General features: G+C 36.1%; 1 protein-coding gene across 1 annotated transcript; it reads left to right on the forward strand.

Annotated features, from left to right (window-relative positions):
* The first annotated feature begins 12,879 nt into the window (after positions 1–12,879).
* Positions 12,880–42,819, forward strand: LOC142351426 (sodium/potassium-transporting ATPase subunit beta-2-like). The gene is made up of 7 exons (XM_075403432.1): positions 12,880–13,013; positions 25,317–25,457; positions 26,655–26,762; positions 30,394–30,506; positions 31,122–31,187; positions 40,007–40,203; positions 41,607–42,819. Exons 1-7 carry the CDS (start codon positions 12,908–12,910, stop codon positions 41,671–41,673), a joined length of 798 nt encoding a protein of 265 aa, XP_075259547.1. The 5' UTR covers positions 12,880–12,907; the 3' UTR covers positions 41,674–42,819.
* Positions 42,820–72,089: the final 29,270 nt, after the last annotated feature.

Genomic DNA, 72,089 nt, shown 5'->3' on the forward strand with positions numbered 1-72,089 from the left:
GAATGGAATTGAATGCTTGGCGTTCAAGATAATAGTTTTGATTCGACTGAGATGTTTTTGATTCTTCTTGAAGGAGTAGTTCGAGTACAGGTTTTCGATTGAATGTTTCCTCCTGTGAGAGGATCCCTGATGAGAGCTCTCCTGCTAAGCATTGAATTGGTTTTTTTTCTTGTTTCCATGAATTTGTTAAATTGTTTCAGGCAAGCCTGCTTTCCCGTTCAGCTCCTTTTACAAAGCTTGTTTTGGAAGGCTTTTCTGAAATTTTTGCCGCATTGACCTTTACACCACTGAAAAAATCACCTAGTTAGATTTTTGTTTACAGGCCCATCGTTTTCAATTTTCGCCTATGCGAGAACTAAAATTCATAAGGCTGTATACTTCGCCTTTTCCGCAAATGATTTCACAATTTTGTCAAGACAATCAAGAAACTCGTGAACCGCTTTGTATTTGTTGAGCGCAAGAAAGTTTGCTCTCCAGTGGCAAACTTTTTTATGGAATTGCTCAGTCTCTCTTTAGATGCTGGGTATCAAAGTGCCAATTATCTTGGGAAAGAGTTTCGTTGCTAGGAGAAGCGTTTTGCGGGACCGTGTTGGTTGCAGTGTCGGGTTCCTCAATTTAATCGGCAATCGGCAGAAAAACGTTCAAAAGCGGGTTCTGGTTAAGTGATGCGACAACATGCAGGTTGACAACATGAACAACGGAGCCCAGGATGGCAATCAAACGCTGCTACAACGCAGGTAAAGCCATCCGCAAGAGCTGCATCTTAAACCGCTGTTACGAAGCTGCTTCCAGAATGCTCTACATTCTGTCTTTTCTTCATTTTTTCTCACAGAATATAGTGTTTATTCTGAGGACATTGGTAGACGGAGGGCTGAAAGACTTAGAAAAAGGCCAAGGCGTGGATTTTAATTTTTGTGCATAAGACCGCTAAACCAATATATGAGACAAGAACACTATCTTCACAAAAAAAAGTGAGATGACACATATGATGAAAGGTAAACTATCAACAGAGGGAAAGAAATTAAACAGAATATATTTAAAATGGAGTTCAGAATGCTTAGCTTCCTCTTTTTGTGATTACAATACAAAAAAGTATTGGGAACAATAACATTCCATGGGTTTTAAATAAATCCAACAAACACTACCAGTCATTAACTTATTGGAGAAATCTCTATGATCATTAGGACCTCTGCAATAGCAACAACAGTTTTCAGCTTTAGAGACGGGTTCTGCGAGAAAACATTGAAGAGGTCTTTCAAGGTAGCTCTTCCGTATGAGTGAAAAAAAGACTCCACAGCTCTGGAATCCAAATAAATTGTTCATGAGATTCCCGTAACAAGTCACCTATGCCACCTTGTCATCTACCTTGTCTCGAAGCGGTTCATAGAGAGCAGAAATTTTAGAGAGCAGTAACAAAAAAGAAACATCAGGCTGATTTTAATTCTGGCTAATTATGCTTTAAAATAAAGAGAAACGTATTTTTAGTAGGGTACAAGCCGTTTTAAAGGTCATTGTCCTTGGTGTTTACAGTCATCGTCAGAAAAAGTTAGTAAACGTCAAGGAAAATGAGCAAACATCATTAAAGCTTTTATAAACAAGAAACTTTATGAAAAGCATCCCCAAATTTCGGGTAACTTCAAGGATACTACGTAAAAACAGGGGCACTAAACTTGCAATAAATAGTGTCGAACGATTAGCGGGATCTCAAATCTATTACAGCTTGCATCACTCGGGGGGTGAGGACAGTTGTGAAACTAAAATCATTGGAGGTGCTTCAAATGACGTCATTTGAGATTATTGTATACCACTATGACCAACAGAACGATTTCAAGTAAAAACTTTAACTGATTTTGGAGCACATTTCATCTTATTTTGAGTAGAGGACTTTAACCAATACCTACAAATACTTTTGACTGAGCAAAAACATTCAATCACGCAAAACTGAAAACCGTCAAGTTGGCAAAATTTGCACAAAAAAAAATCAAAACAGTCGGTTTTTGTGAGAAAACAATAGGTCAACTAAAAGGAAGATGACTCGCTGGAAAGAATATAAAGATTACAAAATATCACAAACCAAGCTAGGAATTACAATTGTTGCTAAATTGTTTGCAAATAATCTGTTCTAGCATCCCCATCCTAATAATCTCATATCTTTCAAAGTCCTCAGGCGCTGCTGCCTTTTTTCTTAAAAAATAAATGTGCTATATTACAACGTAACAGCGTAAAAACACCGTGGGGGCAGAAGAGAATACCCCAATCCTCTGCATCATTTTCGATTTAAATTCAGTTAAACACATCTATATACAGAACTATGTTCTCCGATAGTCAGCCAAAGTCAACAGTCTCGTTTGTGTCTTTTAATCACAAAAATGAGCATCGAACTGGCTGACAGCCTTGCTACTGAAACGATACGGTTGTACGTTGCCAAAATCTGAAACCCGCGTCGGTTTACGTATTCGATACAATCCTGAAGCAAAAAGACGCCAATCGACTGTCCTTGTGGAAAAAAAATCTCACTAACGCGTGCTCCCTAGTGTAAAAAAAAGTTTACACCCACATGCAGCAAAATGAATTTAGAGACCCGTTCTCAGTAATAAGGCACAACGTATGCTGTGACACTGAATTGAATCTATCATTTTGATTGCTAGAAGGCGACAGTTTTTATAATAAATCTACTAGCACTAACGACAACTATCAAATTGACATCAAAGCAAACCAATTGAAGAGGCTCAAAATCAACCAAATTTTTGTAGACGTAAATGTTTTCAATTCGTTAGACAAGTCATGCCCCAAAGAAGCCAAGGAAACCAACAAATTCAAAAGGCAATTCAATATAAAATATTAACAGAAGCTTTTAGAAACTGAATAACGAGTATTGTTCAAGCATTGGGGACGGAGGACCCTCCCTAACACGCCATATTTAGGTTTTTTGATCCTACGCAACGAAATTATGTCACAGAGGTTGCTGTGGTACTAAAAGTGTAATTGAGGTTTATAACACCTATAGTGTTGATGATCGGGATTAAAGGCTAGACTCCTAATTGGTTTATTGTTCTTCCATCTTTGAATGCGGATTCTAGAGACTATCAAATTGACGTCAGGTTTAAAAATAAATAATGTATTTTTGCGATAAATTTAAATACGGTGATTGAAATATTATAGTGTTGGCTCACTTAGGATTCCTTGGGCGGATCTTACTTCTTTTTCATTTTTTTTAAATTCCAGAAAAGCAATTAATTGCAGTTGATTCGAAAATCCTTAAGAATGATTGCTGGTTTGCGCAGTGCGAATTGCACTTTATTTAAAAGGCGAGAACTTCGTTAACTGTTCTTTTGAAGAATTATTACCTCAATCAGTCTTTGACCCAATATGCTCAGAATTCCAAAAGAATGTTCAGCTATAAAAACAACGAAATAATGGTTGTATCAAAAATAGATCAACAAATAATGGCTCATAAAGCACATTTTTGATCACAAAAGTCTTTTTTGTGCCATAGGTGAAGCTGGCCCATCAGTATCAACAGTGCTGAAACAACTAGTATCGAAGTTCTATTTTAGCAAAAAGAGGGGAAGCTACTTAATATCATGTGATATCAAAACACAGAAATCAATTTCACTCACCAGAGAAGATCCATCCACTGCATTAGAAGCCGTAGGACACTTAGGTGACGGAAAAGTTGTTGACCAATTGGAGAGTATTGTAGATAGAGAGCTGTTGATTTGACTAATCTAATTTTGCAAATTGTTGGTGGATTTTAAGACAACTGAAGTCTTTGTGTACAAATTTTTGTTGACTGAGATTATTTGTTAAAAAAGTAATTAATCTTAGTTTGAAATCCTTTAATTAGCAAAACTACTTTGCTGACTCCCAAGCATTCTATTCCTTTCCATTCCAACACTTTATAATTACAAAACTCAACGCAATGGCGATTGAAAAAACAACCCCAAAAATCTCTGGCAGCTGTAGTGGATCAAGTTCAGACAAAAACGGAGCAGCACCCTTAATAAACGGTAAAATTGAGTTCATTTAAATCAATCAACAATTAACTGCTAGTATATTGAAAAGAATTTTCCCTGGTAATGGCTTTTTAGCTCAAGGCACAAACAGGGCCCTATCCAAGCTGTTTGTAGCCGCTAGTATGTAAACCCCGACAGTGTGGTAGAAAGTTAGGGAAACCTACTAAAATACTTAATTGACTTTGGATAGGTAGTGAGTGCTCCAATTTGCAAAGTTAGAAAAAAGAACACGCGTGATCCGGAGCGCGTTAAATTTTCGGAGGAGCTGAAGTTGATATTTTACACGGCTCCGTTTCTGTATAGTTCTTTGGCAGTCACAAAACACAGGAATCCTTCCGTGCAAAACTTACATCGCAGATGTTTTCTAACTGACTTCTGAAATTTAATAAACTTTAAACGCCTGTTATATTTCAGGAGAGGCGTTCAACAACTCTGCTTTCCTTACTCGAGAAACTCCTAATATCTAGAAGGTTTTTCGGACTCTGAGAGGAGTACTATATTTTTTGATTTTAAGATTTTTGCTCATAGTATTTTCATCTTGCGTTGATTGTTGTCTATGCGTTTATGCGCAAGTGGTTCAGTACAATCCAAAATGGATGACAAAGCCGTCCAAAAAAATAAAGCAACCAAATTAGTAACTGGATCCCAGAAACGTGAAATCTTATGTTCAATCTGCGAAGAATCTATCCTGAAAGACATTTTCGACTTGCTATCGAAATACTCCTCTCAAAAACTTAAACCTGTTATTTTGAAAACTGTTTTCGCTGTTCATTTGTGACTAGTAGTGTTTAATGGATTTCGTATAGATCAATTCGGGACTCAACCTCAGGGAGTTAACAGAATACGAGAGTCTCTTGGAAATGGATATCTCACGAGTTTTCAACTCAAGCAGTATAAGATTACGCAAGGCCAAAGCAATGCTTGACGTAAAAAATGGAGTTTTGCAAAAACGATATTATCTGCTCATTAATTGAAAACAAACTTCAGGTTATTGGGTATTAGAAAGAGAGAGCCTTGGTTTGGCTGATAGTCTTGCCACTGAGATGCATGATTTTTACATTGACAAAATCGGTTTTCCTCGACGGTTTGCCTATTCCGTTCAATATTGAAGCAGAAAAAAACCAATTGACAGTCCTTGTGAAGAATTTTGCACATCGACGCATGCTGTCCACTTTGCAGCGTGGAGTTATACCCAAATGCGGTGCAGAAATTTTACCGACAAGTTGACGAGAATTCCGCTTGACGTATGCAATGGCGTTGCATTTTAGTTATTACTTCAGTTGCTAGAAAGGGAAAACGTTATCCACAAACCTAGTGCCACTGATGAGCACGCTCGAGATGACATCAAAAAATGGCTTGTATGGTCTGTGGTTACAGATTAAGCAACTTTTTCTGTGACAAAAACAATTTCAACCCACTGGCAAATTAATGACCACAGAAGACAAGCAAGACAAGTTGACGAAAATACCGCATGACGTATGCAATGATGTTGCATTTTAGCTATTACTTCAGTTGCTAGAAAGGGAAAACGTTTTCCGCAAACCTAGCGCCACTGATGAGCACGCTCGACGTTACATCAAAAAATGGCTTGTCTGGTCTGTGGTTACAGATTAAGCAACTTTTTCTTTGACGAAAAAATTTTCAGATTACTGCTGGCAAATTAACGACCACAGAAGCCCAGCAAGAACAAAAAAGATCACGAGGCAAAAATTAAAAATCAAATGTCATCAATTATTCTGGAAAATGAAACAAAATTCTGTTTCGCAATGTAAATTTGTATTTGAGAACCGCGGGGCCATCCACAACCTGCACAATAAAACAGTTGAAAACAATGACCTTCGGAATGAAAATCCCAAAAACAAGAAAAAATGACAAGGAATTGACGCAATAACATATTCAAACGAAAATAAGTTTTGCACTTCTACGCAGGGCAGTAATGTCTCCGAGGTTGCCCTGGTCTAATATGTGTAATTGAGATTGATAATAACTATAGTGTTGTTGAGCGGAAGGAAAGGTTAGATTCCTAAATACTTTATTATTTCAACATTTGAAACATTTAGACGCGGATACCAGAGCCTATCAATTTGACGTAAGTTTATGAAACGATTTTATTTTTGCGGTACACTCAATGAGCTGCTTGAAAAATTCATAGTAGTGACTCACTGTTTCGTCCATTATGTTGATCATAACCACTTTTTGCACAATTTTTGAAAAACTTGAACTTAAGATAGTACGAAAGTACTAATTTCAAATTAATGAACTACAGCCAAGTTTACCGCAAAAAAAGGCGACTAAAATTGTGACACTATAAAGTTAGACAATCTAGAAATAAATGCTGATTTTATGACAACTGACGTTTGGATGGAGTAATCCTTGTTCGCGTATTATCTCAAGTTAATAGGTAAGTGACAGCACTATTTTATATGATTAATTTTGTTCATATTAGCTTTTAAAAAGCTAAATCAATTAGAAAATTTAAGGTAAAATTATTCTATTTATGATACACAATTTTTCGCAGTATCTTGCATCATCAGCTAAATGTTAATCTAAAATTATTCTATTTACATTTAATTTGATTTGACTTCACATAATGAACAAAACAATAAAATCAGAGGTTATCGAATTATTGTTTATCGATAAAAACGAAAAGTTCTGAAAGTTCGTTTTTCAGTTCTTTGTTTTAAGAATTTTTGGTTCAAGATTGTTGAAATTAGAGTTTTTTGAAGTTCCTAGTGGCTATCTATCATTTCAGTTACCTTTTTTGAACATTTCATTGTTTTGATTTGCTAAAATTTAAATTTCGATTTGAGCAAAATGACTACTGTTGACTAGTATTAGAATGTCAACTCCCGGCTATGGTATTCATTGCGAGCCTTCAGCAATGGATTCCTTTGTGCTATATGTAACGCTTTGAGAGTCATGAGTTTTTGTTGCACATTGCACTGATCTATTAAATGTGAATCAATTGTGCCACAACATTCACTTAGATGCTGACCTACTGGTGAGTCCTTTTTTGATGCTCTGCCATCCGCGTGGTTATATGTCTGCAATTTTGCCCGACATAGCTGGAACTGTATACACTTCATATTTTGTTGTACAACACGTGCGATTTCAGATGCTGGTCAAAACTCGACTGTAATGATTGTAAACAGTTTCTTTGTTTCCGTGTTGTGTAGATCACTGTAAGTTGCGTTATTTTTTGCAGCTCTTCCTTGAGTCTTAATTAGCCTCTAAACTATATAAAAAAATGTTGGTATGTCAATCCGCTGAAGTTTATTCGTTGAACTGTATTTAGCTGCTGTTTTTGCAGTCTTTTTATAGTCACCTAAAATTTTTCCAAGTGTCTGATTACCAATGTTTGACAACCAATTTTCCGGATATTGATTTTTTTCGCCATATTTTTTCTGAATTTTTACAGAGGATTGCAGATACGAACCATTGTCTGTTAGCTTCTGGCAACGTTAAATATTTTTGTTCATCAAGAGAAATAATTTTGTTCATCAACGTAAACTGCCATATCCAGGAAGGCCAGATCGTGTTTGTCATAAATTTTTCTCAAATATGAATTTCGAATTTTCCATGCAAATTGTTTCCTATTTAAAACAATTTTTGGGGTTGTCTTTTACTGTGCAAATATTGTCATCTACATATCTTTGTTATAGATTTCGTTTTCTTGTTTGCTTATCAGTTGGTGAGTTTTCACATTCAAAGCATCTCCAAACATCATCTCCATTTATCCGTATAGCTCCTCCCTACTTATCTTTTGACATTTTATGTGATACCAGTTCTCCCATTTGCCGCACTTGACAGCATTGCTGTTCCAAAACACTTTTTTATGATCGATGGGACATTTTTGTTTAGAGTTTTTACTTCTTCCGAGCTATCTTATCCTCAGTACGTAGTTTCTCTTCAAATGTTTTGATCCAAACATTGGCCAAGATAACTGCCAGGGAAGCCCCCATTGCCAAACAGTTTTTTTGTCAGTACCAATTACCAATACTTCTAAAATAAACATATTTGACTGCTTATTTATAGTAGGAGCTTAAGTTTCGGTCTTTCAATATCGGGACGGGTGTCGCTGGAGTAAGGACATCTTAGAGCAATTTCGATGGCCTCCAAGACGGGGACTTTAGTGTTAAAAATTTTGACATTCAGTGATACAATTTGCTGTTTTGCCTCAAGCTCTGAGTTTCAAGCTTTTGTCTAGCTTTAAGGCTAGAAGTTTCGATGTTGGCTCCCAGCACTTTTTGAATGGTCAAAAGAGTGTTTAAATTGTAGTTAAAGCAACCACGAAAAGATTAAACAGGGCTCATTTGCGTGTGTTTTTGTGAATTTTTGCCAACTCATACAATCGCGCTAGTTGTACGCCAGTCGCTAGTAGTTTATGATATTTTTTTCCTTGGTGATTTCTTTTTTTTCTTTTCTAGTGAAATTCCGTTAATGTTTTCTTCTATTTTGAGGAATTTTTTGTCTTTTGTTGCTTCTTTCCTCAGAAAATGGGTGGTGGCAGTCGAGTATTCCGTTCATTTTAGATTAATATGCTTTTTTCGTGATACAAAATCCATTAGTTTATCAAATGGTATAGCTAAAAACCATTCTCTTTAAGATAATTTGTCACCCTTGAAAGCCTTCTATCGACTGGTGTGCCTCTTACAATTTTTGCGGATCATTCGGTTGATGCCTCTACCTGACGAATATTTTACTACAAACACCATTATCTCGCTTACTACTCATTACCTTGTTAAGTTCTGCCAAAAAATGTGTTTCAAAAAAGTTGTCCTTAATTGGGTGTTTTGACCCGTAAGAGAGAATATCTTTGACAATTACTGGTAGCTTTATTCCTTCTAGGATTTTGACTGCCTTGTCGTTTTCTCTTAACGGTCTATCTTGGCAATAGGACAGCCAAGATTCATTCTTTTTGATTTGTTTTCCATCAGTGGCCAAATAGTTATTCGTACAAGAAAAACTACTGAGGCTAAATTTTTTTTCTTCGTGGAGCTCCTTATTTCTGACCTATTAGTTTCAGCTCTCTCTCTGGCAGGTTAGTCAAGTTATTTTTAACTTTTCTTAGCTCTTCTTTTAGTAATCTACGTTAAAAGGTCTTAACTGCCTGCTCAGAAAAACACCCCTTTTCGAAACACGAAATTTCAGAAAACCAGGAATTAAACCATTATCTACATTATCTACTTGTAACGTAGCCAACGGGAGAGGGGGGTAAAACTATGCTGGACATCAGCGCTGTGATTGGGAATTTCACTCGAGCTACGGACAATTACGTCCGTAAGCAACAAGTTTCCGTCCTTCGCAGGACGTTTCGGTCTCGCTCTACGATGGTTTCTACCCAATTTTTTTTTGGTTTTCCTCTTCCCTTGTTGAGCAGGCTCCTCAAGGTGTTTTTTTGTCGCCACATGACTTCTAATATATGCAGTTCTCTATCCACGTCTTGGTGGATTTGACAGTACTACCTGAGGGCAAATGCAGACTGTCTTTTCCTGGAGATTATTTGCTTCGTTACCTGGAGGACAAATATACCAGTACTGAGCAGCTATTGAAAATTTTTGGCGTGTTCTCCCTCTGGCGGTATACAACCGCATGAAACCCGAAACTATTTGCTGTCAAATACTCGCACTTGTCGTTGGTAGTGAAGGTCTCGAGTTTGATCTGTTTTGTTAGGGTGTTGTTGATTGCATCATGCTCGAGTACCAGTGTTCTTCTGTTTAGTGATTTGCTTGATTCCGCCAAATTTCTGATGTTTTTAGCTGGATGTATGCGTATGGATTTAAATTTAATCCTTGTACCGTTATAATGTGGGGTATCAAATGCAGCTTATCTTATAAGTAAGATGGTTAATAGCATGAAAGAGTGAACTGGCTGCCAACATTTTCATTTTTTTCTAAAAGTGTTACATTTTCAAATAACATTGTTTTGTGCCTCTCTAGGGACTGAAATGTTAAATTTCTTGGCTAAAATATTATTTGTTAAAAAACTGAATTCAATTATAAAATTTAATATAAAGTTATTCTATTTACAATATTAACGTTTTCGCTATATCTAGCATCATCAGGTAAAATGCAACTAAAAGTTATTCTATTCACAATTGAAATGATGTAAATTCACATAATAAACAATACAGTCTTATGAGAGTTTTCCGGAACATTGTTTATCGTAAAAACAGGAATATCTGAAATTTCGTAGATCTCAAGTTGTAATTTTCTGTCAACTTTTGATTTTTACATCGTAAAATTAGGCAGCGTTAACTTACTTCTGACGTTCAGTATATTTTGACGAGGATTAGTTTGTACATCCCTGCTTGATATATTACCAAAAGAAGGTAAGTTTGAGACAGTTAGGAAACCATAAACAATTGCTTCCTAGTAATCTTGCTGCCTTTGTAGCCGAAGTGTTCCTAAAATTGCTGGACAGAATTTACAATAAAACTGAGTTCGTAAGCTGACCTGGGCTGCTGTCTGATCATGAAAGGCGTTTTTGAAGTTTGGGTTCTAATTATCGCTGCTTCCAATTCTTTGTGCCAATGTATTCTCGGTTTGATTTTTATTAAATGCTCTATGTAAGAAAAGCTAATCGAAGAAATCTAATCGATAAAAAGTTCTGCGAAGAAATGCTAGTCAACATGTCAATCAACAAATTTGAACCTGTTTGTCACACAAATATAAACAGCACTTGTCTTGAGCTTCATGACTATTTCGATAATTTTATACAAAAGCACATCCCGCAACGGACTAAACATCGACAACAACTACCTACTTGGATAATGCCATCCACGTCGAACTTGATGAAGAAGCTGAAAACTCAACGGGAACTTTGGAACAAGAAGCCTACCGATTACAGAAAACTGAAGGTCACGAAACTTGAAAACTTGGTCACTGAACTATGTGAAAACGATCGTGTCGCCTATCAAGAAGAAATTCTCGCCACACGTGATACAAACCTCCTCTTCAAACACGTTAATTTTTTTTCCAATCTGCAACCATTCCCAAAGTAATGAGTTACGCCGGAAGATGTAGCTCAAACGACATCGAAAAAGCAAACATGCTGAACCAACACTTCCACTCAGTCTTCTCACCTCTAATAGATTTCTGTTATAAAGATGTCAATCCACAACATTCCACCATCTCAAATTTTTCCATTTGTAAAACAAAGATTTTTGAAATTTTGGCAACGCTGGATGTGACTAAAACCAGAGGTCCCGATGGCTTACCGCCCCTCTTTTTTCGCAAAACCGCAACAGAAATGTGCAAAACACTGAGCACTATGTTCAAAGCAGTCAAGCGGAACAGGAAGCTACCCAAAGCCTGGAAAATAGCAGCTGTTTCGCCTATCCACAAGAAGGGTGAAAAGAAACTTGTCGAAAACTAGAGACCATTGAAATCAAGATATTCGAGAAATGCATTTACGAAGAACTGTCCGCGCACTTCACCAAGTTTCTTTCCTCGAAACAACACAGGTTTGTTCCACAGAGATCAGTGTGCACGAACATGCTGCTATTCCTGAAAAAAATACACGAAGCGCTGGACAAAACGTGCAGAGTGAAGTTGTTGTATTCTAGACTGATTTTGCGAAGGCATTCGATCGTGTACCCCACTACGAACTTCTACTAAAAGCAGGGCAAATTGGCATTGGAGGTTGTCTCCTTGAAGTCTTATATGACTATCTCAACGGACGAGAACAATTTGTCCGAGTGGACAACATCAAATCGAAACCTTTACTAGTGACAAGTGGGGTCCCACAGGAATCATTGCTCGGGCCGATCCTATTTTGCATATACATCAACGACCTGCCAGATGCCCTCAGATTTGGCGAACCCTTTATGTTCGCGGATGACCTAAAAATACTCCACATTGGAACACCAGCAGACCAAGCACAGAGTAACCTCGACGCACTGGGAGACTGGGTCAACCGAAACAAAATGGGTCTAGCGATTGAAAAATGCGCCAAACTTTTGTTCAAAGGTCCAGAAAGACACTTCTACCTGTGTGGAAGTCTCCTCCAAACCTCAGCTGTAAAGGACTTATGGATTCGGATACAATCCGATTTGGCTCGGAAAACCCACTTAGAGGAAAGAATGAAGAAAGCAAACCGAGTCTTCTATTCCCTGAGAAGAAATATAGCCTTTAAAGTTAATATGCGCATCAAACTGGGACTTTGCAAATCGATGATTCTGCGAGTTCTAATGTACGGATCCCCGTGCTGTAACTTAAACCGAGGAGATATGCGAAACTTGGAACGGTTTCAACGAAAGGTTGTGTCCTGGATAACAAATAGCAAGACACTGAGTTACATCGAACAACTAAGTTTGTTAAATCTACTACCCTTGCCAATGTACTATCAGCTCAATGATCTTCTACTACTATCAAGTCTTCAACAAAATCAACCGACAAATACAAAACAGCCGGTGCTGCCTGGAAACAGATCAATGAGAACAGACAATTACTTTGACTTAACGAAAAAACGACTCGAAAAATCTCGCGGCGAATTCTTCTTTCGCACCCAAAGGATAGCCAACAGACTTCATCACAGCATTGACTTCGGAAATCAACACGGCCTAAAACACAGAATTCTAAAGCAAATGTGGAATGATATCATGATGCGGTACAAACCAGAAAACGTTTGCACGATGCAGATCTGTTGTGACTGTCAACACTGCAGAGAGACATGGACTAATTTTCTATAACTGTTTTGATCGGGAGAAATCCCTTCTGTAAAGAAAATCCCCAACAACAACAGTCAAAGTTCTTGGCTGGATCGATAAGATTCTTGTCAACAGTGTTGGAGAAGGTTTTTAAAATCTTAGTCGAATTTGCAAAACTAAAAATATGCGACCGCTTTTAATTGTATTTCGTTTTTACTTCGAGGATATTTCAGATTTTGTCATGGAAGGAATTCGAAAAACCATCAGCACTAACTGGGAAGACTTCAAAGTGTTTCTCTGGAATAAGGAGACGAAAGAAGTCGCGGGGCGCACGGGGAAAAGCTGGGGTAAGCTTTCCGATGTTTTTCAGTGATCTTTTCCGTTTTTCCTTTCTGGGTGAACAGCGTACTGGAGGGCACAAACGGAAAAGATCCTTATTCAGTTTCGGTTACATCAGATCTGGTTGCGCAACTATCGAGGGAAACGGTTTTTCCTGTGATTACGGTTACAACTTTTTTTTGGGGGGGGGCAATAGTAGGAAAAAGGCAACTTGTAGGAAAGTAGTTGGGGGACAATAGTAGGAAAATTAGTCGGAGACAATGCGAAATTAAAAGTTAGAGACTTTCGTTTACTCTATTGTTTAACTAATGTGCAAATTTAAAAGTTGTCATAGAAATTTGTAGATTGAGCGTTTGTGTACATCGGAAACACTTATAATCAATATATGACAGTGAGTCCATCAGATTGTTGGGTTATGCGACACAAGGAAACTGTTTACTCTTATTTAACAAATTTTAAGACATAGAAGAAACAGACAAATGAAAAAAGTTTGAGCAATTTGATGTTTTGTTCAGGGAATATTAATTTGGGAATTCCGTCAGAGATAAATCCTCAAAAATGCTTACTTCTCTGCTAATGTCTATATTAATACGGTGATCCCCAATGTTGAGTTATATAATATAACCAATATGAAATTATAAAATATAATATATATGCAGCCCATATGATTGGCTTTTAGGCGTGGTTTTTAAGTGATGGCAGTTTATGGTTCCGACCCCACGTGTGGGGGGAACTATATACTCAAGTGAGTTTTTTTGTTCAGTCAATTTTGGCCGATCGATGTTTTCATCGTAAGAAATGAGAGTTGTATCATTAAAAAGCTCAACCAGAGTCGAATTCGAAATGGAAAAGATTTTTTCGTTTTTTTTTTCATCGAGTTATCGACATTTAACTTTTTGTGTGAACACGGGATATCTGGCATAATTTTCACTTTTGCGTAATTTTCGTTCAAATTTAAGATTTTTCAATCAAAATTTTCATTCAAAATTACTTTTGACGCTAGAAAATGAATCAATTTTGTGTCCCAATAGACGAAAGGCGATAAAAAGGCTAGATCTGTTCTCATGGAAATTAACCATAAGAAAATTTGAATTCTTTAGCGAATAGTTATAAAGTCTATGTTATTCGTTTTCCATTTTTTTAAACTTCTGGGTTTTTGTTGATCTTTTCATCAACTTGTTACTTATTCTCATTCATTGAGAGGTCCCATCCAGTTCCCTGTTACTCAAAAAATAATGTGTCTATTGATTTTAAGTCGTACCTGATGGTTTGTTTGTTGGAGAAATGGTTTGTTTGTATCTTTTTCTCTTCTAGCAAATTTCTCTTCTTATAAAAGTTATTGCAGAGACGGAATTCATTTTTCGTATTATGGAAACTTCGTTCTGACAAATGTACTCAGAACACTGACTCAAATGTTCTCTTTCTGTTAATAATTTGAGCCTTCCCAAAATGTCTTCACAAACCCACTGTAGCTTCTGCAAGAAGCACCTGAGAGGACATGGTATATGGTGCGGTTATTTGCACAGAAAATGCAGTGGGTTAGCCCCTACCGAACAATACCCTGAAAATTTCATCTGCAATAACTGCAGCCTGTCAACCCCAGTCAACGAGACAACACCTACCGTGGAGCAGAGCGGTCAGACAGGCGACACAGAACAGCGAGACATGGATCAGCTTTGGACAAACCTCGATTGCTATGAAGAAGAAATCGACAAAATTTACTTTAGTGTGGTACACTGGAGGAGCCGGTTTTTCTCACTCGGCAAAAATAAAGGTGGGACCAAATTTGTAGACACAATGAGAGCGTTTTTACAAATTTTTACAGACAGAAAGGGCAAGAACGACATCCCAATGAAATTGATGATGTTCTTACCCCACTTGATACTGCCCAGGACAAAGTCTGAGAATGCCGGCTCAAATGCAATCATCCAGAGAAGACTAGATTCGCTCACACAATGCAAGTTCTTGGAGCTTTATAATGAAGCACGAGCGATACAAGTGAGGCTGCCCAAACAAAAAACGCCGAAAGAAGAGTCAGATTTGAAGAGCTTCAATAAATTCATGTGTCATGGAAAGATCTCGAGTGCACTGAAATGTCTGTCCGATCACCAGAAAGGAGGAATTTTATCATTGAAAGAAAAAATCGGAGAGAAAACCGTTTTAGAACTATTGGAAGAAAAACACCCCACACCTGGAACATTAAAGGAAGATTTTATTACTGACGAAGTTGATACCCTCCCATATCGCGACTCAATTTTTGACAAGATCAACGCTGCGACGATCCGCAATGCAGCCATGAGAACACATGGCAGTCTTGGGCCTTCAGGTCTAGATGCGGATGAATGGAGAAAGATCTTGACCAACTATGGACAATATGCAATAGATCTGTGCAAAACTATTGCCCAACTCGCGCAACGAATAGCTCGCGAGAAGCTCACTGAAAATCATCTAGAAGCATACAATGCGTGTCGACTCATACCCTTAGACAAATGCCCAGGCATCCGCCCCAACGGAATTGGAGAAGATCTCAGACGGATTATTGGCAGATGCATCACAAAAGATCTCCAAACGATTGGCGATGCAACCCAACTATGTCTTGGACAAAAATGTCGAATTGAGCACGTTATACATTCGCTTAGAGAAACATACCAGCAACCAGAAACTGAAGCTATCCTCCTAATTGATGCATCAAATGCCTTCAATGCGCTCAATAGGAAACTAGCTATGCGGAATTTTGACAGAATCTGTCCTTCGCTGACATCAGCAGTCTACAATTCATATATTTACCCGTCTAAACTATTTGTCAATGGTGAAACCCTACTATCCGAAGAAGGAACAACACAAGGCGACCCAATAGCCATGGCAATGTGTGGCATTTCAATCATGCCACTGATCAGAAAGTTGAGTCCATCAATCGTTCGAAAATGGTACGCTGATGATGGCAGCATAGCCGGGAGACTTCACGATTTGCTGGATGCCCTCAAGACCCTCGAAACATTAGGGAAAGCCTTCGGCTATTTTGTTAATGCCCCGAAATGTCAACTGATAGTGAAAAACTGCTTACGTAAGAAGGCGGAGAGCATATTCAAGAACTCTGAAGTCGAGATTACTGATGGTTCCCGAGTTCTGGGATCAGTAGTTGGGGAAAGAAGAGCCTGCGAGGAGAAAACGAAAGATTTCACAGAGAAAATGATAACCATGATACAAAAACTTGCAAAGTTCGCCAAAACATCAGCACAGAATGCCTACGCATGTCTGACCAAAGGCCTGCAAAGTAAATTGACCTTTATGTCCAGAACAACACCAGATATGCACCAACATTTTGACACAATCGAGAATCATATTAAAACGGAACTGATTACAGCCATCACTGGCAAAGCCAATCCCGATGAAACAATGCGGAAATTGTTGGCTCTGCCCCTCAGACATGGAGGCCTGAATATACAACATCCAGATCAGTGACTGAATGACTACACGAAATCATGTCTAATTTCCGATGCCTTCGCAGCCTGTCGAGAAGACGAATCTCAATTAAGCAAATTAACGATACAGATAAGACAACAGAACTCGAAGTCGTTAATTGAGCGCAGAAACCAAGTACTGAATGATATGGACGAAAAAGAACAATTCATTGTGACATTAGCTTCAGAGAAGGGTTCGTCTAATTGGTTAAATGCTCTGCCACTTAAAAAAATACGGATTCAACACGAATAAATCAGAATTTCGAGATGGGCTGTGTTTGAGATATCATTGGGACCTTGAGAGAACCCCCGAATATTGCGCATGTGGAGAAAAATGGACAATCGCACACTTCCTCCACTGCCCGAAAGGAGGATATACTCACCTGAGGCATAACGAAATCCGAGATGTTTCGGAGAGTTGTTGAATCAGGTTTGCCATGATGTAGAGATAGAGCCGAAACTTCTTCCGCTTCAAGGCGAGAGCTTTGCAAGCAACTCAGTAACCAAAGATGATGAGGCTCGATACAACATTAAAGCAAATGGATTGTGGGAGTCACGATTCCACCGTACCTTCTTCGACGTCAAGGTCTTCAATCCGCATGCCAAATCATGTCCAAAAAACACCAAGGCGCTTACAAGTATCATGAATCACTGAAGAAACAAATATGAAAAGCGGATTGTCGAGGTTAAACAGAGCTCCTTCACGCCACTGATCTTCTCATGTACTGGCGGAGCGAGTCCCAACACGAACAAAGTCATCACAAGGATAGCTCAGAAATTGAGCCAAAAACGAGAAGAGAGTTTTAGCGATATTGTTAGTTACATACGGACGAGGTTAAGCTTTGCTCTTCTACGAAGCTGCCTTCTATGCATAAGAGGCTGCAAAGTTTTAAAAAAACCCGAACTAACCGAATCATCCATAGGGGCCATTATAGAATAGGGAAAGCTCAAATAATTTTAGTTTCTAGACTCGATGATAATTACTGTCATCTAATGTTCCTTACATTGCTATTATGTCTTTTCCTGAAGCTATTTAATAGTTACTATTTGTTGTACCACCGTGTTAAACTGAATTCACGCTTTTCTCCTTTTAAATTATATACACCTGCTAATATTGTTCTATTTACCTTCAATGTACGTGCTTTTCTTAACGCTAGCTTCTATTTGATTTGTAATTTGTTGTACCACCGCGTTAAACTGAATTCACGCTTCTCTCCTTCTTTTAGCAAATTCGCTTAATAGCAAATCCCAATGATCTTCAATTGAAGCCTCCAAGGGAACTCTTTCAGTATAATCTTTCAGTATAATTTTTGCTGATATAGTTCAAATAACAAATGAAATAAAAAACAATATTCAGATAATTTAATCTTTAATTTTGAAAGCACTTTTAGTTTTTTAATGGTGCTTAGACCTATTGTAAACCTCAATATTTCTTCTTTTTGTCGACTTGTATCTAGTATCATTAAGGAAAACTTCCATCTGCTGTGTAGTTGAGAAAAAGTAAATTTGTATGGTTAAAGTTTTATCTGGTTGCATTTTGACGTTGTTACTAGGTGCTTTCAAATTTAGATATTGAGTTTTTGCCGTAATTTTTATTTTACTTTGTTGTTAATAGCCACCGTCAACCTCTCAAACGGCTATTATTTAGGCGCTCTTCTTTTTTAAATTCGCTCTACCTTTTGATCACGTTTTTCGTTTTACATACGTCACGATTTTCGCGTTTGACTTCGGACTTACTTCACTCACTGTTTCAACTGAATGGATTTCAAATTCTTTCAATCATTGAATTACGTAATGTAGTGATTACGGTCAATGTCAAAAGAGCAAAATCAACAGAAACCGAATAAACCGATAAAGCCCGGTCATAAAGTCTTTGAATTAGGTTATCAAAGTCCATTAGAGCGGTTGCTAGCTGAGATTAGTATTAAGCTTAATGCCCTTCAGTTTATAAGCTGAAGTAAGTATAGGTTTAGAATCTAACTGAAACTGCACACTGAATTAGAACAATTTTTGAAACTGACGAAAAATTTTTGTCAATTTCGATCTCTTTTTCTGTTTCAATCACGATGTGCGTCTAACGCGTCATCGGTGGCTATTTTCCGGCAGTCTTCAGGCTATGTTTGGTTTTCCTTCTCGCAGTTTTTTTGTAATGGCAGATCGCCATCGCTGGAATGAGACATGACATTGTGCATTTCAATTAGTAGTTTGGGCGTGTAACGATTTTTTTAAACTTAAACATTTATTTTTGATTATCTCTACAATTGGTTGACAATTAAGTCAAAAATGTAGAGGGAGTTCGGTTCGGCGCATCATGTGCGCTCGCAAAATAACTAACCTCCTTGTTTTTTATTCTAATCAAAATTGCGACAATTGTAATATCAACAGTTAGCAATTTTTTGTCAAATGTTATACTGGTTTGAACCTTGCATTGATTTGAGTGAGTGACACTGACGCATGAATTTCATTGATTAAACTTTTCATCAAAATTTTTGCTGTGTTTTTGTCTAATTTGGATGCTTCTGAAATTTTTCGGAACTGTATCTATAATGCGATTTTAACTTTTTCAAATGGTTTTTACCAGCTGACTTCTGTTGATTTGGCGCGTTATATGTTTCATTACTCAGTTTAAATCATGAAGTGTTTGATATGTTAATTTTTGCCAAGTACCAAATGATTAATTAAGTTGAATTTGGCCTCAGACTTACTTGATTATGAAGCACGCTTTCTATTTTCGCTCATAGACCTGCATTTTGTAGACAAAAGTGGCATCAAGTCAAGTTCATACTTATCCCTCTCCTATTAAACTGCATTTTATATTAGAATCAGACATATTGTAGCGTAACAACGTATCGGTCCGTCAAGGTAATATGGTGTTTAACCAAATTTTCGGTATAGAGGAGAAAAGGAAAATTGAATTCCTCTCTAAACTCAATTTGAAATTTCAAGCCAAAACGCTATTCATGCTTAAAGAAATAGCATGAATCATGTTGCGGGTAGCGTTTCGGTACCATGCTGTATTGTATTAGATGATTACCAAAAATTTTCTTAATATGAGTTGTGTACATAATATGAGATGTCTCTTGGGTATGTTTTAGTTCACCAATTTTTTTATTGTTATAATTCAGTTTTTCGTATGTTTTCAATAAGTTTTTAGTTTCGTATCGAGTATTTTGGAAAATTTTTGGTATAGGTTCTTTATAACCCTTCTCAGTCTCAGTACATTTTTTTTGGAGTTATCGTCTGTTCAGGCTTTAATCAACCAAGAGTAGCTCACTTACTGCGTTAATTGCCCAAATTTTTGAGTCTGCGGGTGAATTTTGATTACACATGACTTACGATATATCTTTTGAAATGACATCTACTCTCGCTTTCTGGTATAATCGCGGGCATTTGTTGCTTACTTCAAATTAATGGAGGGCATCTTGTAGGTTTAAGAGAGTTTAATGGATTGTTCCTGGATTGCTGCTTTGAAATAGTTCAATAATTTGTGATGGTGATTGGTTTTCTCAGCCTAGTTTCCCCTATTTTTTTACGGCTGTTGGCTCTACTCGGGCATATCTTCGAATACTTACTGGGGCGGAGAGAAAGTGCTATGATTGGTTTGAAATTTTACTTGTATGTAGGATATGAAAAAGAGAGAACTAAAGAAAAACAGTGAAGCACCTTGTTTATATATTCCTCTTTTTGAAAGCATGGCAAATCAAAGATTAATTAACCCGAAACGAGTGCGTATGGTTTACTTGTATGAACTTGCAAAGATCAAACTGGCTCAAAAAACTTGCAAGGCGATGCATCGCATCATAAGGAGAGTTGCATGTTTGAGATTTCAAAAAATAGATGAATATTTTTGCTACCAAAAATGTACTTCGGCGTGTCTCTTGTCATTTTAACCATTCCTCAATACAAGTATAATTTCAGAGCTATTTACACTTGTTTTTCTCCTTTGTTATTGTATTTCAGTGAACGGATTTCCTTCTATTTTCACAAGTCTATAATGGTCTCAAATTGGATGCGGTGACCATTTGTTACGTAATTTCCATTAGTTTTCATGGTTACTCTAACGATTGTACTCCCAGTTCGATCACCTTTTCTTCCCGTTTGTCCAATGTATGTGCGTGTGCGTGTAGAATGCGTTGTTGTTTACCTCAGGTGCGTAGTTTTATCTCCAAAGGTTCGCTTGCAAACTGGAAAATGATAGAGAATACCTGTAAACCGAAAGGGCATTTAAACCGAACAGTGAAAACAAAATTTCCAGCAATCTCAAATATTCCAAAACCTCTAATTTATTAATGGTTTCTCTCATTTTAGTGACGCGGCCGAATGAAGGACACCTACATTCGAGGCGCTTTTGAATTTCGTAAAAATTCTTTTAAAATTTTAAAAATTATAGAGTTTAGTTTGTGATTTGATTTGTATTTTATCTGATGAAAAAGGCGAGAACACTAGCTTCAGCGTTTTTAATTCATTGGGCGCTTGATTGTGAATATATATGCCTTGTAATTTACCTGTCATTCTTAAAATAATTTTTCCTTGATTGAAAACTTTGTAAGTGCTGATTTTGAGGAGCAGTATTTTCGTGGAGTCTGGTTTCTCTTTCTGCTGAAATTCTGATCGGCTAAGTGACAGTTTAAAGTGGTGCGTGTGAACCAAGAGCACTTCTATTCCACATTCTTTTCCCCATTTTGTGAACACGTTAATGTCTGTTGTGGTTTTTGTGCAAAAGGAAAATTGTTTCCCTTCATTCAGTCTTTTCCATTCAATTCTTCTACTCTGCGTTCTTTGCATATGTAATACTTGCTGGAAGGAATATTAGCCGACAGCATATGTAGGCAACATTGCAAAAGTACATTTTTTACCTGTTTTTTTACGAAGATTACGATAAGTTTTTGGAAAAAATTCTTAGGATACTGATAGAAGTTAAATAACGTATGATGCTTCCATGATTTTTTCTCAGTCTTTGTAAGATGTCTCTTTAAGCAATCTTGGTTAATCGGGACACATTTGAACGTACAATCTACATAATCGCGGTACCATGATTGGTTGAGATCAACAGTCAGCCAAAATACCTTTCAAGTGGTGTCTTTTGAGCAAAAATTCGAATTATTCTGCATTTGGTAGATTAATTTGGTCAAGTTTGCGTTGGCAGTTTAAGGCACAGTCGGATAAATGGACAGTCGGCGTATCTCTTAATATATGTTCACTTCCTTTGAAAGACAACCAACAACACTATTTCAACCATCACTGCAGCTCCAATTCAAAATCCATGCACATTTTAAGTCTCTATTCACCGTTACCATGCTATGCTTTCCTCAGCCACTAACACTATAACAATACCCCCTCCCCCTCCGCTATTGCTTTCCTATATCTCTACCATTCTGTTTACATACATATGCGTTCTATGTAAATATACCTTAACAGTACGTTGTACTTGCAAAGGCAATTCAAAGATTTGTAGCAAGAACGTAGAAAGAAAACTAATTTTCCTCAATTACTTTCAAATGGGAGAGTGCTTTTCCTTCATATTATTTCTGCACCTAGGTGCTGAAGTGACTCTGTTAAGCGTACACAAGCATTAGCCGTGTATGTGAATATAAAAGAAGCAGGATATCCATAAAGTGTTTGAACGTTAAATTTGCTTTGTTCGTATTCTTTTTACTTGTTCTAAGCTTTGTTTGTCGTTTACATGTTTCATGACATTTAAATAGACAATTTGATCAACTAGGTTTTGAAGTAGGGTTGGTAGATGAAATGATATGAGATCTTAAAATCATTTAAAAATAAATTTGTTAAAACTGACTGACGTTTTAAAATTTCAACTCCAAGGGCTAAGTTGCTGTTATATTCATTGGTTTTGGAATAAAACTTTAAGCGATGCGAGGAAACCAGTCCATTGAAACATCAGAAATGAAACTACAAAATAGTAATTTTATTTGAACTGTGGAACAACTAATCTCTTCTTTTTATATAATCATCATTTTATGGGCTGTTAAACAAAGTGATGACCTTATTGCTGACATAATGGCGTTTGCTTCCGGCTCCAATTTTTTTAATTGCTCTCGAACGAAGTTCGTAGCAAGTGTTGTAAACGGTCTTTTTTATGCAAATTTTTTGCTTGACCGTTTTTGCGCTTTTCTTCTAGAACATTCTGTGACTTTTAACGCTTTCGTTCTTCATGTTTGAGTGATCTCTGTTGCTGTCACTCCGAAGTAAAGCTTGTTGCTAAAATAAAGTCGATGGTATTGTAGCAGCAAGAAGGGACTGAGAGCCCAGTGGGCAGTGCTTGTGGTCGGACTGGGAGGTCCATGGTTTGAATCCCGGTGTGGTCAACTATTTTTGCACCCATAAAGAAAAATTTATGTAGGCTACAGCACCTGAATTAAGCTGCATCGCCTGTTGTTCGAGAGCAATTCTTCCGACATAAGCCGTTTTATGTTTCAATTCTCATTTTTCGCCTGTAAGCAATTTTCCAACAAATTGCTTACAGGTCGGTGTTACAACTATATCAGCACCCAAGAGTTGTGGACGAGCCAATTTTTTCTCTATAAGAAGGTATTTTAAAAACTCTTAAAGGTTTTTTCTTGTAAAAGTTAGCAAGTTCCCATAATCATTTAGGAGCCCATCAAAGATAACTTAGATCCTTTGTTTTTTATAGGGGAAGCCAGCTGATTATTAGCAATCAATTGAAATTGGGGACCTAAATTTGTGTTTTTGATAGCCACCCTCATTTTCTCAGCAGGCTATTATTGCGCTCCTGTTAATTTTTATTTACTTCGTCAAATAACAATTTTCGCTGTACCTCATTTTGACTTTTTTCGACATTTTGCATGAAATCGTTTTGACTAGTTTCATTCTTCTCTCCTTCTACTCAAAGTGCTTTTAAACAAACGTTGCTCAGCAAAGCAATCTAAAGTGAACAGAATCAATATCGAAAAACGAAATGAAAATAGAAACCGGATGGACCCATGAAGCCCAATTTTAGATGGCCGCTACTTCATCTTTGTTTTTATAAGTCGTGGTTAACATCTATGCGTTATGGCGTCGATACTACCCCTTTATCCTCTCATTAACAAACAGGATTATGATTAACCGCAAAATCCAATGAAAACAGTTCGCATTTTAAAAATGTTTTTCTACAACAATCAGTTTTTTTCCATTGTTTTTCTATTCCGTCACTCCCAATGGGTGTTATTTGAACGATGACGGCTATTTTCCGGCAATCTGCCGGGTATGTTTTACAGATATTTTAGACAACTTTTTGGTCAATCTATAGACTATAGCTTAATGGCCAGGTGGATACTCACCAAATTTTTCTAAGTTCCCACCAATTCGTTTACTGGTTAGTTTTCTCCAAAAATCTTAAGTTTGCCTTTTCCAAAAATGTTTGAATTGTTTTTTGATGTGTTGCTATTACAATAAAAAACAATCAGTTCTTTGTTCTGTCTGCATAACTATGGGATCGGATGTGCTTGATGGTCAGAAATTTATTATCACTGTATCTGAGGTGGAAAAATGCAAACTACAATTTGTGAAATTGGCAAAAAACTAATCGTCTCATTGGCTTTCTCCTAAAGAAGAATTGAAAATCCTCTATGCGTAGAAAACAAGTAAAAGGTAAAGCAAATGGCAGACAGTTGAGTTTTGAAGCTTTTTGTTGAAGATCTTCAATTTTAAGTTTTGATATAATTTTTAACCGTTCACTCTAGTGAGATCGAGAATTGACGATGGCATAGCAATCATGAAAACGTGGCAAGCACCCCATAAAATAAAATGTAGATTTTCGGCACTTAAGCAATTAACAACTTGACAGGGCACGTACAAAACATAAAAGTAGGGCAAAAAAACACGCTTAATTATACTTTTTGTAGGTATCCACAAAAGCAAATTTAAATAGTATTTTCTTTTATTAATTTTCTGTTAGTATTTTCTTTTTGGCTTAACCGTTTTTGCGCTTTTGTTCTGGAACATGCTTTGACTTCTTGAGTGAATTTTTCACGCTTCAGTTGAATTTTTGAGTGATCTAAGTTGCTCTCGTTCTGAAATCAAGTTCGTTGCTAAAAGCGATTGTGAGCGAAAGGAAAGCAAAGCCATTGTAGCTGAATGGTTAAGAGTGCCAACCTATAGGTCAGTCGTTTGAAACTCTGTGATGGCGTTTTTTTGCACCCATGAAACATTTAATGTATACACCCTCTAAATTAAATTTCCTCCATCTGTCGTTCGAGAGCAATTCATCCGACGTTAATCGGTTTATGTTAGAGTTATCTGAAAATAGTACAACCGATAGATTTAAGCAAACATCTACCGTTCTCGATCGATATAGCAATGTTTTTGATCTTTGGCTGGGCGCTGACAGTTGACAAATGGAAAATTTCATCAAGTTTTCTAAATAGTCGAAATTGCTTCCTTTCAGAAAATTGCATCAGAATACTGCTTGCTTTCTGATAAGTAGCTAGCTCAGACGACAGTTTGCTATTAAAAGTCAAAACAATTGTTGCTACTGAATATCACTCGGATGAAAAGTGTTGAAGCCTGTTAAGTAATAACACCCCCACTGAACTAGGCTATTATTGAACCCTCTAATAAAGCGAAAACAAGGTACAATCAGTACCTCGCGACCTGTCATTTGAGAGCAGTTTGTCAGACGTAAATTAGTTGTTTTTCAAATGAAATGTGCCCCTTTCCAGCTAAGAACTCCTTCTTTTTACGCAGTGTACCAAAAAACCTGCTTTTTCTAAAAGAATTTTAATTAAATTTACTCTAAAGTTTCGATCTATAAAATTGCGTTTTGAGCGCTGGTCTTATTTAAAAAAGATGTAGAATTGATGATGTATGAAATAGTGAATGTTGTTTTAGCTGAGATTGGTTTATTCTATCTGGTGTTCTATGGTCTGCTGGCTGCATGGTGGGCTTTCCATCTCTTCGTGGCAACCACAAATCTGCCCGACTTAGAAGAAGGTCCCAAATACAGTGACTACTTGACACATAGAGGACCAGGTAATCTAAATCCTTTGTTTACCTTTTTGTTCAGTGCAAATATAGGCTTTCTCCTTTAGCACGTCACAAGGTGCTGGCGAGAAATTGCGTTTGTGATTGGGCATTTAAAAAAGAATTCCTAAGTACGTTATGTGACCCCAGTAATGTAATACGTGCTATTACATCATCAAATATTTGTAGGTTCCATGCAAGGATTGTGCTAAGCAATTGTTTATGAATTTTTATTGTTCTCCAACGAATTTTGTAGCAATTAAATTAGTCCTGTTGGTCTCCTGTTGGTTCTGTCGGATATGTTTATTATGATATCATATATGATCCTTGTATGGTTACTAAGAATTGCCGACCCACGAGTGAAAGTAACAGCTTCAAGAAATTTATTTTCCGTCCCAGGGGCTCTTTCTATCTTCAATCAAATTTTAAATACTGTTTGAGCATACTATTCTACGGTTATGCATTCCTAGGAGTTTGGTTAGCCTATTAAGAAATGGGACAAACTATTAATAATAATAATAATAATTGTGGTTTCCGCGTAATCGCAGCGGAACAGCATTAGGCCTACAGTAGCCTGTTTTCAGCTGCCCTTTTTCTTATTATTCTCCACATTTCAGACTGATCTTTTCATGAGCAGCATTGCTCTTTTTTTGGTGACTATAGCCACTTTTTTTTGCGTCTGAAACTTTCACGTGGTACCATCATTGCAGCCAACATTGGTCAGGCTATGGTCAACCTGAAGCTATGGTTAAGTAAGAGCTCATCCTCACACAGACAGCTTCACGGAGGCAGGGGATTGAACTCTCAATCATTGGCGTGTGAACCACACACCTTACCTCTCGGCTATCACGCCATTATTACGATCAGAACATAGCTTTTTAACGTGGTTGAGAACGTTGGATTAATGTTATTAATGGATATATTCTATCCCACCCCAGTGAAAGAGTGGAGGCATGACAGACCGGGAGCACTTATGTTGGCAATAATTTCATTCGAGATACTTAATGGAACATGAACAGAATTGCTTTGACAAGTTTGACGACAAATAAAGACGATTACAAGTTACTGTTGCACCAGTTTTTTTTGAAGAAATAAGTGAACATGAAAATAGTCAATCTGTTTTGCATTGCAATTAATTGTTATGCTGAGTATATAACATAACTTTTTTTCATGATTGATTAAATGAGAGCTGATGTGTTGTTGTAGGTCTGCATGTTGTGCCACAGGCCAATGCCATCGGCAGGGACAAGCAGAAGGTCTACTTCCAGAACGACCAGGAAGAGTACTTGGACACTATCCACAAATTCATCAAAGGTTAGTCACATTTCACACTTATTTTATACGTAATGACTACTCATTTTGCACCATGACTCGTGTTGTAATGACTTAAGTGATAGATATGAATAGCCATTAAGCAATGAATATTTCCTGTAAGGATTTAAAGTGAATAAATGTTGATCTTGTATAAACTTTTATTTTGAGCTTTGGTTATTAATAGCCGCACAGCGATAGCTGGGTCTATTATTGGCCTTCTCTTGGTTTTTTTTACGACTCGAAGAGGAGTATTGGTTTTCTCTCGGTTTTTACGACTCGAAGAGGAGTATTGGAGAAGTCATTTTTTTAATCAATTTATTGGAGTGATTTTTGAAGCGGGAAATGAAACGCGTGAAAAAATATGGAGTGATTTTGGTGCTGAACAAAAGTAAAGAGCGGAGCGAAAAGAGAGTGGTTTTTATTCATACCGCTGTTTTTGAGTGAGCGAGAAATAGACGTCTGAAAAAAATTTTCTCTAAGCGAGCGAAATTTTTTTGTTCACGTGCGGCTTTTAAAAGCAGTTTTTTTGAAACTTTTGATGGTTATGAGGTTTGATTATGATACTGTATTAGTATTAGGTTTGTTTTGTTAGGAATTGAAGGTTTCGAGCAGTTAATTTGAGTTTAATGCTAATTTGGAGGTTTTTGATCAGTTTTGCTGATTTTTAGACGAAATTTAATGATTTTTTGTCTGTTTTTTTTGCATTAATGCTTTAATTGGATTTGAACAGAAGCTTTTTACTTAAGTTCAGAATGTTCAGATACCAATTGACTAAAGTTTTCTTGGTATAAATTAATTTTTTCCTAGAAAAATTGAACGGAGAATTGAGAAATCTTAAACCATTTTTCTTAATTTTTACCATTTTTTCTTTCAAATCTTGGACAAATTTCTTAGCCTATAATGACTTGTCCATTGTTTTGCGAGATTTTCATTGCTCTATTTGCAATCGAACTTTACTCGGCTTTATGTTTTCCTTGTACTATTAAAAAAACTCTAAGTTTTTCTAGTTTTTTTTTTTGTTCAATTTGTTTATGAATGCCGTTTCTATTCTTCCTTAAAGTTTGTATGAAATTTGTATAGGTTCTGTATTCACAATAGTTCTTCTAGTTGTTTATTCATCAGTATGGGCAATTTTCTCCTTCGAGTCGTTTCCGGAATTCTTCCGGATATGTTTTCTTTTACAGGAAGTAGATTTGTTCACGCGGCATTTTGACCTAAAAGCGAAAGTGAGAAAAGTTGTCTTGGTGAACAGATTTTCGCTATGTGGGAGAAGTTTTTTGATCATGCGCTGCGTTTAGTGAGTGACTTTTTGACTTTGAAAAGTAGTTTTTGACTGAATTGCACATAAGCGTTTTTAGCCGTTTTTTCGTCTAAGTGGACCAATTTTTTTTACTTTTAATTTCGTTCTTTGTAGAAATTAATTTTAATCGATACTATATGGAAATGGCAACCTCGAAAATGGATGGCACAGAGTTTTTCAGAGCCTGAAAATGCGTTTCAAATTGAAAATTGGCACCTAATTCTTGATTTTTTAGTTAGTTTTTGGCTTTTCTTTTAATTTCTTCTTGGATTTTTTAACCGTCTTTTTGTCAAAAATCAGTTAATATGGCAATTTGTCTTTGATAATTCCTATACTCAACGCCTCTTTCTACCTCGATGTACTTTTGTTCCATTAAATGGTACATATGCTAATCCGATTTTGGTAGTTTTTTCCGATTTTCGTCAGTTTTTCGTTTGTATTTTGGTTGTAATAGCTAGAAAAGTTTTTTTTGTGCAATATGAGGGACTTTAATTTCGATTCAATTAAAATTCAATCATTTTTTGGCATTAAGTTTTGAGAAAACAGTTAAAACTTCATAAATGCAGTCTTAACTTGAAAGTTCTTTGACCATTTTTTTTGCAAATTGTTTCACTGTTTCTTTTTTTTTATGAATTCTGCTTTTTCCTATTTTTTGGTCTCTTCAGGGGGATAGATCTTTGTATCGGATGACTTGTTATCTTGAATGCTGAACAATGAAATGTTCGTTTTTCTTGAATTTTTTAAATTGATTTTTAACTTTCAAAAATCAAGAAAGTCTTTTTGTGTTCCTTACATTGTGCCCATATTCTTCGCATTCTAGTAAGTATCTTTCTAGCTTTGTCTCCTGGCACTTAAATTTATTTTCGGTATATTGATTTTTCCAGTAGTAAAAAATGTACGATTGCATTTTCTTAGATTTTCGTCATTTCTTTGGTTTGCAATTGATTTCATTCAACAAAAGGCAGTACTGAGAGTTTGATAGCAAGCTTCTCCCAAAATTTCCACTTATGACTATTTACTGCAGCATTCTTCCGGCCTTGGTATTAATTTAAATGATTTTTTTCCTTTGAAAATTCTTCTGCTGCTTATGTCTTTTCTATGATCAATTTTATTTTTGATTTAGCATGAAATCATGTTGTCTAGGTTATGTACAAAAAGGAACAATATGTGTGTGTGTTGTTTTTTGTCTTAATTGCAGTGATTAGAAGTGTGATTATAGGTTTTTTCTGATTCTTAAATTTGAGCTTTCTTGAAAAGATTTAACTTAGTTTCTAAGATTTATCTGCCGTTTGCTTTCGCGATCTTTTTCAGAATAGAATCATGAATTATTTGAGGGCTATTGATAACATTGCCAGCTTTTTCAGACTATCAGGTTTTTGACCACCTAAATTATTTTGGATTTTTTAACGTTACCAAACGTTTTCAATCATATTAAATTTTGCTGAATTTTGTTTCTCTTGTTGGCAGTGGTTTAAGTTTCACCAATTTTTAGAGAAGACCTGGAGAGGTAGCGAGTTAATGGTTGAATACAAAAGGTAGTGGCTTCGGCTGCAGTTACGGTTTTTGTTAGCGAAGTTTTAACGCTTCAGTCGCTTCCGGAATTCTTCCGGCTATGTTTTTTATTTCGTCGTCGCGATTTTTGTTACGACCATATGACGTCACAACCACTTCAAATCTGCTTTTTGTTCATTCGTTCATGCAATTTCAACTGAAGTGCGTGTGTGACTTCATTTTTCGCTCTTAGTGGAGCGAGTTTTGTTGTTCATTCGCGTGATTAAATTTTTGGTCACACTTGACTTACCTCACTCTTGAATGACTTCCTCACTTTGAAATTGACTTTGAAAATGACCTCACTTTGAAATTGACTTTAATTTACTTTAATTCAAAGAGATAAGATCAAATGGGTGTGTGTCACTCTGAATAAAGGTTTGAGAGCAGCTAATAGAGGCAGCAAAAACGTATACAGATTTTTAATCACGACATTTTTTTGGTCTGTCTTTTTCCTGTTTTTTTTAGACTGCAGATCTACGAAGCTATTGTGGCTATTTTCTGGCAATCTGCCAGCTATTTTATGATTTTAGAAAATTATTTCGCGCTGATTAAAAAGCTATTAGGTGGCTGCTGCTTAATGACATGAAATAAGTGAACCAAATGAATCAATCAATCAATCAGTTTGTGGCTTTCAGGGCTGAGGAGACCTTTATTGTATCAACTTTTTTGATAGTTAAGCTTTGGTTACTTCTCTGGTGGTTTGGTGGTTAGAGGTAAAAAAAGATGATTTTATTTTTGAAAAGAGTTCATTCTTCGGTTCAATTGTGTTTGTATTTTCAGGGCAGAGTGATACTAGCTTGAGCGACGGAAACACTTGGGGCGACTGCAGCAAGGACAAAGTGAACGCCTCATGGGCTGAAGAGAAGCCATGCTTCTACTTCTACCTCAATGCAGTAAGTGACTTCACCTCATCTATCATCTGCCTTTCTATACGCTCCAATTCTATAGTATTCGAGTCGCAATTCACCCGTGATTTTGGACTTTTTATCTTGTAAGGCCTGACACTTGTCTTGTATATTTTTGTTATCAGCAGTTATCAGTTTTGCTGACTAAGACTTCGAAAGACATTTTGTATGATCCTGCTTCGTAAAAGTTGATAACGCGTCTTTTAAGATCCGAAACGATGAATATTGTCAAGTCATCCAAACAAGTATAAGAAATTGGACCTATTGGTCCAAAATTTCTTCGAGTCTTTTCAGATACCGGAAATGGAAGACTGGCTGAGCTGAAAAATATGAAAAGATTAAGATAGTTAACCTTCAAACGCTTCGAAATACCAGGAAAGTTTCCCCCACGTCATTGATTGAGAAAAAGTATAAACGCTGATTTGATAAGTTGATCACGAAGAACGTCGAATTCATGGCTACAATCTGCACGTTTAGCTTCAATTTTCTACGCCTCATCTCTTTTGAGTGAACTCGCGTAAAAATAAACACTATACGTTAAATTTGTGTATCGGACCGGATGTGTATCTTTACAGTGTCTAGATATTGATTTTGTATTTTTAGGTGCATGGATTCAAGCCGGAACCAAAAAGTGGGGAGGAAAGTGTTACCATCGAGTGCAAGTCTGCTGTAAGTCTTCGTCTATTGCTCCTTTCAAACATTGTTGCCGTTTTCAACTTCCTTCCAGCGCCTTTGCCAATTTTAGAATATAAATTCAACATGTTGTAATTTACAGATGTGCATGATTGTTATATCCTTAAATTTGGCTTTACGTGGTTTCATTGGACATCTCAGTTATTGGACTCCTTTTGTCATGTACATGATACAGATTAAGTTCGCTGGTTTGACTGAGCCTCGTTTCAGTGGAGCTATATTGCGGTGTTCGGATTTCTTTTTACATTTCAATGAATTTGAATTGTATTGGGGGCGCTGTCTTTCTTACGACTCGAAGAGGAGTATTGGTGGGACGTCTTTTTTGACCGGTAATTTTGCCGGAGTGTATTTGGAACAGGAAGTGAAATGCGTGAAAACAGTGTTCATGTCAAATTGCTGAAGAGCTGAGAGAAGAGAGGGGGTTTTTCATGTCGCTTATTTGAAAGAGAGAGAGAGAGAGAGAGAGAGAGAGAGAGAGAGAGAGAGAGAGAGAGATTGAGAGAGAGAGAGAAAGTTAGATGTAAAAAAAATTTCTTTGAGCGAGCGAATTTTTTTGATCATGTGCGGTGTTTTCAAAGCATTTTTTTAAGTTTAAACTCATTTCTTCTGCCAAAAATCTTTGTGTCGCTTACCCAAACCACTAATAGTGCGTTTCAAAGCTTTAATGATCATCTGAATCAAAAAGGAAATTTATGTTCAATTTTGAGCTATTTTTTGCCACGTGCGCTTTTTTCTAGCAGTTTTTGTATTCTGCTTCAAATTTTTATAGCTTTTGGAGTTCTGTGGTTGAAATAAGCTGCTCTAGTGGGTTTGATTGGTTTTCAGTATAATTGTTATTAATAGCGGCCGTCAGCCTCACAACGACTACTATTTAGGCGATCTCCTTATTTCAAAATTCGCTTTACCTCTTGATCACTTTTTCGCTTTAAATAAGTCACGATTTTCACTCTTGGCTTTTGACTTATTTCACTCACTGTTTCAACTGAATGGATTTTAAATACTCTCACGTTTTGAATTACGTAATGTAGTGAATACGTTCAATGTCAAAAGTGCAAAATCGAAAGGACGGGATATACGGATAAAGCCTGGTCATTAAGTCATAGTGCATTAGGTTAACAAAGGTTGTTAAAGCGATTGCCAGCAGGCATTAGTATGATGTCTTATAGCGTTCAGTTTAGAAGCTGAATTTAGTGTAATTTTAGAATCTAAACGAATACGCAGAATTTGCACACCAAATAGAAAAATTTTGACAACCGGAAGAATTCTGTAAATTTCTATCTCTTATTTTTTCTTTTTCTTTCTATGTTTGATATTGAGTTGATTTTTTTAATAGCCGCCGTCAGCCTCTCAGCGGCTTTTTTAATGCGCTCTCCTTTTCCAAAATTCGCTTTACCTTTTGATCACGTTTTTCGTTTTACATAAGTCACGATTTTACCTCACTCTCTGTTTCAACTGAATGGATTCTCAATTCTTTTAAGCATTATGTTACGTAACGTAAAGAAAAGAGCAAAATCAAAAACGGGATAAACTTTCGAAGCCCGGTCAGTAAGCCATTATGGATTAGATTATCTAAGTTCATTAAAGCGATTGCTGGCTGGCATAGTATTATGCTCAGTAGCCTTCAGTTAAGAAGCTGAATTAAGTTTAATTTTAGAATTGACCCTTATATGCAGAATTTACACACCAAATATGAACACTTATAAAATTTATGTCAATTTCTCTCTTCATTTTTTTCCGTTTCAATAGCAATCTGGGTCGAGCGGGTCAACGGCAGTTAATTTACGGCAATTTGCCGGCTATGTTCAACGATAAATCAGTATTTTAAAGCAAATTTTGGACTATTGTATGTTCTATATATTTTTCCTCGTTTTGAGCTTCTCGCGCTAGTTTTTCTTGTTTTTATCTTTAGTTTGGAGCTATTTTATAGCTTCTGACCCCAGAAGGTGCTATTGAAGGCCAGAAAGAGCGCTTTTCACTGAAATAAAAAACACAAATTTCTGTAATTTTCTGGCGTTTCCGTTCTGCTTTTTCTGTTGTTTCATTAGTTTCTGCCTGGTTTAGGATAAGTAAGTGTCTGCACATAAGCAGTAATAAAAATTTATTTGCAATGTAGTTTGCAATAGTAGTTTATTTGCAATGTAGTTAGAAATAGCATTTTGATATTTTGTGGATAATTTTATTTAAATATTTTATCGAAAATTTTCCTTTTTTCTACATTGTTCTTCATTTCTTTTTCCTTTCCTCAGTTTTCTCTATATGAACTTCTTTGTCGCTTCTTCAGTCAATTGGCAGTTGTTTATTGACTAATAACTGTGTCGAAAGGTTTTTGCCAGTAGTTGTTTTGTTTTGGAACCGCAATTCGAAATGAAATTTTTGTCAGACTTTATTAATTGTTCGCAAACGAAGTTTGTAGCAGTTATATTAGTCCTGTTGGTCGTTTTTTGTGATGTCTGACCCATTTGACTTTTCGTCCTTAAACGGGATAAACAGGTAACGCCCAGTGGGCATTAAGTTTAATTAGTGGCACTTAGTCGCGTTCTGTAGTCCCTCAAGTGCTTATTGTGGTGAAGCTATTGGGAAGGCCGTAGTTAAAGGTTAAAAGGTCATTTTTAGTGAGTTTTTGAGCCCCAAAATGTTGCATTTTTTTGTGTTTCTTCTTCGTTTTTCGAATATTTTGTGGGACCGGTCTTAAATTGAGGATGGTTGAAGTTTGTATTTTGCAAGAAATAAGTACTTTTATGACCATTTTAAGAGCTATATGTTTCGGTACTCCAAACAAAAACACGCAATTTTATACAAATTTTCACAAATTTTATACAAGTCTTATCAAGTTTTTCGAATATTTTTGTCATTTTTCGAGTTTTTTTCAGCCCTAGATGTTGCGGAATCTCTTCTAGGGTTTGAAAATAAGCTACTGCATAGCTTCTAGTGGTAATGGAATAGTTTTCAACATTTAAACATCACAAGTTTCAGCTTGTTTTGTTTCAACATGCACAAGTTTTTCCAGCCACTCGGTCTCGTAACCTCTTTAAGGGTTTGATAATAAAGTGCTGAATTTTTTTTGCCATGGAATAGTTTTCAATTTTATATCACAAATTTTAGCAATTTTTTGATAAAACCTGCAAATCTTTTTATATTTAACTATACGAATTTTAGCATTTTTTGCCAAAATTTGCGATTGCATTTATTGCCATTTTTCAGGTTTTCTGCAGCCTCAGGGGTCAGAAAACCTTCTTTAGGGGTTGATAATAATTTACTGAAAAATTACTGTTGGCCATGGAATAGTTTCCAACTTTTTGATATGATGAAATATAGCAGGTTTTTGAGAAAGCTTTCAAAAGTTTTCTAAACTTTTTAATCATTTTTTTAGCTTTCTCCAGCCTCAAGAGCAAAGAAATCTCCTCTAGTGTTTGATAATAGGTTACTGCACTGTTTCTAGATATAATGGATTGTTTTTCAAGGTTTAAATATCACAAATATAAGCAATTTCTATAAGAAATTATTGCGATTTTTTTCAAGTATTCTGATTTTTTTTTGAAAAATTTGATTTTTCTGACCTCCTGCAAGGTTTGATAATAAGCTGCTGCAAAAATTCTGGAGTTTATAGAATAGTTATCATTATTTTGTAATTATTTTGTAATCATTATTTTATCATTATTTTGTAATCGTTTTTGCAATTTTTTAATGAATTTTAAATTCATTCAAATTTTCGGCAAACTTATCATGTTCCAAGTTTATGAGTATTTGAGCCAGTGAAACTTTTTAGGACCTGAAATAAGGATACTGGATAATCTCTTGAGACAATAAATTGGTTCTGAAGATATTAATATCAGTAATTTAAGCAATATTTTGTCAAAATTTGCAATTGTTTTGAAAACTTTTAATGTTTTTTCTGAGTTTACTGATCATTACTGGCCGACGAATTTTTTTAATTTTTGCAGATGGGCTACATGGCAGAAATACAAAGACAAAAAAATAGTTTTGATCATTTTCCTCACTGCAAAATCTGGATTTTTTTAAAATTTCGCTTTCAATTTTTTCTATATGATTTAATTACAAGGCCAAATTTCTTGCCTTGTAATTAATCTCATCATGGAAAATATGCCTAGCTCTTTCTCTCTGTCGGTTGGGATTTCTTTGTTTTTTTCTTGTTCAAGTTTTGTCTTTAACTCTCTCTCTCTCTCTCTCTCTCTCTCTCTCTTTCCTTAAATCTTTAACTGGCGGTGTGTCATCATCTGTTACCCTGATTAACGCTGAATTATAGTAGAAACGTTTTCTCTTAAATGACTCAACTAGTACTTTTTAGGAAATCATTGTTAGTTTCTCTCAAACAAAGTTTGTAGCAACTATGCTAATCCTGTTGGTCTTATGCGATTTTTCGCTTGACCAATTTTTGTCTGACGCATTTGTCTTTTCGTCAAAAACGGGATTAACATGCAGCGCCCAGAGGGCATTAAAGGCTCTTAGAGCCCTTCAGCTCAATAGTCTCCAAGTATGCGATTCACAGAAACTGTTTTGTAGACTTATATTTATGGTGTGAAGGGCGGTTCTCAGAAATTGACCGGCTACTAGAGTTTAACCGTAGCAATAACGGGGGTTCGTTGCCGAATTTGTAAAAGATTTAAGCAAGGTTTCAAAACTGTCTGGTGGAGATAGAGTAAGTTTGATATATCGATATTGAAAAAACTGTTTGCCAATGAAATCAAATCGCTGTCACCTCTTTCTTGGAAAGCACAATTCCTCTTCTTTTTCCACTTTTTTTCTTTTTATTCCTTTTTAATTGCTCACAAATGAAGTTTGTAGCAATTAAATGAGTCCTTTCGGTCTGTTTATGCAATTTTTCACCTGAACGATTTTTCGTCTGGCCCATTTGAGGTTTCGTCATTAAAAAGGGGATAAACAGGTAGCGTACAGCGTGCATTAAGTGCTCTTAGAGCCTTTAACCTTACAAGTCTCCAATTATGCGATTCACAAAGTGTTTTGGAGACTTATATTTATGGTGTGAAGGTCGGTTCTTAGAGGTTGACCCCCCCCCCCCCCACATCAGCCCCCCTCTCACTGAACCCCACAATCTCCAGCCCTGCACATCGTTCAGGCCGTAAGGGCGCCGTGCATCCAAAAACCGCCTTCCCCTGCCACCGTTGCCGCTAATTGTTACCCCTCCCCCGCTGTTGCCCCCGCCACCCCAGTTGCCCCACCCCCCACCAGTCCCCCCCCCCGTGCACCCCCATTGCACTCACCTCATGCCCCTTCACTGAAGCTAAAAGTAGCCTCCCTCACTATAACGTGGCTAGCTACTGGCGAAGCCAGACGGTCCTTTGAGAGAAATTCGCACGACGTTATTCGGTTTTGTTTAGTTTTTGTTGTCAGTTTTCTATTTTTAATTTGTCTGTTGGTGATAAATTGATCAGCATAATGAATTCAGAGGTTCTTTATTGTTAGTTAGGGTAGTCAATGTTCTGCTCCAAGAATTTTTGTTATAACGATCTGTTCACACACATTTTATGATTTTTTGAAGTCAAATTAGAGTAGGGATTTTGGTCACGACGGTGTTGCGGCCTGATTTTTTTCATTTTTATTTTAAAATGGAGTGAGACAATGGTGTTTGAACAAAAGTTTGCTTTCTCGCTAGTGTTTTTTTTGTTCACATGCAGCATTTTGACATTGTTTTTTTTACTGTTTCTTTCTATTTTTTGATATGATTTTTTTTCTGAATGGTTTACTCAATCCATTTATAGTCCATTCTTGGTCTAGTTTTTTTGTTTAGTAAATGAAAATTCTTTGAATTGTAGGTCATGACTTGTCTTGCCCTTTTGTTTCGTCGTCTGGTGCTGTTGTTTCGTTTTACATTTGTTCTCACCGCAAAGCTGAAGTAGTCAAATTTTCTGAATGACTTCTTCCTTTCACTAGCTGCATGGCGTCGCGCGCGTGACGTCATTTCTCACTCACTCTTGAAAAATTTTTAGGTCATATGCCAATAAAGCTCCTTAATAGAAAGGCTTGCGGATTGAATTTCAACAAGCCTTATTAATTTATCGCTGAATGTTTTTACCTAATTTTTTGAGCGGTGTCGATAACTTTTTCAACTTATACGGTATCTTTGTCTATCTGTATTATATGGCAGGCAACTCTTTCGCATTTCGGCAATCTGCGGGCTATGATTAATATTTCAAATGGTTTTGATTTTATTGAGCAGTCTTTTTAACGATTTTTAAATCGGTATTTTGTTCTGAAACACGATGTAAAAGGCAATGCCACACGTGTTAATACTGATTTTTGTTTATTGTTAGAGAAGAGAGTGGTGCTTGTCTTCATACTGGTTCTCAAAAGATCAGCGACAAAAGTTCGTGTAAAAAATATGCGAGCGTTTTTGAATCATGTGCGGCTTCTTTAAAACAGTTTAGTAGCTTTAACTTTACCCTTTTTTAGCCGAAGTAATTTTTCTCAACTATGTTTGCCTCTTAAGAACGCTTGGAAGCGCTTTTGACGAGCGGAAGCAAATAATTGACTTTAAGATGCAGTTTTAATCTACTGTTGTCGTTCTGCCATTTTGGGCGTAATTTTTATATCCTTTAATCTGTTTGTGTTAGGGGAGTTTTTTTGAAGTCACCTTAATTGCTATTAATTTCGATTTTTGGTTACAAATATTGATTAACGTTGACGATTTAAAGTTTTCTGCTTTCTCAAGTTCTCTGCCTATGTTTTTCTTAATTGCTCTCGAACGAAGCTTGAAGCAATTATTGTAAACGTGTTGGTTATTTTGTAATTCAAAATTTGTGAGTGACTTGAGTTACTTCAACGCCCTTGACTTTTTCGTTTTACGTGATCTAATTTTCTGCCATTCAGAAGTGAGTATCAGCATCTGAACTCAAGGGGCTTAACAAAAAGTCAAATCAAATGTTGCGCCGAAATTGGAGTAATTTTTTCACTTATTAGTTTATTATTAGTTGTTAGAGAGGCATATAATTTCTAATGACGTTATTAATAAAAAAAGGAAAAATATTGTAATTAGATTTACTTCTCGTGTGTTTCCAATCATTTTTTTCGGTTTTCGTAAGCATGTATGGCTAGTTTTTTTTACGGTTTACCTACTTGATGGAATGCAAACTATATTACAGGATCTGTGAAGCGTAAGCCCTGGGGTTGCAACTTGTGAAGATTTTTGTGGAGAAGGTATCATCTGATATTTTTCTTCCTCAGTTTTTGTCACCAAAATTGATTCGTAAAAAGATAATAGAAATTAAAATTATTAGTTTCGTTTATTGAGTAACCTCTGATTGAGCACTAGTAATTTTTTTTACTTCAAGTGGATTCCGGAGTTATTCGGTTGTTTTTTTTAAATAAAATCCCTTCACACATTTTTAATGCTCTTGAACGAAGTTCAATCAATTAATATAATTATTAATAGCCGCCCTCATCTTCTCGGCCGGCTATTATAGCGCTCCTATTTTTTTTTACTTCGTCGAACTTTTTTTTCGCTTCACCCATTTTGCCGCTTTTTCGATATTTTGCGTGAAATCTTTTTGACTTCTCTAGGCTAGTTTCACTCTTCTGTCATTCTGCTCAAAGTCCTTTTAAACAGCAGCTGCTCAGCAAAGCAATTCAAAATGAAGAGAGTCAGTATAAAAAATCAAAATCAGAAATAGAAACGGGATAAACCCACAAAGCCATATGATACTAGACCCTGTAGCCTCTCACTGAGAGACAGGAGTATGTTCAATTACGAAATGACATCAAAATAAATCGCACTTAAAAATGTTTTTATACAAAAATCAGTTTTTGTTGATATTTTCTTTTATTTCAATCCCAATAGAGTTATGGCAATCAACGGCGGCTATTTTCCGGCAATCTGCCGGGTATGTTTATAATTATAATCAAGAAATCAATTATTATAAACGTATTTCTAATTAATCTTTAACGAAGTCTGAAGCAATTATTGTAAACGTGTTCCTCTTTCGCTTGACCGTTTTAGCGGTTTTGATATGGAACATTCTGTGACTTCTTGACTGATTTTTCCACACTTTAGATTTTGCTTTTTTTGAGTGATCCAAGTTGCTCTCGTTGGTAAAGTTGATCTAAGTTCGTTGGTAAAAGCGATTGTGAAAGGAAACAAAGGCATTTTGGCTGAGTGGTTAAGATGGTAGACTGCCAACCTGGAGGTCTGTGGTTTGAAACCCTATGGTGTCGTTTTTTGCGATCAAAAAACGATCCTAAGCTACACCCCGTTTAAATTAAACTACTCCCGCCTGTCATTCGCGAGCAAATCATCCGACGTTGGTCGATTTATGTTTTTTATTCCAACGCCTGACTGTTATACCAACGCCCCTTCATTATTGAGTGATCTAAGTTGCTCCTATTCTGAAATAAATTTCGTTGCTGATATAAAAGCAATTGTGAGCGAAAGAGAGTCAACCACGGTAGCTCAGTGGTGATTGATGTGCGCTTACTTTGGTATTATTGTTTTCACTTCGATATTTTGTGGTCTTCAATAACCTCAAATAACGTCATTTGAGGTACCCTTATTGTCCAACCACAGCCTCACAAGTTACCACAGCTGACAGTCATTCGAGAGCAGTGCATCGGTTATGTCAATCTTTTCTTTCATTTTGTGCTTTTGCTTTATGAAAACATCAGTTTTATAATGAAAACTCAGTTATAATAGTTATCAGTTTTATAATTATGTAGGTGTACGCAGTCAGTAGAAGCTGTTTCCTGATAATCTGATAGTTACGTTCGTAAAGATCTACCTTCAAAATAGGTGTTCACGGTTATGAGCTTCAGAAGATGTGTTTCAGAAAAATACATACGACAAGTACTTCACGAAAGCCACAGCCTATCCTACCACCGGATTCGACCTAGATAAGTTTCCTTGGAAGCATGGAGTTGACTGGGACAAGGATGCGCCAGTGGTGGCTGTTCAGATTGAGCTGAACAAGGAGTACTTCAAAAACAAAGGAGACGAAGCCAGGATTGTATGCAGTGCCAGCGCCGCGTAAGTACCTACCAGTTCGTGCAGTTGAATAAGTTTTAGGAATGAAAAATGAACCTTTTGACTTTTCGTCCCCAAAAATGGATATACAGGTGGGCGGTAAGTTCTCTTAGAGCCTTCCAGCTCCCTAAACTCAAAGTATGCGATTGATCGAAACTTTTTCATTCATGGTGTAAAAGGTGGTTCTTACCCCACTCCCCATTTTACACCCACCCCCGCTAATACCTACCTCCTGCACATCGTTTCACCCATAATCGAGAGCGTGCGATCCCCCGGGCCCTCCTCTCCCCGCTTTGCGCACCCCACGCGCCTCCGATTAAGCTGAAGCTAACCTCCCTAAACCTTAGCTAGCTGCTGACGAAGCCAACCGCTCGCCAGTCGAAGAGCATTTTGCCCGACTTCAGTTGGTAATGTGCAATAGCCGCCGCCAGCTTGTCAACGGCTATTAATTAGGCGCTCTCCTTTTTTACAATTAAAAGAATTTGAATTGTATTGGGGCGCTCTATTTTTGATCTGTTCACTTATTTCATGAATTTTGAAGTCAAATTGAAGCGATGATTTTGGTCACGCCGAAACAGGAAGTGGAGCGAAAAAGTGAGTGGTTTTGAGGCTTGAACTTTTTTCTTTCTTATTTTTAAGTAGAGTGAGAAAATGGTGTATGAAAAAAATCGTTTTCTCAGTAGTGGTTTTTTTGTTCGCATGCGGCATTTTCCTTCCGTTTTTTTTCCGATTTTTTTATAGAATTTTTTTCTAAATGGTTTTCCCCAATCCAGTCAGTCCATTCTAGGTCTAATTTGTTGTTTAGTCAATAAAAATTATTTGAATTGTAGGTCAGGACTTGTCCTGCTATGTTTTTTTTAATTCGCTTTACCTTTTGATCACATTTTTTTTTTCGTTTTACATGTCTCAATTTTCACGTGTGACATCTGACTTACCTCACTCACTGTTTCAACTGAATTGATTTTCGTTTCTTTCACTCATTGAATTACGTAATGTAGTGAATATGGTCAAAGTGAAAAGAGCAAAACAAACGAAACAGGATAAACATATAAAGCCCGGTCATTAAAGTCAGAATGCATTAGGTTAGCAAAGTTCTTTAAGGTGATTGCTAGCTGGCATTAGTATTAAGCTCAATAGCCTCCAGTTTGGAAGCTGAATTAAGTGTAATTTTAGAATCTAACCGAATATGCAGAATTTACACACCAATTAAGAAAACTTTGACACTTTGAAAATTTCGTTCAATATCTATCTTATTTTTTGTTTTTCTGTTTCAATTCCAATGTGCGTCAAGCGGGTCAACGGTGGTCATTTTCTGGCAATTGGCAGGCTATGTTTCATCTGGCGATCTGTGAATTTATCTGTTGCTTGTTTGCGTACGCTGCTGAATTTGTCGCTGTATTTTTCAGAAATATTTACTTGGACAAGGAGAAACCCAACATCGGATCGGTCGACTTCAGAATCAGAAAGAATTAATGGACACGAAGCACAAATTTTTTCAACATCCAGTTTTCCTGCACTCAACACAAGCATACAAGTTCCTTCCGTTATTCCAAGGAAAGGAAGTCACATAAAATTAAACGATCATATGAGTGACTACACAATGTTTTAAATTAGATATAAATTTAAATTGCACTCAGTTTTTCTGTTCAGAAAAGGTGGGATTTGAAAACTGTTCAAACTTTTCATGAATCCGAGGCGAGTTTGTTCATTTCATTGATTATTGTAATAATAAGTAAGCTAACGTCTTTCTACCTGGCCTCTATTCCTCAAAACAAACGGCATCAACGTGTGTAGAAATTTGTATCTGCTAACTTGAAACCTTTTTCTTTGTTTTCTATCACTGATATATCTTGCCTGTAGTAATGAAATTCGAACTTCGCAATGAAAACCAAGCTCAAAAAGGAAGCTACAAACTGAAGTTAAATCTGGAAAATGTTAAACCATTGAGCTTGGCTATTATGTGTTGAAGATATGAAAGTCTTTACAGATTAAGGAAAGTGCAGAATATGATGATTCAATACTAGCGTGCAATATAGTTATAATGCAATCCGAAAGATCTGGAGGGCAAAAAATCTCTGATTATTAGCAATTTAAAATTATAGTGCATTCCATCTAACCTGTTCAGTATTTGAATTCAATCGGTCAAAAAGTGCATGGAAAATATGTCCACGAAAGTTATGGAGCTTTAAATCTGCAGTGCAATGCTTTCTCCCTTTCCCTGTAAACATTTTCTTTGGTTTCCAGGTTTTGTGATCATTATCAATTGGTAGTTATGATAGAGTTGATGAAGATTCTGGAGAAGATACTGTACCATTGGAGATTTCAACACAAGAATATTTACTTCTTATGTTTTAAGTTTTCAAGTATGAGTGGTTTTATTTCACGTGGGGGAAAGGGAAGAGTCCCTTTTACGTGCAGCTATTAATTTGTCTATTTACATTCTGAACTCTTTTAGTAATCAAGAAGCACCTGCTGTTTGATCGGCAGCTTTTGTTATTTATCTCATGTACTTTGTAATACACACTTAACTCTAAAATTACACTGACCAAATAAATTACTACTACTGAACTTGAAACATTATATATATGGTCACTTGTTCAATTCAATTTTTGTCACTAACATTTTTCAGGTCAAAAGACTTTGAAATAATTTCGGAAATCAGTAGTGAAGAATAAAATAATCGCATTCGATGAACTTCAGGAATTGAGGAGTGACAACAAAATTTGTAAAACCTCATTTTTGTCACTTCCGAGAATTGTAAACTCGCCTAGAATTTAAACTCGCCGATAATTTTAAGTCTTGCCTTTCATGTTTTAAAAGTTTTTTTAAAAAAAACCGTAGATAACCAAACACAATAGGAAAATAGGTCATTTTTTATCTGTGGAGAAATTGAAAATCAGAAATCTAATTTTTAAACGTTTGCAAAAATTTTTGTGAGCTCTGACAGCCTTTAGGAGAGATTTGATGAATTATTTGAAAAAGTATCAGCCATTGCTGATGAGTTTTGAAATAAAGGAATCTCGAAGAAACTGTGTGCCCCCCACAACTTAGCGTGTAAACTATTTGCGTCCCCAGATGCTCACGTTATTTTACATTATGATTAACTACGTAATGACACGTGCTCTTTTATAGGACATTCATGGGGGGGGGGTCACACAAACAGAAAACTTGGAAACTTTTTTGCAGTGGTGCTTTCAATTGAGAAAATTGACTTCAAAAATTAGCAGAAAAATGCTGAGGAAGAACTTGGGGAACAAAAAATCTGAAGCGAGCAAACTTCAAAATTATTTGGATGGAAATTGTAAAAAGCGGTAAATGTGATGTTTCACATCAGTTTTATTTCAGTACCGGGTTTCATCAGCACCGAATGGTTACCGCTCGTAGTTTTGAGATTGAGGAAAAGCAGGAAAATTTTGATGGTAAACAAGCTCCATCGTTTTGTGATTCGTGGCTTGGCTCCATTGCGTTGAATTTTAAACTCAACTGAAATTTAAGTTTAAAGTTTTTGGATTGTCCTGGAGAGCTGTCTGTTTTAATGATCTGTTCACTTTTTTCAGTTTTTTCGTCAGTGAGAAGTCAAATTTTGGTGATTTTAATCATCTTGTGGTGATTTAAAATAAGTGAGTGGTGATTTTCAGCACAGTGAAGTAGTAAAGGAGGCAAAGAAAGCGAGTGTGTTTGTAGCGTGACTTTTTTCAAATAAAATGGAAAGGAGATAAAAATCTGTGTTTGAACAAAATTTTTGGTTTTTGAAAACGGTTTTATTTTAGGTTCGGGAATTTGATTTTAGTGTTTATTGTCCAAAGTGCTGTTATTATGGAACATATGCGATCTAATGTTTGCCTATTTGCAATTGCTTGAACTCATCAACGAGCAGCTACTGCTTTCACTGACGGTATTGGCTGTCGTAAATATTTTTGGTATATGATTTCGCCCTTTCTAATAGCCGCCCTCATCTCACTCAGCTACTATTGCCGTCCTTTTTTTCGCTTTACCTCATTTTGACGCGTTTTCGACATTTTGCGTGAAATGTTTTTGACTTCTCTAGGCTCGTTTCATTCTTCACTCATTCTACTTAAATTTGTTTTATATACAAGTTGCTCAACAAATCAATCTAAAACGAGCTGAGCCAGAAAAACGAAATCAGATATAGAAATGGGATAGATCCATAAAACTCAATTTTAGATTCCTGCTACGTATACTTTCTTTTAGTTATCACCTCTCATTCATGTCTATTGGTACAAATACCAGCCTTTGTATCCTCTGTAAGGAACAGGAGTTTGTCTAACTACGAAATGAAATGAAAAATTTGCACTTGAAAACTCTTTTTGTACAAAAAACATTTAGTATTTTCTGTTTTTCAATCCCAACTGGGGATTATTGTAATCAACGGCGGATAATTTCCGGCTTTTTGACGGGTGTATTTTTTATTTTTCTTTCTTATTACAGTTTTATTATTCTCACGTCTCATTGGCTGCTAGTTTCGCATAATTGAACCTAATTAAGCGTTCGAATTCATTGCTAGTGGTTCTCATTACTGTGACACTATTTTTTCTGATAATATTTAATCTGTTTTTGAAATTTGCGAGTATTTGTTGCAGTTTTTGTGGCCTTATTTAGTCTGATCATTAAAATTCTCACATTGCCAATAGTTTAATTTTAATCGATTCAATTATTTCAGTTCAACGCTATTGTTTTCTATGACTTTTAGGCAAATCTTTTTCGAAAAAATGAGTTTTTTGGGTTCTGCTGGTATTTGCTGTCCTTATTGACCTCTGATCAAGAATCTTGTTAATGTCAAGGCTCATAAGTTGATAATGAGAATTTAGTTAACTGAAATGATGGTTTCAGTCCCTAGCTATTACTTTCGGCGACTTTTACGTTTGGGTTCAAAAAAAAATTAGCGAAAGTATTGATGTTTATTATTAATGACAGGTTTCATTTGTTAATAATGAAAAACATGTGAATAAAATTAGTACCTGATTTCATACCAATTTTTAATTTTTTTTTCGAAAAAAAGAGTGAAGTTAGTTTTGTGGTCTTTTACCTCAGACTCAATGATGACAGTTCTTTTTGGCCTTCTAATGAGGCGTCTTTTCGGTCAATTGATTGTTTTCAACTTTTGGCAATCACTTAGATTGTTTTCTTGCCTTCAATTGTAGTTCTCTTGCCTCTTTGAGCCATTAGATCTGCTGCAAGATATTTTATGATTTCTAAAGTTATATGATATGCGCTGGTTAGGGAGTATCTCATTTAAGTTCTTTTAATTTGACGCTATTGACTTTCTAGGAAGTTCTGATTTTTTTCAATTCCTTTAGCGTTTGCGTTGTGTGTCAATTGTTCCCTCAAGGTTGTTTTTCGTTTTACATTTGTTAATACAGCAGTGACGAGGTTTTTCTTTTACAATCACGGCGTGATTTTTCTTGAGCCCTTGAATTTCCTAATTTCCTAAAAGTTTCTGTCTTTTTTTGTAAATTTTTGTCCCACATGGCTATAATAACGGTGAAAAAAGTAATTGTGAAGATAAGAAATCGTAAAAGAATCAGCGCGAGTACCAATATTATACGAATTAGCAAGTGTACGTTCTGCATTCACACTTGGTCATCTGAAGCGGATTATTGCTTTAAGATGTATTTTTGATCTGTTGTCATTTTTCTTTTCATGGCCCATTAGTAACAGTTTTGCATCATTCGACAAAATTTATAGTATCTGGGGCCTTTTTCTGTTGTTTACGCTAGTTTCTGTTGTGATCATGGTAAGGTTTGGTTTGAATGATTTAAATTTTATGTTGATTTTGTCACAAAAATGATTGAAGAGATTGAACTAATGGAACTTTTCACTAAACTTGCCTATCATTAATTTTTTGAATATTTATTCTGTTTGCTTCCTTTTCGCGTTAGATATTTCTGTTCAATCGTCAATACACAATTTTTTGCTAGCGGATTTTGATCAGAGGAATGCATTTGAAAATTCGGTAGGGCAGATTTTAGCCTATTTAACTGGATCGATTCTCGATTTTCGCCACTTAAAAAGTAATGGAAAAGGATGAACTGATTAGATGTCATCTCGCAAAAAGTAAGAAACGAGAAATGATCAAAAACATGAAAACAGGGTTGTTTTCCCGTCGCGAATTTTTTTTTCTTTAACTCGAAATAAAATCGATGTTTGACAAATTTTCGATAATTTTTGATACTTCATTAGTGTTTCTTTTCCTCTGTTAATAATATAAAGCATGATGGATGGCATATTTGGAGTTTTTTACTTTTTCTTGCTTACCAAGAAACACTGTAAGGAACATTTTGATCTTTTAAATTTCCCCGTCTCGTCAGTAAATACAAAATGATATTCACGCCATATATATTGATCTGATCTTCATTGCCGAAAGATGCTCTAAGGAACATTTTAATCGATGGTTTTTTTGGTGTGGAGATGGAAAATAAAAACGAAACTGGTCTTGATTGACAAGAGATGCTCTAAGGAACTTTTTAAACGATGGCATATTTGTGGTGTGGAGATGGAAAATTTAAACGAAATTGGTCTTGACTGTCAAGAGATGCTCTAAGGAACTTTTTAAATGATGGCATTTTGTTGGTGTGGAGATGGAAAATATAAACGAAATTGGTCTTGATTGCCAAGAGATGCTCTTCCAAGAGGTGCAAATCTTTTTCGCAAAAATGAGTTTTTTTTGGCTCTGCTGGTATTTGCTGTCCTTATTGACCTCTGATCAAGAATCTTATTAATGTCGGGGCTCATAAGTTGATAATGAGAATTTAGTTAACTTAAATGATGGTTTCAGTCCCTAGCTATTTCTTTCGGCGACTTTTACGTTTGGGTTCAAAAAAAATTAGCGGTAGTATTGATGTTTATTATTAATGACAGGTTTCATTTGTTAATAATGAAAAACATGTGAATAAACTTAGTCCCTGATTTCATACCAATTTTTAATTTTTTTTTCGAAAAAAAGAGTGGAGTTAGTTTTGTGGTCTTTTACCTCAGACTCAATGATAACAGCTCTTTTTGGGCCTTCTAATGAGGCGTCTTTTCGGTCAATTGATTGTTTTCAACTTTTGGCAATCACTTAGATTGATTTCTTGCCTTCAATTGTAGTTCTCTTGCCTCTTTGAGCCATTAGATCAGCTGCAAGGTATTTTATGATTTCTAAAGTTATATGATATGCGCTGGTTAGGGAGTAGCTCATTTAAGTTCTTTTAATTTGACGCTACTGACTTTCTAGGAATTTCTGATTTTTTTCCAATTCCTTTAGCGTTTGCGTTGTGGGTCAGTTGTTCCCTCAAGGTTGTTTTTCATTTTACATTTGTTAATACAGCAGTGACGAGGTTTTTCTTTTACAATCATGGCGTGAATTTTCTTGAGCCCTTGAATTTCCTAATTTCCTATAAGTTTCTGTCTTTTTTGTTTGTAAATTTTGGTCCCACATGGCTATAATAACGGTGAAAAAAGTAATTGTGAAGATAAGAAATCGTAAAAGAATCAGCGCGAGTACCAATATTATACGAATTAGCAAGTGCACGTTCTGCATTCACACTTGGTCATCTGAAGCGGATTATTGCTTTAAGATGTATTTTTGATCTGTTGTCATTTTTCTTTTCATGGCCCATTAGTAACAGTTTTGCATCATTCGACCAAATTTATAGTATCTGGGGCGTTTTTCTGTTGTTTACGCTAGTTTCTGTTGTGATCATGGTAAGGTTTGGTTTGAATGATTTAAATTTTATGTTGATTTTGTCACAAAAATGATTGAAGAGATTGAACTAATGGAACTTTTCGCTAAACTTGGCTATCATTAAGTTTTTAATTATTTATTCTGTTTGCTTCCTTTTCGCGTTAAATATTTCTGTTCAATCGTCAAAACACAATTTTTGTTAGCGGAGGTTATTAAGAGGAATGCATTTGAAAATTTGGTAGGGCAGCTTTTAGCCAATTTAATTGGACCGATTCTCAATTTTCGCCACTTAAAAAGTAATAGAAAAGGATGAACTGATTAGATGTCATCTCGCAAAAAACAAGAAACGAGAAAAGATCAAAAATATGAGAACAGGGTTGTTTTCCCGTCGCGAATTTTTTTTCTTTAACTCGAAATAAAATCGATGTTTGACAAATTTTCGATAGTTTTTGATACTTCATTAGTGTTTCTTTTCCTCTGTTAATAATTTAAAGCATGATGGATGGCATATTTGGAGTTTTTTTACTTTTTCTTGCTTACCAAGAAACACTGTAAGGAACATTTTGATCTTTTACATTTCCCCGTCTCGTCAGTAAATACAAAATGATATTCGCGCCATATATATTGATCTGATCTTCATTGCCGAAAGATGCTCTAAGGAACATTTTAATCGATGGCTTTTTTTTGGTGTGGAGATGGAAAATAAAAACGAAACTGGTCTTGATTGACAAGAGATGCTCTAAGGAACTTTTTAAACGATGGCATATTTGTGGTGTGGAGATGGAAAATGTAAACGAAATTGGTCTTGACTGTCAAGAGATGCTCTAAGGACTTTTTAAATGATGGCATTTTGTTGGCGTGGAGATGGAAAATATAAACGAAATTGGTCTTGATTGCCAAGAGATGCTCTTCCAAGAGGTGCAAATCTTTTTCGCAAAAATGAGTTTTTTTGGCTCTGCTGGTATTTGCTGTCCTTATTGACCTCTGATCAAGAATCTTATTAATGTCGGGGCTCATAAGTTGATAATGAGAATTTAGTTAACTTAAATGATGGTTTCAGTCCCTAGCTATTTCTTTCGGCGACTTTTACGTTTGGGTTCAAAAAAAAATTAGTAATGAAGTTTATTATTAATGACAGGTTTCATTTGTTAATAATGAAAAACATGTGAATAAACTTAGTCCCTGATTTCATACCAATTTTCAATTTTTTTTCGAAAAGAGTGGAGTTAGTTTTGTGGTCTTTTACCTCAGACTCAATGATAACAGTTCTTTTTGGGCCTTCTAATGAGGCGTCTTTTCGGTCAATTGATTGTTTTCAACTTTTGGCAATCACTTAGATTGATTTCTTTCCTTCAATTGTAGTTCTCTTGCCTCTTTGAGCCATTAGATCAGCTGCAAGGTATTTTATGATTTCTAAAGTTATATGATATGCGCTGGTTAGGGAGTAGCTCATTTAAGTTCTTTTAATTTGACGCTACTGACTTTCTAGGAATTTCTGATTTTTTTCCAATTCCTTTAGCGTTTGCGTTGTGTGTCAATTGTTCCCTCAAGGTTGTTTTTCGTTTTACATTTGTTAATACAGCAGTGACGAGGTTTTTCTTTTACAATCATGGCGTGAATTTTCTTGAGCCCTTGAATTTCCTAATTTCCTAAAAGTTTCTGTCTTTTTCGTTTGTAAATTTTGTTCCCACATGGCTATAATAACGGTGAAAAAAGTAATTGTGAAGATAAGAAATCGTTAAAGAATCAGCGCGAGTACCAAAATTATACGAATTAGCAAGTGAACGTTCTGCATTCACACTTGGTCATCTGAAGCGGATTATTGCTTTAAGATGTATTTTTGATCTGTTGTCATTTTTCTTTTCATGGCCCATTAGTAACAGTTTTGCATCATTCGACAAAATTTATAGTATCTGGGGCCTTTTTCTGTTGTTTACGCTAGTTTCTGTTGTGATTATGGTAAGGTTTGGTATGAATGATTTAAATTTTATGTTGATTTTGTCACAAAAATTATTGAAGAGATTGAACTAATGGAACTTTTCACTAAACTTGCCTATCATTAATTTTTTGAATATTTATTCTGTTTGCTTCCTTTTCGCGTTAGATATTTCTGTTCAATCGTCAATACACAATTTTTCGCTAGCGGATTTTAATCAGAGGAATGCATTTGAAATTCGGTAGGGCAGATTTTAGCCAATTTAACTGGATCAATTCTCGATTTTCGCCACTTAAAAAGTAATGGAAAATGATGAACTGATTAGATGTCATCTCGCAAAAAAGAAGAAACGAGAAAAGATCAAAAATATGAGAACAGGGTTGTTTTCCCGTCGCGAATTTTTTTTCTTTAACTCGAAATAAAATCGATGTTTGACAAATTTTCGATAGTTTTTGATACTTCATTAGTGTTTCTTTTCCTCTGTTAATAATTTAAAGCATGATGGATGGCATATTTGGAGTTTTTTTACTTTTTCTTGCTTACCAAGAAACACTGTATGGAACATTTTGATCTTTTAAATTTCCCCGTCTCGTCAGTAAATACAAAATGATATTCGCGCCATATATATTGATCTGATCTTCATTGCCGAAAGATGCTCTAAGGAACATTTTAATCGATGGCTTTTTTTTGGTGTGGAGATGGAAAATAAAAACGAAACTGGTCTTGATTGACAAGAGATGCTCTAAGGAACTTTTTAAACGATGGCATATTTGTGGCGTGGAGATGGAAAATGTAAACGAAATTGGTCTTGACTGTCAAGAGATGCTCTAAGGAACTTTTTAAATTATGGCATTTTGTTGGTGTGGAGATGGAAAATATAAACGAAATTGGTCTTGATTGCCAAGAGATGCTCTTCCAAGAGGTGCAAATCTTTTTCGCAAAAATGAGTTTTTTGGCTCTGCTGGTATTTGCTGTCCTTATTGACCTCTGATCAAGAATCTTATTAATGTCGGGGCTCATAAGTTGATAATGAGAATTTAGTTAACTGAAATGATGGCTTCGGTCCCCAGCAATTACTTCCGGTGACTTTTACGTTTGTGTTCAGAAAAAATTAGCGAGTCTTTGAGTTTTTCATAAAATTGGCTGTGTATTTGTTGTAGTATTGATGTTTATTATTAATGACAGGTTTCATTTGTTGATAATGAAAAACATGTGAATGAAATTAGTCCCTGATTTCATACCAATTTTAAATTTTTTTTCGAAAAAAAAGTGGAGTTAGTTTTGTAGTCTTTTACCTCAGACTCAATGATAACAGTTCTTTTTGACCTTCTAGTGAGGCGTCTTTTCGGTCAATTGATTGTTTTCAACTTTTGGCAATCACTTAGATTGTTTTCTTTCCTTCAATTGTAGTTCTTTTGCCTCCTTGAGCCATTAGATCTGCTGCAAGGTATTTTATGATTTCTAAGGTTATATGATATGCGCTGGTTAGAGAGTATCTCATTGAAGTTCTCTTAATTTGACGCTACTGACTTTCTAGAAAGTTCTGTTTTCTTTTCAATTCCTTTAGCTTTTGCGTTGTGTGTCAATTGTTCCCTCAAGGTTGTTTTTCGTTTTACATTTGTTAATACAGCAGTGACGAAAAAAGTCAAATTTTTCAATAAGTTGTTTTTCAAGAATGGCGTGAATTTTCTTGAGCCCGTGAATTTTCTAATTCACTAGCAAAAATTTCTGTGATTTTATTTTTTAAATTCTGGCCCCACATGGCTATAATAACGGTGAAAAAAGTAATTGTGAAGATAAGAAATCGTTAAAGAATCAGCGCGAGTACCAGAATTATACGAATTAGCAAGTGCACGTTCTGCATTCATTCTTGGTCATCTGAAGCGGATTATTGATTTAAGATGTATTTTTGATCTGTTGTCATTTTTCTTTTCATGACCCATTAGTAACAGTTTTGCATCATTCGACAAAATTTATAGTATCTGGGAAAGTTTTCTGTTGTTTACGATAGTTTCTGTTGTGGTTATGGTGAGGTTTGGTTTGAATGATTTAATTTTTATGTTGGTTTTGTAACAAAATTGATTGAAGAGATTAAACTAATGGAACATTCCGCTAAACTTGGCTATCATTAAGTTTTTGAATATTTATTCGGTTTGCTTCCTTTTCGCGTTAGATATTACTGTTCAATCGTCAATACACAATTTTTGCTAGCGGAGGTTAATAAGAGGAGTGCATTTGAAAATTCGGTACGGCAGATTTTAGCCAATTTAACGACCGATTCTCGATTTTCGCCACTTAAAAAGTAAGAGAAAGGGATGAACTGATTAGATGTTGTCTCGCAAAAATTAGGTAACTGATTTAACCGCAACGTGAAATGGTCAAAAATATGAGAACAGGGTTGTTTTTCCCCTCGCGAATTTTTTTCATAAACTTGAAATCAAATCGATGTTTGACAAATTTTCGATAGTTTTTGATACTTCATTAGTGTTTCTTTTCCTCTGTTAATAATTTAAAGCATGATGGATGGCATATTTGGATTTTTTTTAAATTTTTCTTGCTTACCAAGAAACACTGTAAGGAACATTTTGATCTTTTAAATTTCCCCGTCTCGTCAGTAAATACAAAATGATGTTCGCGCCATATATATTGATCTGATCTTCATTGCCGAAAGATGCTCTAAGGAACATTTTAATCGATGGCTTTTTGTGGTGTGGAGATGGAAAATGTAAACGAAATTGGTCTTGACTGTCAAGAGATGCTCTAAGGAACTTTTTAAACGATGGCATATTTGTGGTGTGGAGATGGAAAATGTAAACGAAATTGGTCTTGACTTTCAAGAGATGCTCTAAGGAACTTTTTAAATGATGGCTTTTTGTTGGTGTGGAGATGGAAAATATAGATGAAATTGGTCTTGATTGCCAAGAGATGCTCTTCCAAGAGGTGCAAATCTTTTTCGCAAAAATGTGTTTTTTTTTGGCTCTGCTGGTATTTGCTGTCCTTATTGACCTCTGATCAAGAATCTTATTAATGTCGGGCCTCATAAATTGATAATGAGAATTTAGTTAACTGAAATGATGGCTTCGGTCCCCAGCAATTACTTCCGGTGACTTTTACGTTTGTGTTCAAAAAAATTAGCGAGTCTTTGATATTTTCTTAAAATTGGCTGTGTATTTGTTGTAGTATTGATGTTTATTATTAATGAGAGGTTTCATTTTTTGATAATGAAAAACATGTGAATGAAATTAGTCCCTGATTTCATACCAATTTTAAAATTTTTTTCGAAAAAAAAGAGTGGAGTTAGTTTTGTAGTCTTTTACCTCAGACTCAATGATAACAGTTTTTTTGACCTTCTAGTGAGGCGTCTTTTCGGTCAATTGATTGTGTTCAACTTTTGGCAATCACTTAGATTTTTTTTTCCTTCAATTGTAGTTCTATTGCCTCCTTGAGCCATTAGATCTGCTGCAAGGTATTTTATGATTTCTAAGATTATATGATATGCGCTGGTTAGAGAGTATCTCATTAAAGTTAAAGTTCTCTTAATTTGACGCTACTGATATTCTAGAAAGTTCTGCTTTCTTTTCATTTCATTTAGCTTTTGCGTTGTGTTTCAATTGTTCCCTCAAGGTTGTTTTTCGTTTTACATTTGTTAATACAGCAGTGAAGAAAAAAGTCAAATTTTTCAACAAGTTTTTTTTTCACGAATGGCATGAATTTTCTCGAGCCCGTGAATTTTCTAATTCACTAGCAAAAATTTTTCTGTGTTTTTATTTACATGGCTATAATAACGGTGAAAAAAGTAATTGTGAAGATAAGAAATCGTAAAAGAATCAGCGCGAGTACCACAATTATACGAATTAGCGAGTGCACGTTCTGCATTCATTCTTGGTCATCTGAAGCGGATTATTGATTTAAGATGTATTTTTGATCTGTTGTCATTTTTCTTTTCATGACCCATTAGTAACAGTTTTGCATCATTCGACAAAATTTATAGTATCTGGGAAAGTTTTCTGTTGTTTACGATAGTTTCTGTTGTGGTTATGGTGAGGTTTGGTTTGAATGATTTAAATTTTATGTTGGTTTTGTCACAAAAATGATTGAAGAGATTTAACTAATGGAACTTTTCGCTAAACTTGGCTATCATTAAGTTTTTAATTATTTATTCTGTTTGCTTCCTTTTCGCGTTAAATATTTCTGTTCAATCGTCAATACACAATTTTTGTTAGCGGAGGTTATTAAGAGGAATGCATTTGAAAATTTGGTAGGGCAGCTTTTAGCCAATTTAATTGGACCGATTCTCAATTTTCGCCACTTAAAAAGTAATAGAAAAGGATGAACTGATTAGATGTCATCTCGCAAAAAATAAGAAACGAGAAATGATCAAAAATATGAGAACAGGGTTGTTTTCCCGTCGCGAATTTTTTTTTAACTCGAAATAAAATCGATGTTTGACAAATTCTCGATAGTTTTTGATAATTCATCAGTGATTTTTCTCCTCTGTTAATAATTTAAAGCATGGTGGATGGTTTTTTTGGAGTTTTTCACTTTTTCTTGCTTACCAAGAAAAGCTAAGTTTAAATTTCCCTGTCTCGTCAGTAAATACAAAATGATATTCGTGCCATATTGATCTTCATTGCCGAAAGATGCTTTAAGGAACATTTTAATCGATGGCTTTCTTTGTGGTTTGGAGATGGAAAATAAAAACAAAACTGGTCTTGATTGACAAGAGATGCTCTAAGGAACTTTTTAAACGATGACATATTTGTGGTGTGGAGATGGAAATTGTAAACGAAATTGGTCTTGATTGTCAAGAGATGCTCTAAGGAACTTTTTAAACGATGGCATTTTTTTTGGTGTGGAGATGGAAAACATAAACGAAATTGGTCTTGATTGCCAAGAGATACTCTGCCAAGAGGTGCAAAATTTTTTCGCAAAAATGAGTTTTTTGGCTCTGCTGGTATTTGCTGTCCTTATTGACCTCTGATCAAGAATCTTATTAATGTCGGGGCTCATAAGTTGATAATGAGAATTTAGTTAACTGAAATGATGGTTTCAGTCCCCAGCTATTACTTTGGGCGACTTTTACGTTTGTGTTCAAAAAAATAGCGAGTCTTTGAGTTTTTCTTAAAATTGGCTGTGTATTTGTTGTTGTTTTGATGTTTATTATTAATGACAGTTTCATTTGTTGATAATGAAAAACATGTGAATGAAATTATTCCCTGTTTTCATACCAATTTATATTTTTTTTTCAAAAAAGGTGGAGTTAGTTTTGTGGTCTTTTACCTCAGACTCAATGATAACAGTTCTTTTTGACCTTCTAATGAGGCGTCCTTTCGGTCAATTGATTGTTTTCAACTTTTGCAATCACTTAGATTGTTTTCTTGCCTTCAATTGTAGTTCTTTTGCCTCTTTGAGTCATTAGATCTGCTGCAAGGTATTTTATGATTTCTAAAGTTATAGGATATGCGCTGGTTAGAGAGTATCTCATTTAAGTTCTCTTAATTTGATGCTACTGACTTTCTAGAAAGTTCTGATTTTTTTTCAATTCCTTTAACTTTTGCGTTGTATGTCAATTGTTCCCTCAAGATTGTTTTTCTTTTTACATTTGCTAATACAGCAGTAACGAATAAATTCAACCTTTCAAAAGGTTTTTCTTTTTCAAGGATGGCGTGAGTTTTCTTGAGCCCGTGAATTTTCTAAGTCACTAGCAAAAATTTCTTTGTCTTTTAGTTTTTAAATTTTGGCCCCACATGGCTATAATAACGGTGAAAAAATTAATTGTGAAAGTAAGAAATCGTAAAAGAATCAGCGCGAGTACCACAATTATACGAATTAGCAAGTGCACGTTCTGCATTCATTCTTGGTCATCTGAAGCGGATTATTGATTTAAGATGTATTTTTGATCTGTTGTCATTTTTCTTTTCATGACCCATTAGTAACAGTTTTGCATCATTCGACAAAATTTACAGTATCTGGGGCCATTTTCTGTTGTTTACGATAGTTTCTGTTGTGGTTATGGTGAGGTTTGGTTTGAATGATTTAAATTTTATGTTGGTTTTGTCACAAAAATGATTGAAGAGATTGAACTAATGGAACATTCCGCTAAACTTGGCTATCATTAAGTTTTTGAATATTTATTCTGTTTGGTTCCTTTTCGCGTTAGATATTACTGTTCAACCGTCAATACACAATTTTTTGCTAGCGGAGGTTAATGCGAGGATTCATTTGAAAATTCGGTAGGGCAGCTTTTAGCCAATTCTCGATTCGCCATATAAAAAGAAGCGGAAAAGGATGAACTAATTAGATGTCGTCTGGCAAAAATTAAGTAACTGATTTAACCGCAACGAGAAATAATCAAAAATATGAGAACAGGGTTGTTTTTCCCGTCGCGAATTTTTTTTTTCATAAACTCGAAATCAAATAGATGTTTGACAAACTCTCTATAGTTTTCGATGCTTCAGTAGTGTTTCTTTTCCTCTGTTAATAATTTAAAGCATGATGGATGGCATATTTGGATTTTTTTTTAATTTTTCTTGCTTACCAAGAAACACTGTAAGGAACATTTTGATCTTTTAAATTTCCCCGTCTCGTCAGTAAATACAAAATGATGTTCGCGCCATATATATTGATCTTTTCTTCATTGCCGAAAGATGCTCTAAGGAACATTTTAATCGATGGCTTTTTTTTGGTGTGGAGATGGAAAATAAAAACGAAACTGGTCTTGATTGACAAGAGATGCTCTAAGGAACTTTTTAAACGATGGCATATTTGTGGCGTGGAGATGGAAAATATAAACGAAATTGGTCTTGATTGCCAAGAGATGCTCTAAGGAAACTTTTAACCGATGGCATATTTGTGGTGTGGAGATGGAAAATTTAAACGAAACGGGTCTTGATGGCCAAGAGATGCTCTACGGAACTTTTCAAACGATGGCATATTTGTAGTGTGGAGATGGAAAATACAAACGAAATTGATCTTGATTGCCAAGAGATGCTCTAAGGAAACTTTTAACCGATGGCATATTTGTGGTGTGGAGATGGAAAATTTAAACGAAACGGTTCTTGATGGCCAAGAGATGCTCTACGGAACTTTTCAAACGATGGCATATTTGTAGTGTGGAGATGGAAAATACAAACGAAATTGATCTTGATTGCCAAGAGATGCTCTAAGGAAACTTTTAACCGTTGGCATATTTGTGGTGTGGAGATGGAAAATTTAAACGAAACGGGTCTTGATGGCCAAGAGATGCTCTACGGAACTTTTCAAACGATGGCATATTTGCTTTGTGGAGATGGAAAATATAAACGAAATTGGTCTTGATGGCCAAGAGATGCTCTACGGAACTTTTCAAACGATGGCATATTTGTAGTGTGGAGATGGAAAATACAAACGAAATTGATCTTGATTGCCAAGAGATGCTCTAAGGAAACTTTTAACCGATGGCATATTTGTGGTGTGGAGATGGAAAATTTAAACGAAACTGGTCTTGATGGCCAAGAGATGCTCTAAGAAACTTTTTAAACGATGGCATATTTGGGGTGTGGAGATGGAAAGTTTAAACGAAATTAGTTTTGATGGCCAAGAGATGCTCTACGGAACTTTTCAAACGATGGCATATTTGTGGTGTGGAGATGGAAAATATAAACGAAATTGGTCTTGATTGACAAGAGATGCTCTAAGGAAACTTTTAACCGTTGGCATATTTGTGGTGTGGAGATGGAAAATTTAAACGAAACGGGTCTTGATGGCCAAGAGATGCTCTACGGAACTTTTCAAACGATGGCATATTTGCTTTGTGGAGATGGAAAATATAAACGAAATTGGTCTTGATGGCCAAGAGATGCTCTACGGAACTTTTCAAACGATGGCATATTTGTAGTGTGGAGATGGAAAATACAAACGAAATTGATCTTGATTGCCAAGAGATGCTCTAAGGAAACTTTTAACCGATGGCATATTTGTGGTGTGGAGATGGAAAATTTAAACGGAACTGGTCTTGATGGCCAAGAGATGCTCTAAGAAACTTTTTAAACGATGGCATATTTGGGGTGTGGAGATGGAAAGTTTAAACGAAATTGGTTTTGATGGCCAAGAGATGCTCTACGGAACTTTTCAAACGATGGCATATTTGTGGTGTGGAGATGGAAAATATAAACGAAATTGGTCTTGATTGACAAGAGATGCTCTAAGAAACTTTTGAACGATGGCATATTTGAGTGTGGAGATGGGAAATATGAAAAAATTGTTCTTGATTGCCAAGAGATGCTCTAAGGAAACTTTTAACCGATGGCATATTTGTGGTGTGGAGACGGAAAATTTAAACGAAACGGGTCTTGATGGCCAAGAGATGCTCTACGGAACTTTTCAAACGATGGCATATTTGTAGTGTGGAGATGGAAAATACAAACGAAATTGATCTTGATTGCCAAGAGATGCACTAAGGAAACTTTTAACCGATGGCATATTTGTGGTGTGGAGATGGAAAATTTAAACGAAACTGGTCTTGATGGCCAAGAGATGCTCTACGGAACTTTTCAAACGATGGCATATTTGTAGTGTGGAGATGGAAAATACAAACGAAATTGATCTTGATTGCCAAGAGATGCTCTAAGGAAACTTTTAACCGATGGCATATTTGTGGTGTGGAGATGGAAAATTTAAACGAAACTGGTCTTGATGGCCAAGAGATGCTCTAAGAAACTTTTTAAACGATGGCATATTTGGGGTGTGGAGATGGAAAGTTTAAACGAAATTGGTTTTGATGGCCAAGAGATGCTCTACGGAACTTTTCAAACGATGGCATATTTGTGGTGTGGAGATGGAAAATATAAACGAAATTGGTCTTGATTGACAAGAGATGCTCTAAGAAACTTTTTGAACGATGGCATATTTGAGTGTGGAGATGGGAAATATGAAAAAATTGTTCTTGATTGCCAAGAGATGCTCTAAGGAGCTTTATAATCGATGGCTTTTTTGTGGTGTGGAGATGGAAAACATGAACGAAATTGGTCTTGATGGCCAGGAGATGTTCTACGGAACTTTTCAAACGATGGCATATTTGCGTTGTGGAGATGGAGAATATAAACGAAATTGGTCTTGATGGCCAAGAGATGCTCTAAGGAGCTTTTTAATCAATGGCTTTTTTGTGGTGTGGGGATGGAAAATATAAACGAAATTGATCTTGATTGCCAAGAGATGCTTTAAGGAAATTTTTAAACGTTGGCATATTTGTGGTGTGGAGATGGAAAATTTAAACGAAATTGGTCTTGATGGCCAAGAGATGCTCTAAGAAACTTTTTTAACGATGGCATATTTGGGGTGTGGAGATGGAAAGTTTAAACGAAATTGGTCTTGATGGCCAAGAGATGCTCTACGGAACTTTTCAAACGATGGCATATTTGTGGTGTGGAGATGGAAAATATTAAAGAAATTGGTCTTGATTGACATAAGATGCTCTAAGAAACTTTTTAAACGATGGCATGTTTGAGTGTGGAGTGGGGAAATATGAAAAAATTGTTCTAGATTGCCAAGAGATGCTCTAAGGAGCTTTTTAATCGATGGCTTTTTTGTGGTGTGGAGATGGAAAACATGAACGAAATAGGTCCTGATGGCCAAGAGATGCTCTACGGAACTTTTCAAACGATGGCATATTTGCGTTGTGGAGATGGAAAATATAAACGAAATTGGTCTTGATGGCCAAGAGATGCTCTAAGGAGCTTTTTAATCGATGGCTTTTTTGTGGTGTGGGTATGGAAAGTATAAACGAAATTGATCTGGATTGCCAAGAGATGCTCTAAGGAAATTTTTAAACGTTGGCATATTTGTGGTGTGGAGATGGAAAATATAAACGAAAATGGTCTTGATGGCCAAGAGATGCTCTAAGGAGCTTTTTAATCGATGGCTTTTTTGTGGTGTGGGTATGGAAAATATAAACGAAATTGATCTTGATTGCCAAGAGATGCTCTAAGGAAATTTTTAAACGTTGGCATATTTGTGGTGTGGAGATGGAAAATTTAAACGAAAATGGTCTTGATGGCCAAGAGATGCTCTAAGAAACTTTTTAAACGATGGCATACTTGGGGTGTGGAGATGGAAAGTTTAAACGAAATTGGTCTTGATGGCCAAGAGATGCTCTAAGGAAATTTTCAAACGATGGCATATTTGTGGTGTGGAGATGGAAAATATTAAAGAAATTGGTCTTGATTGACATAGATGCTCTAAAAAACTTTTTAAACGATGGCATATTTGAGTGTGGAGTTGGGAAATATAAAAAAAATTGTTCTTGACTGCCAAGAGATGCTCTAAGGAGCTTTTTAATTGATGGCTTTTTGTGGTGTGGAGATGGAAAACATGAACAAAATTGGTCTTGACGGCAAAGAGATGCTCTACGGAACTTTTCAAACGATGGCATATTTGCGTTGTGGAGATGGAAAATATAAACTAAATTGGTCTTGATGGCCAAGAGATGCTCTAAGGAGCTTTTTAATCGATGGCTTTTTTGTGGTGTGGGTATGGAAAATATAAACGAAATTGATCTTGATTGCCAAGAGATGCTCTAAGGAAATTTTTAAACGTTGGCATATTTGTGGTGTGGAGACGGAAAATTTAAACGAAAATGGTCTTGGTGGCCAAGAGTTGCTTTAAGAAGCTTTATAAACGATGGCATATTTGAGTATGAGATGGGAAATATAAAAAAATTGTTCTTGATTGCCAAGAGATGCTCTAAGGAGCTTTTTAATCGATGGCTTTTTTGTGGTGTGGAGATGGAAAACATGAACGAAATTGGTCTTTATGGCCGAGAGATGCTCTACGGAACTTTTCAAACGATGGCATATTTGCTTTGTGGAGATGAAAAATATAAACGAAATTGGTCTTGATGACCAAGAAATGCTCTAAGGATCTTTTTAATCGATGGCTTTTTTGTGGTGTGGGGATGGAAAATATAAACGAAATTGATCTTGATTGCCAAGAGATGCTCTAAGGAAATTTTTAAACGTTGGCATATTTGTGGTGTGGAGATGGAAAATTTAAACGAAATTGGTCTTGATGGCCAAGAGATGCTCTAAGAAACTTTTTAAACGATGGCATATTTGAGTGTGGAGTTGGGAAATATAAAAAAATTGTTCTTGACTGCCAAGAGATGCTCTAAGGAGCTTTTTAATCGATGGCTTTTTGTGGTGTGGAGATGGAAAACATGAGCAAAATTGGTATTGACGGCCAAGAGATGCTCTACGGAACTTTTCAAACGATGGCATATTTGCGTTGTGGAGATGGAAAATATAAACTAAATTGGTCTTGATGGCCAAGAGATGCTCTAAGGAGCTTTTTAATCGATGGCTTTTTTGTGGTGTGGGTATGGAAAATATAAACGAAATTGATCTTGATTGCCAAGAGATGCTCTAAGGAAATTTTTAAACGTTGGCATATTTGTGGTGTGGAGATGGAAAATTTAAACGAAAATGGTCTTGGTGGCCAAGAGTTGCTTTAAGAAGCTTTATAAACGATGGCATATTTGAGTGTGAGATGGGAAATATAAAAAAATTGTTCTTGATTGCCAAGAGATGCTCTAAGGAGCTTTTTAATCGATGGCTTTTTTGTGGTGTGGAGATGGAAAACATGAACGAAATTGGTCTTTATGGCCGAGAGATGCTCTACGGAACTTTTCAAACGATGGCATATTTGTAGTGTGGAGATGGAAAATACAAACGAAATTGATCTTGATTGCCAAGAGATGCTCTAAGGAAACTTTTAACCGTTGGCATATTTGTGGTGTGGAGATGGAAAATTTAAACGAAACGGGTCTTGATGGCCAAGAGATGCTCTTCGGAACTTTTCAAACGATGGCATATTTGCTTTGTGGAGATGGAAAATATAAACGAAATTGGTCTTGATGGCCAAGAGATGCTCTACGGAACTTTTCAAACGATGGCATATTTGTAGTGTGGAGATGGAAAATACAAACGAAATTTATCTTGATTGCCAAGAGATGCTCTAAGGAAACTTTTAACCGATGGCATATTTGTGGTGTGGAGATGGAAAATTTAAACGAAACTGGTCTTGATGGCCAAGAGATGCTCTAAGAAACTTTTTAAACGATGGCATATTTGGGGTGTGGAGATGGAAAGTTTAAACGAAATTGGTTTTGATGGCCAAGAGATGCTCTACGGAACTTTTCAAACGATGGCATATTTGTGGTGTGGAGATGGAAAATATAAACGAAATTGGTCTTGATTGACAAGAGATGCTCTAAGAAACTTTTTGAACGATGGCATATTTGAGTGTGAGATGGGAAATATAAAAAAATTGTTCTTGATTGCCAAGAGATGCTCTAAGGAGCTTTATAATCGATGGCTTTTTTGTGGTGTGGAGATGGAAAACATGAACGAAATTGGTCTTGATGGCCAGGAGATGCTCTACGGAACTTTTCAAACGATGGCATATTTGCGTTGTGGAGATGGAGAATATAAACGAAATTGGTCTTGATGGCCAAGAGATGCTCTAAGGAGCTTTTTAATCAATGGCTTTTTTGTGGTGTGGGGATGGAAAATATAAACGAAATTGATCTTGATTGCCAAGAGATGCTTTAAGGAAATTTTTAAACGTTGGCATATTTGTGGTGTGGAGATGGAAAATTTAAACGAAATTGGTCTTGATGGCCAAGAGATGCTCTAAGAAACTTTTTTAACGATGGCATATTTGGGGTGTGGAGATGGAAAGTTTAAACGAAATTGGTCTTGATGGCCAAGAGATGCTCTACGGAACTTTTCAAACGATGGCATATTTGTGGTGTGGAGATGGAAAATATTAAAGAAATTGGTCTTGATTGACATAAGATGCTCTAAGAAACTTTTTAAACGATGGCATGTTTGAGTGTGGAGTGGGGAAATATGAAAAAATTGTTCTAGATTGCCAAGAGATGCTCTAAGGAGCTTTTTAATCGATGGCTTTTTTGTGGTGTGGAGATGGAAAACATGAACGAAATTGGTCTTGATGGCCAGGAGATGCTCTACGGAACTTTTCAAACGATGGCATATTTGCGTTGTGGAGATGGAGAATATAAACGAAATTGGTCTTGATGGCCAAGAGATGCTCTAAGGAGCTTTTTAATCAATGGCTTTTTTGTGGTGTGGGGATGGAAAATATAAACGAAATTGATCTTGATTGCCAAGAGATGCTTTAAGGAAATTTTTAAACGTTGGCATATTTGTGGTGTGGAGATGGAAAATTTAAACGAAATTGGTCTTGATGGCCAAGAGATGCTCTAAGAAACTTTTTTAACGATGGCATATTTGGGGTGTGGAGATGGAAAGTTTAAACGAAATTGGTCTTGATGGCCAAGAGATGCTCTACGGAACTTTTCAAACGATGGCATATTTGTGGTGTGGAGATGGAAAATATTAAAGAAATTGGTCTTGATTGACATAAGATGCTCTAAAAAACTTTTTAAACGATGGCATGTTTGAGTGTGGAGTTGGGAAATATAAAAAAATTGTTCTAGATTGCCAAGAGATGCTCTAAGGAGCTTTTTAATCGATGGCTTTTTTGTGGTGTGGAGATGGAAAACATGAACGAAATAGGTCTTGATGGCCAAGAGATGCTCTACGGAACTTTTCAAACGATGGCATATTTGCGTTGTGGAGATGGAAAATATAAACGAAATTGGTCTTGATGGCCAAGAGATGCTCTAAGGAGCTTTTTAATCGATAGCTTTTTTGTGGTGTGGGTATGGAAAGTATAAACGAAATTGATCTTGATTGCCAAGAGATGCTCTAAGGAAATTTTTAAACGTTGGCATATTTGTGGTGTGGAGATGGAAAATATAAACGAAAATGGTCTTGATGGCCAAGAGATGCTCTAAGGAGCTTTTTAATCGATGGCTTTTTTGTGGTGTGGGTATGGAAAATATAAACGAAATTGATCTTGATTGCCAAGAGATGCTCTAAGGAAATTTTTAAACGTTGGCATATTTGTGGTGTGGAGATGGAAAATTTAAACGAAAATGGTCTTGATGGCCAAGAGATGCTCTAAGAAACTTTTTAAACGATGGCATACTTGGGGTGTGGAGATGGAAAGTTTAAACGAAATTGGTCTTGATGGCCAAGAGATGCTCTAAGGAAATTTTCAAACGATGGCATATTTGTGGTGTGGAGATGGAAAATATTAAAGAAATTGGTCTTGATTGACATAGATGCTCTAAAAAACTTTTTAAACGATGGCATATTTGAGTGTGGAGTTGGGAAATATAAAAAAATTGTTCTTGACTGCCAAGAGATGCTCTAAGGAGCTTTTTAATCGATGGCTTTTTGTGGTGTGGAGATGGAAAACATGAACAAAATTGGTCTTGACGGCCAAGAGATGCTCTACGGAACTTTTCAAACGATGGCATATTTGCGTTGTGGAGATGGAAAATATAAACTAAATTGGTCTTGATGGCCAAGAGATGCTCTAAGGAGCTTTTTAATCGATGGCTTTTTTGTGGTGTGGGTATGGAAAATATAAACGAAATTGATCTTGATTGCCAAGAGATGCTCTAAGGAAATTTTTAAACGTTGGCATATTTGTGGTGTGGAGACGGAAAATTTAAACGAAAATGGTCTTGGTGGCCAAGAGTTGCTTTAAGAAGCTTTATAAACGATGGCATATTTGAGTGTGAGATGGGAAATATAAAAAAATTGTTCTTGATTGCCAAGAGATGCTCTAAGGAGCTTTTTAATCGATGGCTTTTTTGTGGTGTGGAGATGGAAAACATGAACGAAATTGGTCTTTAAGGCCGAGAGATGCTCTACGGAACTTTTCAAACGATGGCATATTTGCTTTGTGGAGATGAAAAATATAAACGAAATTGGTCTTGATGACCAAGAAATGCTCTAAGGATCTTTTTAATCGATGGCTTTTTTGTGGTGTGGGGATGGAAAATATAAACGAAATTGATCTTGATTGCCAAGAGATGCTCTAAGGAAATTTTTAAACGTAGGCATATTTGTGGTGTGGAGATGGAAAATTTAAACGAAATTGGTCTTGATGGCCAAGAGATGCTCTAAGAAACTTTTTAAACGATGGCATATTTGAGTGTGGAGTTGGGAAATATAAAAAAATTGTTCTTGACTGCCAAGAGATGCTCTAAGGAGCTTTTTAATCGATGGCTTTTTGTGGTGTGGAGATGGAAAACATGAACAAAATTGGTATTGACGGCCAAGAGATGCTCTACGGAACTTTTCAAACGATGGCATATTTGCGTTGTGGAGATGGAAAATATAAACTAAATTGGTCTTGATGGCCAAGAGATGCTCTAAGGAGCTTTTTAATCGATAGCTTTTTTGTGGTGTGGGTATGGAAAATATAAACGAAATTGATCTTGATTGCCAAGAGATGCTCTAAGGAAATTTTTAAACGTTGGCATATTTGTGGTGTGGAGATGGAAAATTTAAACGAAAATGGTCTTGGTGGCCAAGAGTTGCTTTAAGAAGCTTTATAAACGATGGCATATTTGAGTGTGAGATGGGAAATATAAAAAAATTGTTCTTGATTGCCAAGAGATGCTCTAAGGAGCTTTTTAATCGATGGCTTTTTTGTGGTGTGGAGATGGAAAACATGAACGAAATTGGTCTTTATGGCCGAGAGATGCTCTACGGAACTTTTCAAACGATGGCATATTTGCTTTGTGGAGATGAAAAATATAAACGAAATTGGTCTTGATGACCAAGAAATGCTCTAAGGATCTTTTTAATCGATGGCTTTTTTGTGGTGTGGGGATGGAAAATATAAACGAAATTGATCTTGATTGCCAAGAGATGCTCTAAGGAAATTTTTAAACGTTGGCATATTTGTGGTGTGGAGATGGAAAATATTAAAGAAATTGGTCTTGATTGACATAAGATGCTCTAAAAAACTTTTTAAACGATGGCATATTTGAGTGTGGAGTTGGGAAATATAAAAAAATTGTTCTTGATTGCCAAGAGATGCTCTAAGGAGCTTTTTAATCGATGGCTGGATTTTTTGTGGTGTGGAGATGGAAAACATGAACGAAATTGGTCTTGACGGCCAAGAGATGCTCTACGGAACTTTTCAAACGATGGCATATTTGCGTTGTGGAGATGGAAAATATAAAGGAAATTGGTCTTGATGGCCAAGAGATGCTCTAAGAAACTTTTTAAACGATTGCATATTTGGGGTGTGGAGATGGAAAGTTTAAACGAAATTGGTCTTGATGGCCAAGAGATGCTCTACGGAAATTTTCAAACGATGGCATATTTGTGGTGTGGAGATGGAAAATATTAAAGAAATTGGTCTTGATTGACATAAGATGCTCTAAAAAACTTTTTAAACGATGGCATATTTGAGTGTGGAGTTGGGAAATATAAAAAAATTGTTCTTGATTGCCAAGAGATGCTCTAAGGAGCTTTTTAATCGATGGCTGGATTTTTTGTGGTGTGGAGATGGAAAACATGAACGAAATTGGTCTTGACGGCCAAGAGATGCTCTACGGAACTTTTCAAACGATGGCATATTTGCGTTGTGGAGATGGAAAATATAAAGGAAATTGGTCTTGATGGCCAAGAGATGCTCTAAGGAGCTTTTTAATCGATGGCTTTTTTGTGTGGGTATGAAAAATATAAACGAAATTGATCTTGATTGCCAAGAGATGCTCTAGAAAATTTTTAAACGTTGGCATATTTGTGGTGTGGAGATAGAAAATTTAAACGAAATTGGTCTTGGTGGCTAAGAGTTGCTTTAAGAAGCTTTATAAACGATGGCATATTTGAGTGTGAGATGGGAAATATAAAAAAATTGTTCTTGATTGCCAAGAGATGCTCTAAGGAGCTTTTTAATCGATGGCTTTTTTGTGGTGTGGAGATGGAAAACATGAACGAAATTGGTCTTTATGGCCGAGAGATGCTCTACGGAACTTTTCAAACGATGGCATATTTGCGTTGTGGAGATGAAAAATATAAAGGAAAATGGTCTTGATGACCAAGAAATGCTCTAAGGAGCTTTTTAATCGATGGCTTTTTTGTCATGTGGGGATGGAAAATATAAACGAAATTGATCTTGATTGCCAAGAGATGCTCTAAGAAACTTTTTAAACGATTGCATATTTGGGGTGTGGAGATGGAAAGTTTAAACAAAATTGGTCTTGATTGCCAAGAGATGCTCTAAGGAGCTTTTTAATCGATGGCTTTTTTGTGGTGTGGAGATGGAAAACATGAACGAAATTGGTCTTTATGGCCGAGAGATGCTCTACGGAACTTTTCAAACGATGGCATATTTGCGTTGTGGAGATGAAAAATATAAAGGAAAATGGTCTTGATGACCAAGAGATGCTCTAAGGAGCTTTTTAATCGATGGCTTTTTTGTGGTGTGGGTATGGAAAATATAAACGAAATTGATCTTGATTGCCAAGAGATGCTCTAAGGAAATTTTTATACGTTGGCATATTTGTGGTGTGGAGATAGAAAATTTAAACGAAATTGGTCTTGGTGGCTAAGAGTTGCTTTAAGAAGCTTTATAAACGATGGCATATTTGAGTGTGAGATGGGAAATATAAAAAAATTGTTCTTGATTGCCAAGAGATGCTCTAAGGAGCTTTTTAATCGATGGCTTTTTTGTGGTGTGGAGATGGAAAACATGAACGAAATTGGTCTTTATGGCCGAGAGATGCTCTACGGAACTTTTCAAACGATGGCATATTTGCGTTGTGGAGATGAAAAATATAAAGGAAAATGGTCTTGATGACCAAGAAATGCTCTAAGGAGCTTTTTAATCGATGGCTTTTTTGTCATGTGGGGATGGAAAATATAAACGAAATTGATCTTGATTGCCAAGAGATGCTCTAAGAAACTTTTTAAACGATTGCATATTTGGGGTGTGGAGATGGAAAGTTTAAACAAAATTGGTCTTGATTGCCAAGAGATGCTCTAAGGAGCTTTTTAATCGATGGCTTTTTTGTGGTGTGGAGATGGAAAACATGAACGAAATTGGTCTTTATGGCCGAGAGATGCTCTACGGAACTTTTCAAACGATGGCATATTTGCGTTGTGGAGATGAAAAATATAAAGGAAAATGGTCTTGATGACCAAGAGATGCTCTAAGGAGCTTTTTAATCGATGGCTTTTTTGTGGTGTGGGTATGGAAAATATAAACGAAATTGATCTTGATTGCCAAGAGATGCTCTAAGGAAATTTTTATACGTTGGCATATTTGTGGTGTGGAGATAGAAAATTTAAACGAAATTGGTCTTGGTGGCTAAGAGTTGCTTTAAGAAGCTTTATAAACGATGGCATATTTGAGTGTGAGATGGGAAATATAAAAAAATTGTTCTTGATTGCCAAGAGATGCTCTAAGGAGCTTTTTAATCGATGGCTTTTTTGTGGTGTGGAGATGGAAAACATGAACGAAATTGGTCTTTATGGCCGAGAGATGCTCTACGGAACTTTTCAAACGATGGCATATTTGCGTTGTGGAGATGAAAAATATAAAGGAAAATGGTCTTGATGACCAAGAAATGCTCTAAGGAGCTTTTTAATCGATGGCTTTTTTGTCATGTGGGGATGGAAAATATAAACGAAATTGATCTTGATTGCCAAGAGATGCTCTAAGAAACTTTTTAAACGATTGCATATTTGGGGTGTGGAGATGGAAAGTTTAAACAAAATTGGTCTTGATTGCCAAGAGATGCTCTAAGGAGCTTTTTAATCGATGGCTTTTTTGTGGTGTGGAGATGGAAAACATGAACGAAATTGGTCTTTATGGCCGAGAGATGCTCTACGGAACTTTTCAAACGATGGCATATTTGCGTTGTGGAGATGAAAAATATAAAGGAAAATGGTCTTGATGACCAAGAGATGCTCTAAGGAGCTTTTTAATCGATGGCTTTTTTGTGGTGTGGGTATGGAAAATATAAACGAAATTGATCTTGATTGCCAAGAGATGCTCTAAGGAAATTTTTATACGTTGGCATATTTGTGGTGTGGAGATGGAAAATTTAAACGAAATTGGTCTTGATGGCCAAGAGATGCTCTAAGAAACTTTTTAAACGATTGCATATTTGGGGTGTGGAGATGGAAAGTTTAAACAAAATTGGTCTTGATGGCCAAGAGATGCTCTACGCAACTTTTCAAACGATGTCATATTTGTGGTTTGGAGATGGAAAATATAAACGAAATTGGTTTTGATTGACATAAGATGCTCTAAGAAACTTTTTAAACGATGGCATATTTGAGTGTGGAGATGGGAAATATAAAAAAATGTTCTTGATTGCCAAGAGATGCTCTAAGGAGCTTTTTAATCGATGGCTTTTTTGTGGCGTGGAGATGGAAAACATGAACGAAATTGGTCTTGATGGCCAAGAGATGCTCTTTGGAATTTTTTAAACGATGGCATATTTGCGTTGTAGAGATGGAAAATATAAACGAAACTGGTCTTGATGGCCAAGAGATGCTCTAAGGAATTTTTCTAACGATGGCATACTTGGGGTGTGGAGATGGAAAACATGAACGAAATTGGTCTTTATGGCCGAGAGATGCTCTACGGAACTTTTCAAACGATGGCATATTTGCTTTGTGGAGATGAAAAACATAAACGAAATTGGTCTTAATTGCCAAGAGATGCCCTCAAGAATTTTTTAAACGTTGGCATATTTGTTGTATGGAGAAGGAAAAATAAACGAAATTGGTCTTGATTGCCATAAAATGCTCTAAGGAACTTTTCAAAAGATGGCATGTTTGTGGTGTGGAGAAAAAATATATACGAAATTGGTCTTGATTGCCAAGAGAGGCTCTAAGGAACTTTTTAAACGAGGGCTTATTTGTAATTTGGAGATGGAAAATATACACGAAATTGGTCTTGATTGCCAAGAGATGCTCTATGGATTTTTTAACGAAGGCTTATTTGCGGTGTAGAGATGCGAAAGAAAAACAAAAAGGTTATTGATTGCCAAGAGTTGCTCTAAGGAACTTTTTAAACGATGGCATTTGTGTGGTGTGGAGATAGAAAACCCAAACAAAATTGGTCTTGATTGCCAAGAGACGCTCTATGGATTTTTTAACGATGGCATATTTGCGGTGTAGATATGCGAAAGAAAAACAAAAATGTTATTGATTGCCAAGAGATGCTCTAAGGAACTTTTTAAACGATGGCATATGTGTGGTGTGGAGGTAGAAAACCTAAACAAAATTGGTCTTGATTGCCAAGAGATGCTCTAAGGAGCTTTTTAATCGATGGCTTTTTTGTGATGTGGACCAAGAGATGCTCTAAGGAACTTTTCAAACGATGGCATATATGCGTTGTGGAGATGGAAAATATAAACGAAATTGGTCTTGATGGCCAAGAGATGCTCCAAGGAATTTTTCTAACGATGGCATGTTTGTGGCGTGGAGATGGAAAATGTAAACAAAATTGGTCTTGATTGCCAAGAATTGCTCTAAAGAACTCTTTAAACGATGCCATATTTGTTGTATGGAGAAGGAAATATAAACAAAATTGGTCTGGATTGCCAAAAAATGCTCTAAGGAACTTTTCAAGCAATGGCATGTTTGTGGTTTGGAGAAAAAATATATACAAAATTGGTCTTGGTTGCCAAGAGAAGCGCTAAGGAACTCTTTGAACGATGGCATATTTGTTTTATGGAGAAGGAAAAATAAACGAAATTGGTCTTGATTGCCATAAATTGCTCTGAGGAACTTTTTAAACGATGGCATTTTGGTGGTGTGGAGACGGAAAATATAAGCGAAATTGGTCTTAATTGCCAAGAGTTGCCCTAAAGAACTTTTTAAACGTTGGCATATTTGTTGTATGGAGAAGGAAACATAAACGAAATTGATCTTGATTGCCATAAAATGCTCGAAGGAACTTTTCAAACGATGGCATGTTTGTGGTGTGGAGAAAAAATATATATGAAATTGGACTTGATTGCCAAGAGATGCTCTGAGGAACTTTTTAAACGATGGCTTATTTGTAGTTTGGAGATGGAAAATATAAACGAAATTGGTCTTGATTGCCAAGAGATGCCCTAAGGATATTTTAACGATGGCATATTTGCGGTTTAGAGATGCGAAATAAAAACGAAATTGGTATTGATTGCTAAGAGATGTTGTAAGGAATTTTTCAAATGATGGCATATTTGTGGCGAGGAAATGGAAAATATAAACAAAATTGGTCTTGATTTCGTAGACATGCTCTTAGGAATTTTTAAAACGATGGCTTATTTGTTTTTTTGAGATGGAATTTATAAACGAAATTGGTCTTGATTGCCAATAGATGCTCTAACGAGTTTACTAAACGATGGCATGTTTGTTGCATGTAGAAGGAAATATAAACGAAGTTTGTCTTGATTGACATAAGATGCTCTAAGGAACTTTTGAAAAGATGGCATATTTGTTGCGTGGAGAAGAATTATAAAAGAAGTTTGTCTTGATTGCCAGTATGTATGGCGACACCTTCAACCTCCTCTATAGAGACTAGATAACGGACAAGTTGGACAATCGAGAACTTTCAGCGGAGGAGACACAGATTATCAGCCATCTTCTCGCGTTGCAGCCACCTTGCAACTTCGACCTCTTCCATCGTGCCCTTGCAGCTTGCCTGGCGAGTGATCAGGAATTCCTACACTTCTTCAGGGATCCCGACAATCGGGCCCCTGACTTTGAGTTCGAATATCGGACGTAGGACACAGTCCTACAACATCGGGCTCACAGTCCCTCAGCAGTTTTAAAGGAGGTGTGATACTTTTTTCTCAGAAAAACGATTCTAGTCGTGAACAAGTAAATCACTATCGCCCCTCCTTTTGGAGAGATCTACAAGTTTGAGCAGACTTGGACACGTTTGTACCAAAAGGCCAAAGACAGCTTGCAGGCCCATTTTTTACTGATAAGGATCATGGCTTTTTTTTTATCCTTATATGCGTAGATAGAATTAAGAAATAATCGGCATCGGATAAGTATAATAATTCGAATGTCATAATTAATTCCATAATATAGATATTCAATTACAGACTCTTGTTTTTGCCAGATAACTGAGATTAAACCGTACTGGTTGTCTTATAGGAGAAAAAGTAAAGTATTTCTTTAAAAATAACACAATTGAATTTACTGAAGCCCCCGACAGTCTCCATTGAGCAGTTGGTTCAGTAGAGCTGCCTATATGGCCTACTAGTTGTCTTGCATGTGTTAAAGTAACAGAGAAAATTAAATTCATGCAACAGAAAAACAATATTAAAGTCAACAATATACGAGCACAGCATATGAAAACAAAGACTTATTTAACTTGGAAGCACCC

Source organism: Convolutriloba macropyga, chromosome 13 (genome assembly GCF_964194025.1).
Source record: "Convolutriloba macropyga chromosome 13, txConMacr16.3, whole genome shotgun sequence".
In the NCBI taxonomy this organism is placed as follows: domain Eukaryota; kingdom Metazoa; phylum Xenacoelomorpha; order Acoela; family Convolutidae; genus Convolutriloba; species Convolutriloba macropyga.

Excerpts from the sequence above, each read along its gene's own strand:
- LOC142351426 (XM_075403432.1), top strand. The coding sequence starts at position 12,908 with ATGGAAGGAATTCGAAAAACCATCAGCACTAACTGGGAAGACTTCAAA. Across the intron at positions 13,014-25,316 it reads GCGCACGGGGAAAAGCTGGG|CTGAGATTGGTTTATTCTAT; the intron begins GTAAGCTTTCCG and ends ATGTTGTTTTAG. Across the intron at positions 40,204-41,606 it reads GTATGCAGTGCCAGCGCCGC|AAATATTTACTTGGACAAGG; the intron begins GTAAGTACCTAC and ends TGTATTTTTCAG.